General features: G+C 38.4%; 1 protein-coding gene and 1 non-coding gene across 2 annotated transcripts; both read right to left on the bottom strand.

The window, feature by feature from the left end:
- Positions 1 to 19,541: 19,541 nt before the first annotated feature.
- LOC145639033 (serpin-ZX-like) lies at positions 19,542 to 23,340 on the bottom strand. Its single transcript, XM_081690130.1, has 2 exons — positions 22,865 to 23,340; positions 19,542 to 20,551 (listed from the first exon to the last, which is right to left on the bottom strand). The coding sequence occupies exons 1-2, from the start codon at positions 23,252 to 23,254 to the stop codon at positions 19,772 to 19,774; spliced, it is 1,170 nt and encodes a 389-aa protein (XP_081546256.1). The 5' UTR covers positions 23,255 to 23,340; the 3' UTR covers positions 19,542 to 19,771.
- A 6,040-nt stretch (positions 23,341 to 29,380) lies between these two features.
- Positions 29,381 to 29,487, bottom strand: LOC145641092 (small nucleolar RNA R71). The gene has a single exon (XR_014115159.1). It is a non-coding gene; the product is annotated as a small nucleolar RNA R71 (small nucleolar RNA).
- Positions 29,488 to 72,089: the final 42,602 nt, after the last annotated feature.

Below are 72,089 nucleotides of genomic sequence, written 5' to 3'. Positions count from 1 at the left end.
AGCATACACCACTTTTTCGATAAGGGTTTATCATGTCTCGGCTCCTCTTAGAGCATGGTTGACAAAATAGACAGGTACTTGGCCTTCTTCTCTTTCAGCAACTAGAACCGTACTCAGGGCATAGTCTGATATGTCTCCCCGAGGAGGGGGCTAACGAGCTTTGGGGTGCTCATCAAACGCTCTTTTAATTGCTGGAAGGCTTTCTCAGCCTCCTCATCCCACATAAAATTAGGCCTCTTGAGGGCCTTAAAAAATGATAGGCTCTTATCTGCTGACCAGGATAGAAATTGCCCAAGCGCAGCTAAGCAACATGTAAGGCGTTGCACCTCTTTCACATTCTTGGGGGATTCCATGTCAAGAATGGCTAGAATTTTGTCCAGGTTGGAATCAATGCCATGCTAATCAACCATAAAGCCTAGGCATGTTCCCCCTTGTACCCCGAAGACACATTTTCTAGGATTGAGCTTCATCTTTTATTTTCTAAGGGCAGTAAATGTTTCCCTTAGGTTTACTATGTGGTCTAAGATCTCTTTGCTTTGAACGATCATGTCATCAACATAGGCTTCAATATTTCGGCCTAGTTGCCCTTCAAAGATTTTATTCATCAGGCGCTGGTATGTAGCCCCGACATTCTTCAAGCCGAATGGCATCACATTATAATAGTATACCCCTTGGCTGGTAATGAAGGCCGTGTGGGCTTGATCTTTCTCCGACATGGTATCTGATGATACCCTGCATTGGCATCCATGCAGCTTAGGAGGGTATGACCAGCGGTCGAATCCACCAACCTATCAATCTTAGGCAAAGGATGATTATCTTTCGGACATGCCTTGTTCAAGTCTGTAAAGTCCACACACATACGCCAAGAGCCATTTGTCTTTCTAACAAGCACAACATTGGATAGCCACTCTGTACATTGGAATTCTCAAATGAAACCTGCTTTGAGAAGCTTTTTATCTTCAGCGGCTGCTGCTTTGTTTCTCTTCGGCCCGACATGTTGGAGTTTTTGCTTGATGGGCTTATAGCCCTCCTTGATATTCATCTTGTGCGTCATGACTTCGGGGTCTATGCCCGACATTTCATCTTTTGTAAAAGGGAAGATGTCTTTAAATTCTCTAAGTTCTTGAATGTGTCTTTGAGCTGGGGGTTTAAGTTCTTTCCCACTCCCACAGTCCGAGCGGGGTCATCCCCCAAAGGTATGCTTTAATCCTCCTCAATAGGCTTAGGCCTACCGTATTTCTTGGGATTCTCAACCATGTAGATGTTCATTATGAGAAGTTGGGGTTGTTAATTGAGATGAACACTACAAGAGGGGGGGTGAATTGTAGTTGAGTTCCTATTAGTAATTTTGCAAATATAAAACAGAACAAAATAAGAACTTGCGATGCACACAGAGTTTACGAGGAAACCTTCTAGTGCCCAACTAGAAGTAAAACCTCGACCCTACCTTAGGGATTTCAAACACAAATAATTCCACTATAATAGGGCAAACACCAAGTTACAACCTATTATAATTCAGCCACTACTCTCAAGTTCCAGAATGAACTTGCTACAGAACAACACCTTGTTCTACCCAGTTTGAGTCCCACACTCAAACTCACTCGTACTCCCTAAGTACAGATCTTCCCCCTTCTCACCAGAAGCTCTCTCTGTATGCAATGATAAAAATACTCTTACCCTAATAAACCCGAAACCAAATACAAGAATTAACACCTAGTATATGATCGGCAAGCTATGCATGAAACTCGAAACTAATATGACAGTATGATAAGCTTGGCAAACTTACGCAACTATAGCTCTGTAAATTCTTCACGCATAAAACTCACAAAAAACCTAGGCTCATATTATTCTCTACTATTTATACGAGTATTACCTGTATAAACAGTAGGTTTACATAAAGATAAATAAGTAAAACTTAACTTATCTTAAAACACGGTTTTTTTAATTAAATCCTTTGAAGAAAATCTTTTCAGAAAATAAGATAGAAATATTAAACATAATATCTTTTTAACAAACTGATTTTAAAAGATAAATATTTAAAGAAAATCTTTTTCTGATTTCTATCTTTTATCTTTTCCGATTTTAATTTATTTGCCAAGCTAACTGTCACGCTTCTAATAAGTTTCATGCATATCCTACTTAACATATTTAACAATGAATCTAGAAGATAAAATCTTAACTAAAACATTGTTGCGCTGTACTCTTGTTCTGGTAGGTTTACTTGGACTCCACGCTTACTAAGTTCCTCCAAAGATCTTAGCTAGCAATCTTCAAGTTCCTGTGAAGGAACGTTCCTGTGAGGGAACTCAGTTCCTGTTAGGGAACTCTTCTTTTATATTGAATAACTTTCTTGATAAAGAACTCCTTCAAGTCTTCTCAGCTTTAGTTACTTCCTCCATCTCCAAGATCAATTTCACCTAGGCTGCACAAACACTTGAAAAGTCTTTATGAGATGAGTTTGCTGTAACTTAAGTTCCTCATCATCAAAACCTTTAAACATCAACAGGGGTTCGTCAAAATCCATTGCCTTCCGCTTGGCCTCCTTATCTTCCTGATTGACCGTGGCTTCGGGTTGTTTCAAGCTATCTACATAACATTTTTTTCCTTCAAATTGATCTATATATATCTTCCCTACGGAGCCATCATCAGTCTCGAATTGAAGGAGTAAGTGATAGGTTGAGATTGCGTCTTTGACCTTGTTGAGCAAGGGCTGGCCAATGATCATGTTTTATGGCAGAGAGGTGTCCACAACTAAGAATGTGAATACCATGCTCCTCTCCTTCTTCTTCTCCCCAAGGCGGATGGGCAACTTGATCGTTCCTAAGGGGTAAACATGCTGCCTGCCAAAGCCAACTAATGGCTTGTTTAGGGGTGTGAGGTCTCCTCTGCCAAAATAAATTTGTTTAGGGAATTTCCAAGTAATTATGTTAGCTGAACTCCTACTATCTACCAAGATCTTCTTGACCTTAGCATTGGCTACCTTCATGTGGATCACTAAAGGGTCGTCATGGGGCCTTTGAATTTTCTTTGCATCATCATCATCGAACACCATGAGAGGGTCCTTCGGGGTGGATGAGGGAGTGCCAATATCGTAGATAGGTTCTTTAAGAGAACGTAAATGACCTTTGTGTGCCCTGTTAGACAAACCCCCAGAGGCATATCCTCCGGCTATGACATTGATGCTCATGTTGGTGTCAGCTGAGCTATGCACTAGTAGAAAAAATCAAAAAGGCACCCCTTAATTGCCACCGGTTCAGTCCAAACCGGTGGCAAAAATGGGCTAAAAATTTGGCGGCTTAATGTACCAAGAAATATGGAACCGGTTCAATTCAAACCGGTGGCAAAAAATAAAGCCCACCGGTTTGAATCGGTACCAATCCTTAAAAAAAGGGCCTTTTTTTTATTCCATTTATAAAACACTCAAACCCTATTTCATTCACTTTCTCACTTTAATTCTCGCCGCTCTCTCATTCTCTCATCCCTTTCTCTTTCATCTGATCTTTCATTCTCATCTCCTCTTTCTCTCGTTCTCTTTCAATCCCTTTCTCGTTCTCTTTTGTTCTTTCATCTCCACTTTCTCTTGAAATTTTTTTGGGTTTGTTCGAAATTGATTTTTCTGAGTTTGTTCGAAATTTCTTATGGGTTTATTCGAAGTTTTTATGGGTTTCTAATTCGAAGTTTATGGGTTTAATTGATTTTATGGGTGTCTTCGAAATTTTTTATGGGTTTCTTCGAAATTTTTTTGGTTTAATCCACCACGAACACATGCATGAGCAAGGTCAGGGTATAATTTCTTGATTTTAATTCGATTTTTTTATTTGCTGGGGTTTTAACTGATTTTTGAATTTTGTTTTTATTTTAATCAATTTATTTTTTATTTTAATCGATTTAATTTGATTTTTTAATGTAATTTTCGATTTTCTGGTTTGGTTAATCGATTTATAAACTTATTTTAATTCGAATTTTTTTAATTTATGGGGTTTTAACTTATTTTAATCGTTTTAGCCCATTATAATCGATTTTTTTTTTATTTTAATCGATTTAAATTCGATTTTTTTTTTATTTTCTGGGTTTTTTTTTCTGATTTCGATTTTGGTTTTTATTTTAATCGATTTTTTTTTCTGGGTTTTTTTTTATATTTTTATTTTTTGATTTTCTTTTTAATTGATTTTCTGGGTTCAATTCTTTATAACTGATGTTCTGGGTTTTTTTTTTCTTTTTAACTGATTTTCTGGGTTTTTTTTGGGTTTTTAACTGATTCTGGGTTTTTTTTTTCGCAGCTAAATCATTTTAATTGATTTATTTTGGTTTTTTTTAATTAGTGCAGGTATATGGATTTAGATCTTAAATCGAAGAATCAAGATGCAAGTATGTTGATTTAGATGTTGTATGGGGTTTTTTTTATTGTGATGTTGTAATTTTTTTTGATTTATATTGTAATTGTTTTTTATTTATATGTTGTAATTTTTTTTTTATTTATATGTTGTAATTTTTTTATTGATCTATACTATAATTTTTTTTTGATTATATATATATTGAACAGATTCGATTATATTGATTGTGATGCTCGATTTATATTTTGTGTTCTCATTTAATTTAGTTTATTTAATTTTTAAGGAAAAAAAAATGATTAAAAACATTGAATTAATTTTTTTTGGGATTTTTTGGCACCGGTTATTCCGAGTTTTTCCTCCGGTTTGAACATGTGGCTTTTTTAACCACTTATTGGCACCCTCCACAATGGCACCGGTTCAAACCGGTGGCATTAAGTGGTTTTGAACCGGTGCCAATTTTGTTTTTTCACCTAGTGATGGGATTCTTGCACAACCCTGGAAGCCTTGCTTCTTTGTTTGTCTTTCGGAGGGGACTTCAGATATCGATTAAGCTTGCCTTCCTTTGCTAGCTTATCAAGGGCTCTCTTGAGTTCCCTGCAGTTCCAGGTGGTATGACCGCACTCCTGATGGTATTCACACCAAAGTTTCTTGTTCCTTTACTCTATCGGCGTATTCATTAGGTTAGGCTTAGGGAGGATAGCCTTGTTCTTTATGTCAAAATAGATTTCACGCCTATCAGCATTGTACTTGAGTCCTTCATCATCACTTTTAGCCTTCCACGGCCTTTTGTTCTTGTTCTCCTGATAATTGTCTTTGTGCTTTCTTTTCCCCTTGTTGTTAGCCATGGGTGCCTTGCACTCCTCACTTGTGTCAATGATTCTGTAAGCTCTTTCCATGGCTTCAGAGAAGGTAGTGACTTTTTCATGCACAAGCTCAAACTTCAGCTTGTTAGACTTGATCCCAAAGAGAAGGGCTGTGAAAGCAGCATTATCTTGGAGGTCGGGGGTAAGCTAAGACTCAGTGTTGAACCTCTTGATATAGTCTTTAAGACTTTCATTCTCTCCTTGCTTCACCGTCACCAGTTGAACGCTAGTCTTTGTTTGCCTACTCCCAGCGATGAATTGCTTTTTGAATTGACTGGCTAGCATATCAAAAGTTTTGATGCTTCCTGGGGTAAGGTTGTTGAACCATGTCTGGGCTATGCCTTTGAGAGTGGTAGGGAAGAATCTATACCAAGAGGCCTCACATTCAGTTTGGACTCCCATATGTGCCTGATATGTCTATTTTATATAGTATTTTACCCCCGTCCCTTGGTCATAATTAGTATTGTTTTTGGCTCTTTGGAGCCACTTTTATCACTAATTGGTGTTTTCTAGTGTTTTCTTAGATTTGGTTGACTTTTGTAGGGATTTTCACTTTTGGAACATTTTCCTGGGATTTTATGGAATATCTACGAGCATTGGAGATGCACGACCATCCTTCATAGCCCAGGGCCGGTTAGAGCCATCGAACCGGTGATTAAGGGCTCGGTGTATGTGATACCGGGGCGTTTGGACCATGTATTCAAGACCCGAAGAGGAAATCCGGATTGGCTCGAAGAATTGAAGCCCAATCAAAGTCCAAAGAGTGGCCCAAGAGTGCCGTCCGGCCAAAGGAGTTCCCGCCGGAAGGTGAGCTCAGCCGGGCGGGGGAAAAGAAACTGGCGCTCGAACTCGCGCACGGCTAGGAGCAGGAGACGTACCTGATGAGCAAAAAGGCGGGCCAGATTGGGCGGTGCCTCGCCCGATTGGGCGCGTGTTATTATTAGGCGGTTTAATCGTCGTTTAAGTTTGTTTTCGTTTTGGATTCTTGCTTAATATAAATACTTTTCCGTTAAGCGAGTTTAGTATCTTCTTTACTCTTTCTTAATTCTTCTCTTAGATTTTCTCTCTCTAATTAGCTTTTAGATTAGTTTCTCTTTCTAATACTTTGTTCTTAACTCTACTCTTAATTCCAGATTACTTTGGTAACGATTTCTTCTACTTTAATCTCATTTATTTACTTTAGTTCTTTCATTATGTCTTATGTTATTGCTATTATTAGTTTATATTTAATTATGTGTGAGTAGTTTCTTTTATAGGGTTTGTAGGGATCCATAAATAATATGAAGGGGTAATTTATTGTTGTTAATTATCAATGCTAGATTAATTTCCTATTGATTGATTTAATTCTCTGTGACTAGATTAGGCCTGATCTTTTATGCATGAGTTTGACAATATTGATTCGAGAATCGAGAGATGAGAATTGATGTTTAGGTCTAGTTTCAATAGGCAGGTTAATTTATAAATGGTTAAGTCGAGATTCGAGAGATGAGATTTAATACCGGTAGAATAATTATGTGATTGTAATACGTAGCGAAAGCCCTTTATGATCTAATTAATGTATGCATTGATGATTGACTATTATGTTTTACCCTGGAATATTATTTATTGGTGAACCTATGTCCTAGGCCTTTTATTCATTGTTTTCTCTTTACTCTTAATCTCTGTAGTTTAGTTTCCTTTGATTATAATATATTGGTTACCTTATAATTTAGATTGCTTGAATTAATTAGGAATAGAAAGACCAGTTTCCCTGTGGATTCGACCCTACTTCCCTATCTACATTAGTTAGCTAGAGGATTTATGAATTACTTGTGATTAGGTGATACGACTTTAGCCTATCAAAATTTGGCGCCGTTGCCGGGGAAACGGTTTAATTTTTATTTCTGATTATTTTTGTAGTCTAGGTTATTTATTTTTTGTCTCGGAGAACGTTAGTTCTTTGAGGCAAGTCAACGTTCTCTGAGACAAATCTCATATTTTCTTTTAGTTCTTTGTTTATGCTCAGGTGTTCCAGATCAGGTTACATCCCATTCGATCCTGAGATCGAACGATCCTTCCATAGATAAAAGAATTTCTACAGGCAAATCCTGGCGGGTGATAATAATAATCACCGAGACACTCCAACTGATTCTAGCGATTCAGAGGTATCTTCAGATCCAGAATCAGAGATGGCGGTTCCTGATGAGTGTCATTTATGGCACTCATTTGGACTCTTTTAGGATGATTTTCATGCTATTTTATAGCCCTTTTCCTTAGTTTTCCCTTAGTTTTGTTCTTTATTTCGTTAGTTTGTGTTTTCCATAGTTAGTTTCCTTGTTTTGTGCATTTCTTTGTTTATTTGTTCTTTTTCCCTTTTATTTGTTTCTTTTCGTTTGTTTTCAGGTTATGATCGTGTTTCCAAGGATTCCCGAGCCTTCCTCTCATATTTCTCATCAATTTGGATGCCTCATGTTTGCCTTTTGGAGCTTCAAGTTTGAAGGAACGCAAGGAGCAAGTCAAGAGATCAGTGCACGTATGCGGTGGGGGCATCATCTTTGCCATGAACCCACCAAAATGGCCTTTTCAAGACTGCCTACCTTAGTGTTCATCATCATCACAAAGACGAGCGCACGAGGATGAGCTTGGACGAAGAATAGGGGGGCTCCCCTACTTCCAGGTGCAGGCGCGCATGAGGGTGGTGCGGCCGCGCACCTGGGTGGCGCAGGCGCGCCTAGTGCGGGTGCGAGCGCGCCTGCCAGGGCCCCTCTTCCGTACCCTTTTCCCGCGGTCGCGCTTCTCCTTTGATGCGACCGTGCCTTCCGGGGTTTCTTTTGGGACGATCTAACTAACTCTTCTTTTGTATCTTTCCTATATATAGTTTTTCCTTCTATTTTGAAAAAAAATGATGAGAAGAAAATTAGAATCAGTTTTAGATAAAAAATTAGAGAGAGATTTTTAGAGAGAGAAACTCTAGATTTTTAGAGAGAGAATTTCATGATGGATTGTTGATGATTGAAGAATTCTCCATTTCCTTTGATTTTTTATCAAGTTTGTAAGGATTCCTTTTCTTTAATGCAATCTTTAGTTTGATTTGAATTGCTTGTTGAATGTTCAAGTTTGATTGAAGTTTGATTGATTTGTGTTTGATTTTAGCTTGTTTGATTTGATCATGATGAATTTGTTGCTTAGTGTTGCTTTGATTTTCATTTCAATGGTTAGTGGGTAGATTGCTTGCTAGGGTAATGGTGAAGCATGTATGAGTAATGGATTACTGCTAATTGGGAAAATTGATGGAGTTGATGATGTGATTAAATTTGGTTGATGATTGTGTGCATGTGTGTGATTAATTAAAGAGTAGCTAACTTTGTTTGTTGCACTAGATTGCATTGTAAGTTTACATTGATACGGGCCATTGATTTGTGGCTTGCATTTACACGATTGAGGTGTCTTGTGATGTTTCCTAGCTAGAGTCTATCGTAGTTGACGCTAGTTAGACCTCTAGGAGAATAGCTTGATATGCACTCTTGGTTGCATGATTGATTTTCCCTCACATTGCTTGACTTAGTCAATTTGACCTCCCAATTAGTTGAATCTGTTATGATTACATGTGGATCCTAGCCCTAGTGTTTATTGCATTTGATTTCTTCTCGTTTATTAGTCGTCTTTGTCCTAGCATAACATTCACACCCAATCATTACATTTTGGAATAGCTTAATCATAGACAATAGATAATCGCCCACCATTCCTTTGGGTTCGACCCTCAACTTACCATTATACTTGTGTAGGGGTGTGTTGAGTGTTTACAAATTTTGTTTGGCCTTGGGTAGGGGTTAGTTTCAACGACCTAGTCTCGACCCACGTCAAAATGGCGCCGTTGCCGGGGAATGGTGTTGTGATTGTGTATTGTTGTTGAGTCTATTCCATCTTATTCAAAAATACAAAAAGATTTTTCTTCTTTCTTTTAGGCTACACTTGTAGCCGCGTTACTAACAATTTCTTTTGATTTTTTGCATGCATAGTAGATCTCGTGTTAGGACCTTAGTTCCTTTGGATCCGGAAATAGAAAGAACTCTTTCACGAAGAAGGGTAGCCAACAGGTCTTTGAGCCTAAGTTCCTCAAGTGAAGAAGAGTTTGAGGAAGAAGAAGAGCAAGCCATGGGAGGGAATCTAAGAGTATCTTTGAAGGAGTTTGGAGTTCCCGGTGCTTATAGGTTTGAGAGTGGCATTGCTCCACCTACAACACCGGCGAACGATTTTGAAATTAGACCGGCCATGATTACTTTGATAGAAAGGAGGCAATTTAGTGGAGCCAAGAGTGAGAGCCCGTTGAATCACCTAAAGGAATTTGAGAAGTATTGTAATACTATCAAGGTGAATCACCTAAAGGAATTTGAGAAGTATTGTAATACTATCAAGGTGAATCACCTAGATAAACCAGCGCTTTGCGGGAGGCAACCCGTATTTTAATGCTTTTTAAACTAGTTTTTCTTTCTTTTTCTTATGAGAGGAGAGAGGAGAGAATTTAATGAGTTTTATGAGTTTTTGTATAGGTTTGAAGGAAGAAAGTTAGCCAAAAATTGAAGAAAACAAGAAAGACAAAAAAAAATCGTCCATTTAACCTCGGGCCTGATCAGGCGACGCTCGCCCGACTGGGTGCGAGAGCAAGGGTTCAAGAATATTAATTTTTGCCCGACCGGGCGCGAAATTTGAAGTATACGGACATTTTAGATCGCCCGGCCGGGCGAAGGGCACCCGACCGGGCAAGAGAGAAGAGAAATTTTTGGGCATTAGATTGCCCGACCGGGCGCGAGAGCAGCGAAAAAATAATAACTCAGATCGCACGATCGGGCGACAGCCCGCCCAACCGGGCGTGACACCACCGTGCCTCTTTTCTTCTTCTTTCTTCTTTCTTTTCTCATTTTTATCTCTTTCCTCCATAACTTTCTCTCTCTAAAACCATAAAACCTCTACCTTCTCTCTAAGATCTTCTCTTCATTTCTTACCCAAATCCAACAATTTTTACATATTCTTAATCCTCTCTTCATCCTCTACAATCCTATATAAAAAATTTCAAGTTTTAATCAAATAATTTTACACCCATTTTTCTACTATGGCTTCAAAGAGGGCTCAATCTATTTTTGGAAGGAGTTCTAGTTCGAGGGAGGAGCACGATCCAGATTTGCAACTCTCCTATTGGCCAACAATTCGAATTGCTAGCCAGGAGCAAAAGGAACGGCTAGAACACCTTGCCGGGCGGGAGGTAATTCCTTCACGGTGGTTACACCGCCCTACTCTTGAATCTTATGGTTGGTATGATTTTGTTAAACGATTTTTGAATGATATAGGAATGAGAAAATTCGTTGACATGCATTATCCTACATGCCATGAATTAACATGTGAATTTTTGTCTTCTTTGAAAGTTGTAAATAGTAGAAATGGACCGAACTTATTTTTTAGGTTGAACAATAGGAATATTAGTTTGACATATGTTGAATTTTGTAAATTATTTGAATTGAATTCTGAATTACCTTTTCAACGGCATGCTAATTATAAAATGGGTGGTATTTATCATGCTTTAACTGGTTTGTCGACCCTCGACCCCCAACATGCTAGTTCGAAACCTATCCATCACCCTTTCCCAAAAATCTGGCAAAGATTTGCAGGATTGTGTTTTCTTGGTAGGAACGAGCCTCATAACGCCCAAACCAACAAACTAGCTGTTATTGGACACTATGTGTATGGGTTTGGTAAACTGAACATAGGTAGATACATCATCTACCACCTGAGTAGACATGCCACAGCCGGTACCCAGTCTCGTACCCCTATTCGTATAGGAGGCCTTATCACTAGGATAGCAGTTAAAAAGGACAGTTTTGTTGAGAGTGGACCCCGCCAGATGACTAAATATGGACCGGATACCTATATGACTGGTAAGTATTTTGAGGATTTGGGTTGGGTACGACTGGATAGTGAGCAAACCCCCCACTGGTGTATTAGGACTGGGACCGAGCAACCTTTGCCTATCTTTTCCATACCTTGTCCTGACTTAACTGCCTTTCCCCCCGGGCAAGAGTCCTACACGTACGACCTTTTAGTTTCCCATGCTTGGGGGAAAGCACCACCAGTTCCATCACCCCAGCCTGAGCCCGAGGTAGTGCTTTCACCACCTCGCATGTCTCACTCTGTCCCCCATGTTGACTCTGGCCTAGTTTGGGACCTTCAGAGTATAGGTCAGGCTTTAGGCCGTATTGAGCATTCCCACATTGACCTTAGGAGGATGGTAGGCTCCATCGACCATAGATTAGGGTATGTTGAGAGGAACTAGGGTAGAGCTCTCTACCCTATGTATGATGATTATGCTCGTCAGGGCAACATTCCCGACGATGCCATTTACCCTGACTGGTTTCAGCCTCCACCCAGGGATACGATAGGGATCCCACTGCCCATGGTATTTACACTGACTATTCTGCCTTCCATGGGTACGGCCAGGACATTCCTTTCAGGGGATCGGCGGGGGGAGTTTTCACGCTGATTATTTTGGTGGTAGCTCTTCTGGTGCAAGTGGTGCAGGTGGCAGCGGAGGTGGAGGATTCGGCTCCATGGATGAGGATGATGAGGATTAGCCATGCTGGGCTAGTTCCCGAGCCAATGAGGACATTGTCTGATTCTGGCTTGGGGGAGAATTTGGATTTGGTATCTTTCTTTTTCTCTTTTCTTTTGTTTTTGGTGTGTTTTCTTAGATTAGGTTTATTGCTTTCTAGGTTAGTTTTACTACTTTCTTTTATGAAAAATACAAAAAAATTGAAAAAATAAAAAAAAAATCCAAAAATACGTTCCAATGAATTGTAAATCATGCTTCCCTGTACCCCATACTTGGAAAATATTGTTTTGATTCTTGGTATATGATGATAAGCATTGTGGATTTGTTGATCATGATTTGAAGTTTGATTGCTTAGATGTCCTAACATGCGTCAATTTTTCCCAACTGCTTGTACTGTGAATATAATGCTTGACTAGTTGATTTGGTTAGGAATGTGTGATAGTTCCTGGTATGTCAATGAATTTGAGTATTGATTTGCAACTATAAGTAATGTTTATATGACTCATTGTTATGCACATTGTGGAGGACGAAGGCTTTTGTTCTTTTAGGTGGCCTTCAGATGATTTAGATACATTTGTTCCCTTCTTGCTACCCATGTTGTTGCTTGTGCCCTTTTGTTGTTTATTAGCCACATTACAAGCCTATTTTGCCCCATTGGTTACTAGTCCCAAGCTTGGCTTGGGGGAGCTATTAGTGAGTGAGGCGAGGGAGTTTGTGGTGTGCTTATTATTTGCACAATTTGGGTGGGTTTTGAGAAGTTATTTTGTTCTTGATCGTAGTTTATTTTTGATAAGTTTGAAAGTTAAATTTTCTTGAAAAAAATAAAGTATGATGTTATGAAAAAAAAAAAGAGAAGTTCAAAGAAAAAAAGAATTAAAAAATAAGTGAACTTCAAAAGAAAAAAAAAAAAGAGCAAAAGAAAAAAATTGTTTAGTGTTCAAATGTTCTAGTTGGAGGTGGATCAAAAGAAGAAAAAAAAAATAAGATGATGAGTTTCAATGAATAGAATTCAATTTTGAAAAATAAAGTTTGTTTATTCACTCCAGTTCTTCATCATTATATCTTATGAGTGAAATTTGTAAGTGTTGGGATTGTTGTTTATGATTGGAGTATATTTGGTGGATTCTTGTTGGAGTTGGTTATGTAGGAGATGTTGATCATTATTTATTTTGATCATGGGTTTTATTAGGATTTGCTCCCTTTAAGCATAGCTTTTCTCTCACTTATTCCCAAATGTTTCCTACCCTTTACCCTAGCCTTACATTACAAGCTTTAAAGACCTTCCGACCTTTGTGCATAGAGTTGTATGAATGTGAAAGTGTTGTTTATCAATGCAAGTTATGATTTGACATATTTCAAGTCGACTAGTAGGTTGATTGTACATGTTTTTATACACACGAGAGTGTGAATTGGGAGGGCATTGTTCACATTTAAGGGGTTGGTTGGAGAGCGATCGAGTACATCTTTTACTCGCCACATAAATGAGAGTTGAGTGTGTGAGCACTAGTCTTGATGTGGTTTGCTCTATTTGACAATTGTTAGGGAGGAAGAGTAATTGGATGGATTTGATTGGTTGACTTTGAAGCATGTTTATTAGATTTACCTTGAATTGTTTGTGCTTGATTTTTACTTTTTGGGGTGAAGCATATTTATTTATTCATTGATGAGATCTTTGCTTAGGGACAAGCAAAGGTTTGGCTTGGGGGAGTTTGATATGTCTATTTTATATAGTATTTTACCCCCGTCCCTTGGTCATAATTAGTATTGTTTTTGGCTCTTTAGAGCCACTTTTATTACTAATTGGTGTTTTCTAGTGTTTTCGTAGATTTGGTTGACTTTTGTAGGGATTTGCACTTTTGGAGCATTTTCCCGGGATTTTATGGAGTATTTACGAGCATTGGAGATCCACGACCATCCTTCATAGCCCAGGGCCAGTTAGAGCCATTGAACCGGTGATTAAGGGCTCAGTGTATGTGGTACCGGGGTGTTTGGACCGAGTATTCAAGACCCGAAGAGGAAATCCGGATTGGCCCGAAGAATTGGAGCCCAATCGAAGTCCAAAGAGTGGCCCAAGAGTGCCGCCCAGCCAAAGGAGTTCCCGCCCGAAGGCGCGCCCGGCCGGGCGGGGGAAAAGAAGCTGGCGCCCAAACTCGCGCCCGGCTGGGCGTGGGAGACGTACCTGATGAGCAAAAAGGCGGGTCCGATCGAGCGGTGCCTCACCCGATCGGGCGCGTGTTATTATTAGGCGGTTTAATCGTCGTTTAAGTTTGTTTTAGTTTAGGATTCTTGCTTAATATAAATACTTTTCTGTTAAGCGAGTTTAGTATCTTCTTTAATCTTTCTTAATTCTTCTCTTAGATTTTCTCTCTCTACTTAGCTTTTAGATTAGTTTCTCTCTCTAATACTTTGTTCTTAACTCTACTCTTAATTCCAGATTACTTTGGTAACGATTTCTTCTACTTTAATCTCATTTATTTTCTTTAATTCTTTCATCATGTCTTATTTTATTGCTTTGATTAGTTTAGATTTAATTATGTGTGAGTAGTTTCTTTTCTAGGGTTTGTGGGGATCCATAAATAATATGAAGGGGTAGTTTATTGTTGTTAATTATCAATGCTAAATTAATTTCCTATTGATTGATTTAATGCTCTTTGACTAGATTAGGCCTGATCTTTTATGCATGAGTTTGACAATATTGATTCGAGATTCGAGAGATGAGAATTAATGTTTAGGTCTAATTTCAATAGGCAGGTTAATTTATAAATGGTTAAGTCGAGATTCGAGAGATGAGATTTAATACTGGTAGATTAATTATGTGATTGTAATACGTAGCGAAAGCCCTTTATGATCTGATTAATGTATGCATTGATTATTGACTATTATGTTTTATCCGGGAATATTATTTATTGGTGAACCTATGCCCTAGGTCTTTTATTCATTGTTTTCTCTTTACTCTTAATCTCCGTAGTTTAGTTTCCTTTGATTATAATATATTGGTTACCTTATAATTTAGATTGATTGAATTAATTAGGAATAGAAAGACCAGTTTTCCTGTGGATTCGACCATACTTCCCTATCTGCATTAGTTAGAGGATTTAGGAATTACTTTTGACTAGGTGATACGACTTTAGCCTGTCAATGCCTTGTAAGCGTTCAGATGGTCTATTGGGTTTGTCTTTCCATCATATGGATCCAACGTAGGGATTTTGACCTTAGGAGGAATGGGTGTGTTTATTATCTCCTAGCTGAAGGGGGCGATGTTCTTGTCAATCCCAAGCCTCCTCAGCCAGGGGAAGGAAGGACGCTCGGGACTTTTACTTGCTGAGCGAGCGGGCTGAGAGGTCCTTCCCCTTGCTCTTGAAGTAGCTGAGTTAACCAAGCTATCCCAGTATCTTGTTGATCCATGTTGAGAGTGAATTCTAGTTCAACCTCTCAGGGGAGATCATTTTCTTCTTTTGATTTCTCCCACCTAGAGTTGATTATCTGATGGGGATATAGAGTTCCTTCCCTCAACCTTCGATCATTGATTATCTCTCTAGCATCTCTTGGTCGGCTTGGCTGCCTTTACTCCCGTTGGGGGTTGGGAGATTGATGTGGTTGAGAGCGACGGGACTCCAGGCGCTGAGGCCGGGAGGAAGCTTGATGGAGTTGGGACAAGTGAGGCTGAAGATTAAGTTGTGGAGCGTTCTCCAACCTACCTTGCCCTCCGCCTTGATTGATAAGTTCCCTTAGGCTTTCCTCAAGGTTCTTGTTGATTTGGACTGCTAACTGATCCAAATCCCAGCGTGTGACTACCCGAGGGTTATTCACCTCGCCTACGGGGTCGCTTCTAGCCTGGGGGGTTATCTCTTCGACTATATGGGGATGCCTAGCCGAGAGAACAGGAGCTTGCCTAACAGGATCTTGATGTGAGCTGCAGGGACACCTAGTGTTCACCATGGCTTTTTGTTTGTTATCCCCACAGACGGTGCTACATGTTTTTGGAAATAGGATACTCCTCGGGATTAGGGTAATAATATCTAGATGTCCTACAGGCTAAGTCCAATGAATGTCCAAGTGTCATTCGGCTCCGCCTTGCTGTCCGAGAGCTTGGCCTGCAAAAGAGAGAAGGTTAACTACCCCGGGGGTGTGACCAGGGATAGCCCCTCTGATGCTTAAGTCAGCGAGTGTACTTTCTAGAGAGAGAAAGTAGAGAGTGAGTGAGAATGTAGAGAGAGAAGATAAGAGAATCAGGAAAAAGTTACCATTATTAATGATTGGAGAGCTATTTTATAGTTGTACTTTCAGGTGATAGAAGTTGTACTTAGTTTGACAGATTAGAGGTAAATCTATACTTTGCTCTGACTAATGATGGGCTGGATTATGGAGGGGTATTTTCCTAATTCCAGGTCATTGGACTTAGGAAAATGGACTTAGCCCAAACAAAATTATTTTAGTTTTAGGCAATTTAATTTAATTAATTGTATGAAAGGGGAAGATGAATATCTTTCTTTGATATAGTGTATGGGTCAGAGGTAATTTCTTGCATATATATAGTGTGGTCATGAAAATAGTATAGTGCACCCGGGTGCACCATGCGCATGGTGAACCCGGAAAGAACATTAGGCTTATTTTAAAGAACATACGAGTGTTTGAAAAAGAACATGCTAGTATTTGATAAAGAACATGCATAATAGTGTTCAACACAAGAACATGTTTGTGTTTGACAAAGAACATGGCCTCCGAAAAGAACATTAGGCATATTTTAAAGAACATGGAATAAAAAGAACATGTTAGTGTTTGAAAAAAAAACGAGCCAGTGTTTGAAAAAGAACATGCAAGTATTTGAAAAAGAACATGCATAATAGTGTTCAACAAAAGAACATGTTTGTGTTTGACAAAGAACATGACCTTCGAAAAGAACATTAGGCATATTTTAAAGAACATGAAATAAAAAGAACATGTTAGTGTTTAAAAAAGAACAAGCTAGTGTTTGAAAAATTAACCTTGCTTGGTTATCTTCCAGTTGGCTTCAATTCATTACTATTCTTCTTTCTCTTCTAATTGTTCTTTTTTGAACAACTTGTACTTTATAGCTTTAATTATTATTTATTTTTTTAAAAAAAAAAACCCCAAATTCACAAAATTAAACACTTTGACTTTAAAATTATTGACGAAAAACAATTTGCATGTACAAAATTTATACTTACATTTTACTTGAATCCACCATTTGTTTAAGTTTGAAGGTTGAATTGTTGAAATAAGTTCAATTTTTTTCTTGGGTTTCACTTTGAAGATGAACAATTTTGCTATTTTAAATTTTTTTTGAAAAATAGAAAAAGATAGAGAGAAAAGTTATGGAGAGAGAAAATGAGTACTTTGGAAATGATTTTTACCCAAATTCATTGAAATTTTTAAATGAAAACGATGGTGTAAAGGAGAGTAAAATTTGGCATCAAGAAAGAGAGTGATAGGAAGGGAAAGAGGAGTGAGAAATTGCAGGAGAAGAGAGTGATGGATTTGCAATTGCAAGAAAATAAAAACATGTTCATTTTTTACCCATGTTCTTTTAAATATACTAAATGTTCTTTTGGGTGCACCATGCGCATGGTGCACCCGGGTGCACCAACCACAAATTAGTGTGGTCATGTGGGTAGTGAGATAATTTATTTCTTCTACAGACATTTTCATAAGAAAAAAATGTGTCAAGTAAATAGAAAGTAAGCAAAAGAAAGTGTGTACGTATTGCGTGTGCCTTTAAGCTTTAAGTTTAATGTGAATAATCTCTTCACCTTACCAAAATAGACAGGAATTCATATAATGTATCATAATATAATTTTTAAAATAATTTTCATCAATTATTAATTATATAAAAATAAAGTTAACTAGTGCATTGACATGTATACAATGTTGATTATGTCATGTAATCTAGGACACAAGAAGTAATACAGAAACAGTAAAATTAATTTCAGTTCATTAAAACCAATTTAAGTTCAGCAAAAATAATTTTAGTCTAGTAAAAATAATTTTAGTTCTTCAAAAATAAGGTGAAATGAATATGGCCTAAAAATAAAAGAAAAATCAAGAATCACATAACAGGAATTTCATTGCACTCTCTAGGCTTGAATTTCTTTCAAATCAATTTTCCCCTTAAAAATTCAGCTTTTTAATAGGCTCTCACAATTAAAATGTTTCACCTTTTTGTGAGTAAAGCGCAATGTTTCTATCTTGGCACTTAAGTTGGTGTTCACAAAATTATTCAGTTAGTCCTAGATGAAATTAAACTAAACAATTAATAATAACAAATAATAGGGAGATGACATAAACCAATCCCAATTTAATCCATCATAAAATCTATTCAATTTAGGAAAATTAATCAGAAATTACATTTTAAACACATGAATTATGGAAAGGCATATAAGTTATGAGAACATATCTTATTTAAATATTGTTTTTGTGAGACACTAGCTTTGCTTTTCCCCGGTTTAAATTATATATTAACTATTACTAAAACAGAAGTTGTTGACATCATCATTGCCCACGTGTCGCTTTCTCAATAAAAAATTTCCCGCCTAAATGCAATAATGATATCATTTTTTTTAAAAAAAAAAAGCTATCATATTTAACATTTTTGATATTTAAATATTGGAAGTTTCTACATTACAACTAAAATCTATCAATTTATCATAGGAAATTGAAACAATTTTAAATAGCACACTAACAAATGACCTCCTACATTGAACTATGAATTAGACAACGTTGAACATATACTATATCATAATTTTGATTAAAATAAAATATTTTAAATTTACAAAACACACGTAATTCTTATTTATATTCATGTATTAGCGATTTATTTTTAAAATGTACAAACTAAAAGTAGGCTTTATATAAACGGTTCTAACCTAGTTGCTTTTTATTTTGAAGTGTCGACTCATCATGTGATATTCACACCACTACTTAAATTATTTTTTTTTTTTTTTATTTTTTTATTTTTTTTTTTTTTTTGACGGGATTAGACACCTTTTGTTGATTGGATACAGGTATTCTAAAATAAAATTGCGCCTATTGAAGCGATCATGGGCCTTAAAAAAAGATCTTCAAAAATTCCATTCGAGTGACCTCCAAGCCAAATTACAAATGTTTATCTTCACTTTATTGTGAAGGTTTGATCCTCGTTCTTAGACTAGCAATAGAGGAATATTCCCATTATATGCCAGTGTGTTTTGTGGAGATAGTAATAGTAGATGACAATAAGAAATCTTTTTTGTTTTTGCATGCTCTCAAGTAGTCAAGTATAATGTATAATGGAGGAATTGAGAAAACTTGTGACGATCAGAAAAAGAATATTTATAATTGCTGTTCTAAAGCAGGAAATCAGCAACTCAAGCCCAGATCCCAACAGGTTTCCTTAATGTTCACTTGGAGAATCCTTTGACAAACCATACCAGATCGACATTATTCATATTGATGGTGCATGAGAATATACAGATAGAACTGCAGTGACCATTAAGGTTACTTTACGGGACAAGTTAAAACGATACACACAGGGTAAAACAATACATGCCGCCGGCCAATTCAGCCTTGCAAACTGAAGCCATGGCCTATAGATCATCATTTCATTTCAACAATATAAATTTCACTGCAAACTCTTGGATTCTGGTACCTTTTGTTAGGCATCTGGTAAAGCCTCTTATTATGAGATCAGAGAAACTATTCAAAAAACTAAAGAGGAAGCACAAATGCACAATTCATGGCTAGTTGTACTCTATCAGAGTAGCTGTATTATCATCAAACACAGTTATATTATTAGCTGCCAAACACCAAGATCTCATGCACAATACAGACAGTATCTCCTACAGTAAATAGAAAAATTATGCAAAACATCACACAATAAAAATACAAAGATAACTAGGCACTATTTAATCAAACGAAAGCGTGAAAAAGTTAACTGATGTATGGCTGTGGTATTATTCTCTGATATTTTTATCGCATTGCTTCAGAACTCGAACTTTCTAACTCTCAAGAGGATTCTTAATATGCCCACTAAATAGCACAACTCCAGTCATGTCTTCTCTTATAAGGAACATAAATGGATGATCAGCCACAAAGTCCAGCTTAGATTGAATCATTATGCTCCTTAAAGCTACTACAGCAGCAGAAGCAGCTGCCGCTTCAGTACCTTCCTCATTGACTTCGATAAAGGATTTTTGGAAAATGCTCGATACATAGAGATTTTTGGCCACGGGAGAGTCTACCATTTCAGTGAGGCCACCCCCTGTAAAGGGCAATTCGACTCCTAAGCCCTTTAAAACTTTGGACGCTTCAAATCCAAATGAAATCTTGAATCTTGGAAGCCTAAAATCCCCCACTTCAACCTTTTCAAATGGAAGGTGTTCATTTAAGAAACCAGATTGAGAGCTTACTTTCTGTATCAAAGCTGGAAGCCCATCTTTGGCATCTGGAAGGAAGATATACATGGAAAACTGTCGCTTGTCTTCTCCTTGTTTGTAAGGAAGACTAAGGACTTTAAATCCATCAAAAGCTCTGATGAACTGTTTCTTCTTGCTGGTCATAAAAGGCACTTTAACTGAGCTACCACTTAGTAGATGGAAGTCGTCTTCCTTTGTTTTCGAAACATCAAACTTCTCATTCCATGCTCCCTTGAAGTAAACCGCATTTGCAAAGATGAGCCTGGTTGTGTTATCAACAGACCCAGGAGGCAGCAACTCTTTGATAAGTCCACTAGTTTGCTTCTCAGCCCACGAATTCACATCAGAGGCCACTTCAACTGCCTACATAAAAAGAACTAAGTGTGAGTGGCATGACCGTGTGAATAGTGTGTTAATTAGGGCAGTGTCAAAAAAAAAAAAAAAAAAAAAAAAAAAAATGGCCATGCGCAAAACTACAGCATGTCTTTTGTCATGACTTAATCATAGTAGGTGTCTGAGTTTATGGAGCAAAATTAAGAATGCCAACTACATACAAGTAATAAATAAATGGTTAATGGAACAAAACATACTTGTAGATGAGGAAAGCAGATAAGATTTACATTGGCATGTTCTGTTTTCTCAAGTATTTCTAGCCTCTAAATAAGCCACAATACTTGAGAAAACAGAACATCCCAATGTAAAATCTTTTGACATGACAGTCAATGATTGTCACTGAGTACGTTAGACAACCAAACCGAAAAAAATAATTATAAAGATAGGAGTTACGCGCTGCGAGCACACAACCTATAAATTTTATTAACCTGTAAAGTTACAAGAGGCAGAGGACAACTGGTCTTCCAACACTAGAACATATCCCTGCTAGGTGGAAGCTGTTTTATAAGCCCAAAAAAAAAAAAAAGACCTTTGGGTCCAGCAGTTTTGATTCTTAAGGGTTTTTATTTATTTATTTTTCTCATATCATAAATAGCATGTCAATGTGAATTTTACCGTAGTAATAATTGATTCATGTACGCAAAAGAATAATGTTTGCTATAAAATATATACTAAAAGATAAAACACTTTCCAGCTACAATCTTAGTTTAAAAAATTATCATAATTTGTACCATATCCCTCTCCCTCAAAACTCCCTTATTATAATTCCAAATGGTAAAATAATTTTGTTGTACACTTGTATAACTAACTTGCCATATATTGTGGATAATATACTCCGTACTAATTAATATAATAAAGCATCATTGTCTATGTGTTCTCTTCCTATCATAACTGAACTTGATGATAACAAGCAATAACATTTAGTTTTGGACTTGGCTTCAAAGGAAAACAAAAAAAAGTGATGGTCACAAAAAAGGTGTTCTTTGAGAAAAGATAGAAGGGGAAGAGATAACAAAGTTTCCCAAATTCAGTGTAAGAATCGAATTATCACATCTGAAAAGTTTGATTCGCCCATCAATTCTTACCAGAATAGAGGAGCATCTGTCAGAAGAGCATCAAAGAAAGGAATCAATGAATGCTGAATGCCAAATGTACCGTCCATGGGCTTTATTCTTGAGTTGTAATTATTCTCAAATGGATAAACAATGCTTTTAGACTTCTATTGCATGATAACACGATCAAGCATAAGCACATATAATTAACTAATGTCAATAAATCAATTCTATCACATAAAACAGCAAAAACTTTGCATGCTGAACAACAATCCTAACTAAACCTTCTAATTGGAAATGAAAACAACCATAATAGCCGGTGTTCAGCAATTATAAGTCTTATCAAGGTAGACTAATGCAAAGTACAATTGCTTTTTAGTTTTCAGCACTTATAAATCAGATGACATACCAAAACATAAACTAGGCATAACAACTAAATTTCTGAAATTTTCATTCATAATACAGAGATATTGATCAAGTTATATGTTTAACATCAATGGAAGGGTTTATTTAATTCCTATTAACCTGCAAAAATCATATCCTTCACTCACACCTCTCACGCCAACTTGCCAAGATCTATATGCTTAAGGATTGAGGAAAGAATTGATAACAATTTGAAAACCCCAAAGCCTCTTAACAGCTATAAACAATTAAATAAACACAAACACCCTTTCAAAAAATAATAAAAAAACAAATACACACACAAAATCAAAATCAAGCATCTAGAAAAACTGCAAAATGAACTGAAATCAACTACCTAATTTGTTTCTTTCAAAAAAAAAAAAAAAAAAACCTACCTATTTTGTTGAACTCAAATCAAGTTTAATTAGAAAGAACAACCATATATTAGAGTTAGTACATAGTAAAGAATTATACTGTATATAATTTGCACCACAATTTCAATGTAACAAACAAAAATTCAAAACTTAAACACAGATATATCTAAAATCCTTGCAGAATCGATAAATAATATCTGCATATACAGTAATGGGCTTTTAAGTTTATCAAATTCCAAGCAAATAAACAACAGAGTAAAAATATAATTAATTTCTGCAAAATATAACGGAACACACAAATCAAGCAATTTCCTAAAATTCCCGCAAAATCTAATATTCCCTGTCTGTAAAAGTTGTTCCCATTTAAACTTAATTAAATCACAAATAAAACTCAAAACACGAACAACATTTAATAAACAAAACAATCAAACAAACAAAAAGAAGGGAAAACATACTTTGTTCAGAAAATCGACTTGATTAGAAGCAGCCTTATAAACATCATCAACAATCTGCTTAAAAGTGGGTTTAAGAGGAAGAGTTTGATCAACCCAAACCCCATTTGCGAAACTCAATTTGGGGCCACCAGAAGCGCTACCATCAGCGAAAACAAGCGACACAAGTTCAGAAGAAAGCTTGTTGAGATCGTCGGAGGATTTGGACTTAAGGTAGGATAGAACCTGCTCACGGGTTGACCCGGATGACCCGGCTGCGATGAGGCTTAGTACGACATGGAGTGATAATGGTGAGAGAACAAGGTTTGTGTTTGCTGCCTCGATTGATGACACGTGTGATGTGAGGGATAGGGAGACGTCCGTTTGGTCGGTGATTGCTTGTCGAAGGTCCATTTTGAGGTCGGTTATTTGGACAAAGGATGGAAATGAAAGACAGGGGAGGATGTTTTGGTTATTTGTTTTCAAATGCTGAGATTGCGATGAGCTTTATAGGAAACGGCTTTATTGTTCCATGTTAGAGCTTGTTTAGCATCATTTTTTTATTTCCAAAATTTGCCAACAATAATAAATTTAGCATATTTGGAAAAAAATTTAACATTGTTGTTTAGTACCTTTTATGAATCTAACCTAAATTGAACGATCTTTAGATTATTTTTAAATAGAATGACCTTTCACACACATTTGCCAAAAATGGAACGTGATTCTGTTTAATGGGTTATTTGTGACACGTCTCACAATATTATTGGTAATTTTTTTATAATTTTTTTGAAAAAAAAATTAAAATAAAAAATTACAGTACTTTGTTTACAAAAACAAATTAAAAAATGCATAAAACTAAAAAAAAAAAATCCCCTTTGTCGGCAACCACTCGACCGCCAATCAGTCTCCTCCTCCCCACCCTCAACCGACGGCAAGAATCCCTATCTGGCGCCGGTGGAACACCTGCTGACCCAAACCCCAACCACGCAGCCCATACTCTTCCCCTGAACCACCTCCCCCCACCCGAAAACCCTCTCCCTCCCCTCGTAAAACCTCCTCTCATCACCGGCCGACGTCAAATCCCTTTCCCCCGTGCCGACAAACCTATTTCGCCCCTTTTACAGTCGACTCCACTCCATTCCCTCATCAAACCACCACCCAAAAATCCTAAAACCCTAAAGTCGAGTGGTGGTTTTAGGGTTTTTGAATTTTTGGGTGGTGGTTCAAGCCTTCATGGGGAAGGGATAAGTGGTCAGGGTTAGGACGTTGTTGCCGGCGTCGGTAGGGATCTCTGGCCTCCGACGGGTTTGGGGAGGGGGAGATCGGGTGGTGATCTGGTGGCTCCCGGCAAGCCAAGGGGAGGGGTTTTCTTCAGTTTTTTTTTTTTTTTTTAGTTTCTATTTTTTTCAAAGCTTTTTTTATTTAAGTTTTGTTTTTTAAATTATTATTATTTAAGAAAAATGTTAAAATAAAATAAAATGTTTTAACCAATCACCATGTAACACGTGTCAAGTGTAACCTGTAAAACAGGTTACAGGTTTTTTGTTCCATTTTTGGCAGATGTATATCAAAGGTCGTTCCATTTTGAAATAATCCAAATCTTGTTCCATTTTTTGAAGACCACTGAAAGATTGTATTATTCTTCGCAAATTTTCCTTTTTATTTTCAATTTTCTAATATTTTGAAAACAAAAAAATAATTAAAAACGGTAAACCATAAAAAAAAAAAAAAAAAAAAAAAAAAAAAAAACAAAAAAAGTGTTTTTACTATTTTACAATCGTTTTCAAAATTATCATGATTTTAATAGGTTAGATCATCTTTTGATTCATTATATGACATGTATCATACTTGCTCATCATACTTACTCTGTTTAATTTGTAGTTACAACACTTTCTAAAACGAAAATGTCACAATAGTTATCTTATATGTCTATTTTATATACTGTAGTGATTTACCCCCGTCCCTTGGTCATAATTACGAGTTTTTTTTGCTCTTTAGAGCCACTTTTATTGCTAATGTGTGCTTTCTATTGTTTTCGTAGTTTTGGTAGCATTTTGTAGGAAATTGCACCTTTAGAGCATTTTTCACGGGATTATTTGGAGCAACTACGAGCATTGGAGGAGTACGACCACCTTTTCGTAGAGCAAGATCAGTTGGAGTCATCAAACCAGTGATTAGAGGCTCGACATAGGAGAAGTCGAGGCATTGGACCGAGTTATCAAGCCCCAAAAAGGAAACTCGGATTAGGCTAAAGAGTTGAAGCCCAATCATTAGTCCAAGTTTGCCTAAGTAGCCTCGCCCGATCGGATAAGCCCTCCCCCTGAGGCACGCCCGACTGGGCGGGGCATATGACCAAAGAAGCTGCCTCTCGCCTTGTCTCGCGCCCAATCGGGCGCGAGAGATGCATTGAGAATCGAAAAAACGGGCTCGACCGGGCGCGTGTCTTGGAGCGTATTTCCGGCGAATTTTTACTTAGATTTTAATTAGGAACTTTATGTTTTGTATAAATACGTTTTAGCAGCTTTGATACAATTATCTCTCTCTATTATTAGTTTAATCTTCTCTTAAGCTTAAACTTCTCTCTTGTTTCTCTCTCTACAACTCTTAGTTTAATTCAATTCATCATTTCTATTAACTTTGGTAACAATTTCTTCCCTTTTTGTTTCAATAATTTATTTGCTTTTGTTTATCATGTTTTGCTTAATTGCTTTGATTAGTTTAGATTTAATTATGAGTTAGTAGATTATTTTCTAGGGTTGTGGGGATTCATAAATAATATGAAGGGGTAATTTATTATTGTTGATTGTCAATGCTTGATTAATGTAACACCCCAATAATTCTCCCTCTTCCAAACCACTTACTTTAAATAAAAATAGAGGAGAACCATTGGCATGTTACCACCACGTGTTAAAACGTTAAGGCTTTATCAAAGTATTGCAGCGGAAATCCAACTTAAATATTAAAATAATATAATTTAGAAAACCAATAAGTCAAAGCTTACAAATTGGAACCATAAAGGCCCTTATTAAAACCAAACCAATATTCAAAATCCCAAAACATAATTAAAATAGTATAACATAAATAAGTTCAACACAAAGAACGAATACTCTCAATCACACCAATCCCTTTACAACGCGTATGTCAAATCCCCGAACTTCACATCATCAAGCTAACCTGTGCAATACTGCTCCTCAATAATACAAGTGTAATAATTGGATCATCACAGGGTCATTGAAAGGCGAAGGCCATGACCAAAAGAAAACACACAAAAGCACGCAATCAGCAAAGCTGAGTACATACAAGCTACAACGTACCAAACCTAGCATGCTCAACTAATTAAAGTAAATAAACATACAACACGAATTCATTAATCAAGACTCCACACTTAAACAATTCAATTGACTCAACATACTTTCTAACCAATTCTAAACACTCGACTCTTTATATTTAATTTAATTAATTTAGTTTGGAGTAAGCAATAGACGAGGTTGTCCAATCCACCAAATCATTTTGGTCTCAAATGACCATTTAAAATAAAAGTTTAGCGCGATGCAAGAATGGGCGCGACTCCATTCTCACAAAGTTAGTCTAGGATCCCATCTAACTTTCATTATAAAATAAAAATGTAAATACCAAAAGAAAAGATGACATGTTGATCAAACAAGCCTCGGAAAAGCCACGGGCTACCACCGTGTACCCCAACCCATAATTGTCAATACTCTAGAAGTGCACGCTTTCCAGAGTTTTATTGCTCATCCATGTTTCACTTTACGTGATTACAATTTTAATTAATAACCGACTCAATCAAATAGACCATACATAAAAATCATACATCAATTTAATTTTAATCTTATTTAGAACAAGGGTGATCACATCACAAATTGACTTTTAATTTCATTAAACTTCCAAATTATCCAAATTGTTGAACATAGTCAACTCACCTAGCCATTTCGACTTAATCCACCTTTACTCAACATACTAACAATTCATGATTGAGTAATAAAATAAATAACAACCTTGTGGAATAATTAATAAATTCACTCTTCTTAAACCATTCAATTTCAATCCTTTAATAATCCAAATGTGGTTAACAAACCGATCCAATAAAAATATGCTTGTATCAACATTCCATACAAACAATTAATCTAATATAATTCAACATGTTTGCATCCATAATTCCATACAAACATAATCAATTCACCAAAACATGTCTCATAAACATAAGCACATGAATTAATTAAATGTATAACCAAACAATTTTCATCCAAGTGTTCTCTAATCATGAAACTAAGTTCTTTTCTTTGGTACCTAAACATGATACTACTTACAACGAAGTAGACATGTACGTACCTCGTGTAAACAATCCTTTGTGCCACTTTTAATCACTTAAAAGTCTCCTAGAGAATAATCACTTCCTAGAAAGCAACCAACAACAATAAATTAATACTTAACCAAAATTCCAGCAATATAAATTAGATTAAAAGTCCTTAAAACTTCATTAAAAACATGTTTTTATGCTTAATTAATCAATAGAAATCCAATAGGAAAAAAAGCCCCAATTTAATTAGTCATAAGAACCCTAAAATCCCAATTTAAATAAATTGAAACCCTAGGTTTTAAAATTATAAAATCTGAAAATTATAACAACAATTATAATCTGAAATTATTAGCTTAAAACATCAAAAACATGATTTTGATACTAAAAATATAAATTTTATACTATAAAATCAAAACCCAAAACTAATTATATGAACATTAAGCAAAATTAAGAAAACAAAGGAAGAAGAAGGGGGGAAGGAGATGAGATAGCCACGGTGGTGGCTGGCTGGTGGTCCGCCAGCGAGCAGGGGGCGGTAGCGCCGGAATCCGGCCAAGGCAAGTGGCGGCAGCAAGCACTTGGTGGGCGGCAATTAGGAGGAAAAGAAAAGAAAGAAAAGAAAGAAAGAAAAAAAAAGAAAAGGGAAAGAAAAGAAAATAAAATAAAGGAAAAAGGAAATAAATAAAATAAAGGGAAAATAAAACAACTAACCTTTTGTGTGGGAAAAAATTTGGGGATATATGGGGTATTTATAGGAGAGAGAGTGGTGTAGGGTAAATAGTAAGATTGGGCCTCATAAAATTGATGGGCCAATCAAGTATGTAAGTGAGATTGAGTTTGATTGTTTGGACATAAATATAGAATGAAGGCATGGATAAAAATTTGTACCAAAATAATTTTCGACCCAAAATTAAAAATTAAAACTTTTGAAATTAAATTCCGGAAAAATACAAATAAATATTATAAATAAAATATAATTTCATTTATAATATATTTAAAAATACGGGGGATTACAATTAATTTCCTATTGATTGATTTAATGTTATGCAACTAGATTAGACCTTGTTTAATTGTATGAGTTTTGCAATATTGATTCGAGATTCGACAAATGAGAATTGATGTTTAGGCTTAGTTTCAATAGACAGGTTAATTTATAAATTGGTTAAGTCAAGATTCGAAATATGTGATTTAATGCCAGTAGATTAATTATGTGATTGTAATACGTAGCGAAAGCCCTTTATGGTCTGATTAATTAATGCATTGATTATTGTGTTTTACCCTGCAATATTATTTATTGGTTAACCTATACCCTAGGCTTTTATTATTTGATTTTCTCCTAAAACTTTAATCTCCGTAGTTTAGTACTTTTCATATTAATAATTTGGTTACTTAATAATTTAGATTATTTAATTTAGTTAGGAATAAATTGATTCGTTTCCTTGTGGTTCGACCCATCTTCCCTATCTGCATAGTTAGAGGACTTAGGAATTATTTTTGAGTGGGTGATACGACTTTATCCTGTCAAAATGTGGCGTCGTTGTCAAGGAAACGGGTGTATTTTTATTTCAGATTAATTTTGTAGTTGAGATTATTCTCTCCAGTTTTAGAGAACGAAATTTCTTTGAGACAAATTTCTCATATTTGTTTGTTTAGTTATGTGTTTATGCCCAGGAGTTCTAGATCAGGTTACATTCCATTCGATCCTAAAATCGAACGATCTTTTCATAGACAGAAGACCCTTTATAGATAGGTATGAGACAATTCCGAAGGTAATCCACCTTTGGAACCTCCATCTAATTCCAGCAATTCAAAAGTTTCAGAGATGACGGCACCACCACCACCTCCTCCAGCTCGCAAGCTTAGCGATTATTCGCAATCGCCCATGACGAATTTTCCACATCTTACTCCTACTTCGGCTCTTGATGGAGTACAATTCAAGATCAAGCCCCAATTTATAACGATAATTGAAAGAAATCAATTCAGTGGAGCTAAGGGTAAAGATCCTAATCTTCACATTGCAGATTTCTGTCAGTATTGCAATACCATTAGGCAAGCTGGGGTCACACAAGACCAAATCAGGGAGATTCTTTTTCCCTTTTTATTTATGTGGAAAAGCTAAATTGTGGTTTAATGGTTTGAATATAACTCCACTTGGTATTACTGACTAGGAAACTCTTGATTTAAATTTTTATAATAAATATTACCCTGCATAAAAAACAGCTTTACTAAGGAGAGTAATTCATAATTTTTTCCAAGAGCCAGATGAAACTCTATATGAGGCTTGGGAAAGGTTCAAGGATTTGTAGAGAGAATGCCCCCACCATAATTCGGCATAATGGCAGTTGATTCAAGCCTTTTACAATGGGCTTGGAAATACATCTAGAACAATTCTAGATTCTGCAGCTAGTGGGAGGTTTATGAATCTTAATGTTGATAATGCAGGTCAACTTATCGAAGATATGGCAATTCATAATTCCCAATATGCGAATCGTAGAGGGTTTACTAACAAAGGAAAACATAATGTTGATTCTGTATCCTTTGTGCATACTCAATTAACATCTATTTGCCAAAAATTAGATAATCTTAGTACTACTATTCCTAATTCTATAGCTAATGTTTCTGCTGTCAATAATACTAATGAAGCTTTTTGAGAAAATTGCGGAATTGTAGGACATTGGGAGAAAGATTGTAGGAGTTCCATGTAGAAAGTTAATGCCTTCCAAACCTATAGGCAAAATAACCCATAATCCAACACTTATAATCCTGGCCTCCGGAACCACCTATATCTTTCCTACCGGAGTACCAATGTTCAAAATCCTCCACCTCCACAACAACCACAACAACAACCACCACCACAACAAAAATGTTACCATCCTAACTCTCGCCAGATTACCCAATCACAAACCTCCTCATCTTCTGACCCTGCTTTGTCAGAAATTAGAGCGATGTTATCAAGTATGCAAAAGCACATGGAGAGTAGGGATGCACAAATTGATTCGATTCTAGCTCATAAAAAAATTATGGATAATCAAATTACGCAGATTTCATCTACCCTATAAACTTGTCAGCATGGAGCCCTACCATCGCAACCAATCCACTCTACGGATCATGCTAATGCAATTACTATAAGGAGTGGTTCACACGATGATGGGTTTCCTATGCCCAAAGAGGATGAACCTGTTGATAATCCTGATTCCTTTGTACCAAGTGCTAATGTTGTTACCCTGCAGGGCTACAAGATAAAACTAATTCTTCTAATGTTTCTTTGCAGGGTAAATCTCAAGACAAAGGTGGAGATGTGCAGGGCCCAATCATCAAACTTCCATTCCCAAATAGACATTTGAAGAGTAAGTTTGATAAGTAATTTGGTAAGTTCTTGGAGGTTGTGAAAAATTTGCAGGTAACAATTCCTTTCAATGATTTAATCACTTAGGCTCCTGCATATGATAAATTTATGAAATATATTTTGACTAGAAAAAGGGCATTTGATGAGGTAGAAACTGTAGCTTTTACAAAGGAATGTAGTGCTTTATTGCAAAATAAATCCCTCATAAATTAAAGGATCCTGGTAGTTTTTCTATCCCTTGTCATATTGGTAATGTCTTCATAGATAAAGCATTATGTGATTTGGGTGCTAGTGTTAGTGTTATGCCATCGTCTGTGTGTTCTAAACTTAATATGGGTGATTTGAAAGTTACTAACATTACTTTACATATGGAAGACCGTTCTATTGAATACCTAGCTGAGGATACACAAATTCTCATTATATTAGGTAGGCCTTTCCTCCACACTGCAGGAGCCATAATTGATGTGAAAAATGGAAAACTAACCCTTTCTATTAGAGATGATAATATCACTTTTAATTTAGGGAAGGTTTTTAAAGGACCTATGCTAGAGGAAAATTGTTGCTTTATTGATGTGATTGATATAATGGATGATATTTGTGAAGAAAGCTTACCACATGTACTTACAAGAGATCCCTTGGAGGAAATTCTGTGTGGAGAATTAACTACAGGTAATGCGAGTATTTGGAGTACAGAGGTGGACGCCATAGAAAAAGCTCTCGCAATTGAAGAACTTGATCCTATATAGAGCAAGAAGGTAGTAAAATTCAGGGGCGGATCTAGGGGGGTTCATTGTACCCACATATTTTTTGGAAAAAAATTATAAGTTTTAGTTTTTTTTTTTTTTTTTTTTTTTTTAAAGGGTTAAAAGAAATTCTTGTGTGGAAGATAATCAAATGTGTAAGTTTGGTGCACTGGTTAAGAAGTGAATGATAGAGCAGCGCGCCCCCCCTTAGAGTCTTAGGTTCGACTTCTACTTCCTTCTTTTTTTGTAATTTTTTTTTTGTTTTTTTTAACACTTTACATTCAAATTTCAAAAATTAAAAACATCGACATTCTTATTTCACCCAAATTCCCAAACTCTAACCTTTTGGCTTCAACATTCAACCAAAAACCTAACCTTCACACCCTAGCCATGGCCGCCACGGTGCCGCACCTATCGACTGACAGCCACCGAGACATCGACCGGCAACCGACGGACGACAGTTCTGAGTTCTTCGAGAATTGTGAGTCCTCTTATACTCTTATAGTCTTATTCCTCTACTCCTCTTAATTCTTAATCTTTATTTGTTTGTTTTATTTTTTTTAATTGGTTTTGATATATTGTTGAATACAAAATACTTGAATGCTTGAATAGTTGACAAATTGAATTGTAGAAACTTAGAAGTTAGAATTATAAATTTTTACATGGTCTTTTAATTGATAATTAGAAGAAGTTTATATTGTCAAATTTGTGTTTATTGGGGACTTGGGATTTTAATTGATAATTAATTATTTATTTTGTGTATTATTGTATATTGTAGAGCTTTTGTTCCCAACTTACCATGAGTTTAATGTCTTTTTGGAAACGTGCCGAGAAGTCACAAAAGTCCTCTACTTGTTTTTTTTTTTAAAATTATGTCCATCCATTTGTTATAAAAAATTTGAAATTATGTATTGAATATTTAATTTATATATGATCATCGTTTATTTTTAAGATTTCGAACCCGCAGTTCGGAATTCCTGGATACGCCACTGGTAAAATTAGTTAAGGAATCAAAACCTGCAGAGGTCAAGAAACCTGAACTAAAACCTCTCCCTTCTCATTTAAAATATGTTTTTCTTGATGAGTAGGAACTATACCCTGTGATCATTAGTATTGCACTTGATGACCCATAAACTTCCCAACTTCTAGAGGTTCTTCGAATCCACAAAAGGGCAATAGGGGTACAATATTAATGATCTCAAGGGTATTAGCCCTAATTTTTGTATGCACAGGATACATTTAGAGGACAAATATAAGCCATGCATTCAACCCCAAAGGAAATTGGACCCCAACATGCAAGAAGTAGTCAAGAAGGAGGTTATGAAATTACTTGATGCAGGTGTTACCTATTCTATTTCTGACTCAAAGTGGGTAATTCCTGTTCACGTGGTTCCTAAAAAGGGTAGGTTGACTGTTATAAAAATGATAAAAATGAATTAATTCCCACTAGAACTGTTACAGGGTGCCGTATGTGCATAGATTATCGTAGAATAAATATCGCCACTAAAAAGGATCACTTCTCTCTCCCCTTTATTGATCAAATGCTTGAGAGGTTAGTTAATCATAAGTTCTTTTGCTATTTGGATGGGTATTCGAGATTTTTCCAAATTCCAATTCATCCTGAAGATCAAGAAAAGACTACATTTACATGCCCTTATGGTACTTTTGCTTATCGTAGAATGCCCTTTGGTTTGTGTAATGCCCCTGCCACCTTTCAACGTTGCATGCTGAGTATCTTTTATGATTTCATAGAGCCTATCATGAAAGTCTTTATGGATGATTTTAGTGTGTATGGTTCTTCATTTGATGCATGTCTCATTAATCTCACTAAAATTTTCAAAAGATGTGAAGAATGCAATTTGGTTTTAAATTGGGAAAAGTGTCACTTTATGGTGACTGAGAGAGTAGTTCTTGGTCATATTGTATCTGATAAGGTGTAGACACCTAAAAATGTCTCCCCAAAACCAAACCCGATGATGAACAACCTTTCACCGCCATTATTGGTCGGGTTGAGTATTTAATCTTGGAGTGCTTAAATACAAATTTCCATTTCATAAACCAACCCAACTTCTAGCCCATTTCCCCAAACCATAACTTATTTTCCTCTTTTTGTGCCTTTAAACCCAAAATAATTCATTTTGCGTCCTTTAAAATCATTCATTTCGTGTCCTTTTTATAAACGTTTAATCCAGTTTATTTTGGTCCATAATCTGGGTCCAATAATTGAATAATTGGATGGGGATTTAAAATAGTTTTCCAACGATATATTATAGGCCCAAATCCGAGTTATACGAATAAGTTATGACCAAAATATTAAACTGAGCCCAAATCGAACCTAAGCCCACCTTACCTATGACCCAATGATCATGTGGAGGGTCCAAATTATTTAATACCATTCCTAAACCAATTAGGATTAATTAGAAGCTTATATAAGTTTCTAAAAGATCGTAATTATCCTTTTTAAAAAGATAAGATTAAAGAGTTTGAAATTGAATAAAACTCCTTTTTTTTAAAGTCCTAATTTTATTCGAATTGAAAGACATTCAAAGATAGACAGATATTATTTTTGTGCCTCATAGTTTTTTATCCAAATTTTATATGGTTGTATAGCCCTTGAAATCATCTTTCCAATAATATATTATAATATCAATTCCGAGCTATAACGGAAAAGATATGAATAAAATGTCAAACTCTATCCAAAACTGACACCGTCTCACTATTTCGTCTATATCTTTTATTCTATAAAATATTTTAATCTGATTCCAATTGGGTTAGAAAGTAGACTTCAAGAGCTTTTTAACTATATCTTATTCATCTTATTCCAATTTCTGGATCAAAAGATATGATAAAAACAAAAACCGCAAAAACTGCTGTCTATGGCAAGAGTTTTATCCGATTCGAATTCTTATCTTGTTTCTTCGACCCTTCTTTTTTTCTCTATAAATAGAGGTCATATCACCCCTTTTCCAATCATCAACAAGCTTGATCATAATATCATTCTCTTCTCTCTCTCTCTCTCTTACTCCAAGCCTTAAACCTATATCCCTATTCTTTCATTCCTTCCCCTAAGCACTCCAAGGAGTTCATACAATACCCAAAGTTCTATACTTAAACCAAGGTGTGAAAGGTATAATTGATTGAGGGTTTGGACCAAATCAACTCTAATTTTTATTTAATTTAATTTTCATTTGCTTTATATTTTCATTGAAGTTACTAACAGTTTATTCATGATGTAGCAATTTAAATGAACGCATAGAATGTGAGTAATTAATCAATTTAATTACTCTTATATTATTTTAATATTGCTAGTATCATGATTAGGTTATTTTATATTTAAAATGACTAACGCTATTATTGTTAAATTGCTTCCAATATTAATGTTTGTTCTATTATATTTATTGATCACCATATTGCATGTTTAAAGGGAATATGTAATTGAAAATCACGCCTAATAAGATAATTTGGACAACCGGTTTAGGATCCTTTTTAATCTTGTTGTTTAATCAAGTGATCACGATATTTTAGAATTATATGTTGCATTAATATTCAACCAATTTAGCTTAATAATAGTTTGGAGCAAATTGAATATTTTGTTTGTATGCCTTTGAGATCGCAGGAATCATTTTTCACTATAAGAATCGAGTAGAGGCCAATACGGGCAAATGTGACGCCATGACTCACTTCGTACCATCATCCCTGGTCCTCCTTTCGTGGTTCTGAACCATATGGAGTTAGTAATCTCATGGATTATGAATGGGGTGTAACCTTCACGAGTTAATTGTTGTTGCCTATCGTTGTCCCTTTAATCGTGGTTGCCTTTTATGATCCGTGAACGGTTTACAAGTTCCTTAAAAACTTGTTGGCGGCTCCCGTCGAAGTACAAGGTCCAAGTATCATCTTCAGTGACCATCAAGTCTTCGTCTGGAAATTCATTGTCGTGTATTGGCGTCGAGTCTTCTATTGGAAAGTGTAGGGAATAAATTTCAAGCTTTAATCCCACTAGCTTGAACCCCACTGTGATCATACACTAAAGTACAGTGGCGTCCAAAAGGGAAGAAGATAGAGCAAAAGAGTCGCCAACAAGTTTTTTAGGAACTTGTAAACCATTCACGAGGTGAAGGTTACACCCCTTAACGATCCAAGAGATCGTCAACTCTATAAGGTCTAGAACCAAATAAGGGTTCGGGGATGAAGGTACAAATCCAACCTAAAAGAGATTGAACCTGCCCTAATAATAGGCCTCTACTTTATTCTGATCGTATTCATGTGCGCTTTTTAATTAACATGCAATCAATAGGTTTAACCCTAAACCTGTTTAATCTATATTGGTTGAATTTAAATGCACAAACAAACTATTATTGACGATCACTTGAATTATAATCATAATTAACCCTAACAAGATTATTAATATCTTATTAAGCGTGATTACAAGTACCAATTCCCTTTAAACACGCATAAAGGCGTGATCAAGCAATAAAAATAATAAGCATCAAGCAACATAATAAATAATTATGAATAATAATTATAATAATAATATCATCAAAATAAAATAATCATAAAAATAATAATCATCATAAATAAAATCATCATCAAAATAATAATAATAATATTCATAATCATCATAAATTATAACAATTATAATCATAATCATGTTCATGTTAACATTAAAGCATAATAATAGCAAGATCCTAGGCATGATACTAACAAGATTAATAACAAACCCTAGCATGTCACTAAGCAATAAAAATCAAATCTTTAGCCCTAACATGATACTAACATGAATAAATATTAGGAAGAATATAGGAAGCATCGTAACAATCATATTTAATATTAAATTACCCTAAACATGATACTAAGAATATCATAATAACAATGTAAACATGATTTCTACATCATAACATCAATTAAAACCATTAAATTACTTACTTTGATGCCTTGTACCTCTTTCTAATAACAAAATACACACGTTAGTAACTTCAAGGAAAATAATAAACAAACAATCAAATCAAATAATTGAAAGAGAGATTTGGGACCAAACCCTCAGAAATTAAACCTTTTACGTCTAGAGCGAAGGCAACTTCGAATATGGCTAGGTGTTTCTAGATCTTGCGAATGCGGAATTTTGTATTTGAGAAAAGGCTAGTTTAGAAAAAGAGAGAGAGAGAATAATCAAGAAAATCTTGATGAGAGTTCGTGAGAATTGATGAATCTTGATCCTTGAAAACGGAGTTTTTAATACGATATTTATAGAGAAAATCAGCCAAAAAAGATAATTTAACAAAACAGAGTCTGACGCTCAGGAAACAGAGTTGGCGCCAACCCTGGCTAGCTGGCGCCAGGCACCAGCACTAGCGCCAGGCGCCAGGCCTGGTTCCAGGCGCCAAGGCCTGGGGTTGGACGCCAAGCTTGATTCTAACGCGTTTTCGAAAATCCGATAAGTTTACCGTACTGGAGGATAAAATAATATAATTTCTTCAAAAATGCTATTTGATTTTGATTAAAAATCTGAAAAGTCAACAAAGTCAACTTATCAATGCTAATTGAATTAGGAATGAAAAGAACCTTCTAGAAGAATCTAGAAGACTAAAACCATTCCTAATTGCATTAGGAATGATAAATCATATTAGGCCCTCCCCATGATCATTGGGCCGTATATAAAGCTCAAACCGGGCCCAGTTTAGTAAATTGGCCATAACTTCCTCAATATTCATCGGAATTGGGCTTATAATATATCGTTGGAAAGGTCTTAGCAAGCCCCATCCAACTACACCACTATTGGACCCATATCATGGACCAACCAAACTGGATTGACTATTTTCTTAAAATAAAGTTTTCAAAAACAGAGAGAAGAGAAAAGAGATAAAAACTTTCCGCAACACTAGACTTTCCACACTTTCGTTTCATTCGATTATGATTCGACGTGAAAGGTACTCATCATTGGGTTTGGTTTTGGGGAGACACAAATGGGTGTCTACAGAAGCCCCCACTTTGACTGAGTTTGGAGAAACGCAAGTTTCGAAAACAAAAGTCAAAGTATCGATAGGGACGGAGAATGATTCAGAACGTTCTGTGATCCTAAATCACTCTTGTAACGCCGATATCTGCAAAACTAGCATTAGTTAAACAGATAAAAGAGTTAAGAAACGCGTATCTTGCACCGTCGAGCACACGTCTCTGAAAGTAACCAAATTGTGTGATGACTTCCTGCAAGCTAGAGAATGCCATCCCGCTTGAAAACCGCTACGCCTGTAACTGCTTCCAATATAGAAGATTGATTCTCCTGAAACGATCCTCTTCTGCATTTATAATATTCCACGTCCAAGGGAAAACTATCGAAGATTATTTCTCTTGAAATAATCTTCATCCGCATTGTGACCATCTTCCATGCCTAAGGGAACATGATCGAAGACAACTTCACCTGAAATTACCTCCAAGTGTTTGTGACAACTCTCCGCAAGCTAGGGAATGTCGTCGAAGATATCCTCTCTTGAATTCATCCTCATTTGATGCGATAATTTTCCAAAGAAAATTACCGAAGACCCACGCCTGTCGATCTTTAAAAGTTCTCCTGAACTTTGCTTACGCTATGCCTATATGTCGGCGCTTCCGTTGCTTTGAACCAGTATGTCGACAATCCTCTTTTATTTGGGAATAGTTGCCAACACAACTCTTGTGTAATGTATGACAATCCGATTTAGGGAAAGTTGTCAATGCTTCGTAACAATCTTTCATAAGAACTTTGCTACGATCGACAATCCATGTCTTGGAATATAACTCTTGAAAGCAATCCACCTTGGAAATTTGCCAACGCTATGCGACAATCCTTTTAGGAAAATATTGCCACAATCGACAATCCACATCTTGGAACATTTGCAAAAAGAGTTGACCGACAATCCACTTCGGGAAAATTTGCCACTTGCTGAAATGAATGACAATCCACGTTGAGGAACTTTTGCCGATATTTATGATGAATAGAAACCTACAACAATCCTTTGGGAAATTTTGCCATAGGGAACTAGGTGTATGACAATCCAATCTCGGAAAACTTGCCAACGAGCTATGAATGTATGACAATCCGAACTTGGAAAAACTTGCCAAACAAAGAAGGAGCACGACAATCCACGCTTGGAAACTTTGCCAGAGATGACAACTCAATCTTGGAAAAATTGTCGTTGAAGAAGATGCACGACAATCCATTTTTGGAAATATTGTCAGTTGGGGATGACAATCCAATTTTTGGAAAACTTTGTCGTTTAATAAGAATGCGCGACAATCCATATTTGGAAACATTGTCGTTTAAGTGCTTGCTTTTGAACCGATTGTAATGAGCCAGTGTTTTAGGCGCTTAAGCTAAGTGAGATGAATTTTTGTCAGGTCAATCACTTACTACGATTGTAATCGAGCCGACTACTAATCATGTCAAATTGCTTATAGGGGCTAACTGGCGTACCAAGGAACCCGAAATTGCTGCATGAGGTCGAAATCACCTTTCTGGGAGGCTTCGAGCTATGTCGTTGCTGAGATATCTCTAGCGCCAAGAATTGGAGTAGGGTCTTCCCTATTCTGCTGCACCTGTATTTATTTTTGACTATAGAAATTTGCCAATTTCTTTAATTATCTTAGGGTTGACCTAAGGCTTAATGTTGCTTGACTCATCGACTTGACACGACTCAAGGTATAAACTTGACTCGATATGTTTGACTGACTCGAGGTTGACTCGACTCGAAGTGTAATGACACATGTGTTAGACTCAAATCAAAGTGATATGGCACGACATGACTCAATGTGTACATGACTCGTGTGTGCATTGTAATGTGATCGTGCGACTCGAAAAATGCAAAAAAACAAAAATTTTCCGTCAATTTTGTGGAGGGTACCGACTTTCTCCCGAAAAAGAAAGACGCGAAAAAGAATCGAAAGTTTGAAGATGCATGTTAAAAGAGCTTAGTCAAATGTTGTTTGATACTATCTCTCAAGGTTCAAGGATTAATTCATCCTAGGCTATCTTAATTGTTGACTCCATGATGAAAGCATTTAGGTAACTTAGGCACGGAGGCTAAGCACTTCATACTTCGTGATGCAATGATGATTATGATTGATAAGTGATGTTGATATGATAAGGCATGCTTCAGCGTTGTGTTAAGATTTCATGACAAAGGTTTCCTAAGGGAAGGTATATTTGGTCATGTATTTGTGCAGTGTGTGATAGTGACACTAAAGTTAGGCCGCAAGAGCTAAGTGTGTGGAAAATATATTGAAAAGAGTCAAATGGTGGTGACTCTTAGGCTAGGTAAGCTAATGATATAGGGATCAAGCCCCCAAGTCTAGCTCTACATGAATAGGGATGAGCATAGGATATCCCTTGATATGATCATGGTGTGAGTGTGTGAATGTGAATATGAATGCATGTTTATTACGGCCGCACCTCGATGTGAGGTTGCCTACGTATCCGTTAGGAATCAGGCCGAATGTAGCTCTAGCCGAACCTCGCACAAGTGTGTATACCTCAAAAAAAGGTCTTTTTAAGGGTTGTAACGTGGTTAGGCTAAAGGTTAAAGAAGAAGGGGATAAAGGCTCAAGACCCTAGATAAGCCCCCAAGGTGTGCAACCTCGCTTTTGAATCTTTATATTTTTATGCTTGAGTTTCTACTCTTTTTTTTAGCTCTCTTTTATCTTTCGCTTTAGAATCTATTTTATTTTTTTAAGTGTGAGCAATCTCGATCATGCGGTCAATCACTCACTTGGCATTCATGTTTCTCAGGCACGGTACCGAGCACTCGATAAGAGACGCAATCTGAGACGTGTTCATATCGAAGACATTTTCATATCAAAGACATTGGAACACTTGCCCTTTTGTACACTTTTATTTATTTTTGCTTTTGCTTATTTTTGCTATTTTAATTTTTTGAATCACTCAAGCCCTTTTTTAGAATTGCAAAAGTTGCACACCATCCCATCCTAAGGTTAGGTAGATGTAGATTGAAAAAAGAAAGGTCTATCGTTAGACGAGGCTCAAAGTGGCTTATGAAGAAAGGATTGTATATTTGAAAGGTGAGAGGTAATATGATGTGACTACAAGGGGTGCCTTAAATCATTGGTATACCTTGTGCTTAATTTGACATTTTTTTTTAATGCAATGCAATGCGATGATCATATGCAAGGAAATAAATGCTCACTTTATTAAAAGAAAATAAAGAATCTACAAAATTAATCTAAGGAAAGGAAAAGGTGCCTATGCTAGACTTATTGGGGAAAGAAAAAAAATGAAAAAGAAATAGAAAAAGAGGTCACGAAATCTTGTCGTTGAAGCTCGCCTCTTATCCGGTGTCATTCGCTTTATCATCGCCCAGTCTTCTCGCTAGCTAGAGGCAATGGGATCTTGTTTGCTTCTATGAGATTGTAGACACCCAAATGTGTCTCCCCAAAACCAAACCCAGTGATGAGTGCCTTTCACGTCGAATCATAATCGAATGAAACGAAAGTGTGGAAAGGTCTATTGTGTTGCGGAAAGTTTTATTTCTTTTCTCTTCTCTCTGTTTTTGAAAACTTTATTTTGAGAAAACAGCCAATCCAGTTTGGTTGGTCTATGATATGGGTCCAATAGTGGTGTAGTTGGATGGGGTTTGCAAAGACCTTTCTAACGATATATTATAAGCCCAATTCCGATGAATATTGAGGAATTTATGGCCAATTTACTAAACTGGGCCCGGTTTGAGCTTTAAGTACGGCCCAATGATCTAGGGGAGGGCCTAATATGATTTATCATTCCTAATGTAATTAGGAATGGTTTTGGTCTTCTAGAACATTCTAGAAGGTCTTATCATTCTTAATTCAATTAGGATTCTTCAGAGTTTTAATTAGATCAAATAGCATTTTCGACTGAAATTATATTATTTTATCTTCCAGTACGGTAAGTTTATCAGTTTTTCGAAAACGCGTTGAAAGTCGGTTTGGCGTTCAACCCCAGGCCTTGGCGCCTGAAATCAGGATTGGCGCCAGACGCCAACATTGGCGCCTGGCGCTAGCCACTAGTCCTGGCGCCAAGTTAGTTTTGTGGTCTTCAGACTTTGTTTTGATAAATTATCTTTTTTGGATGATTTTCTCTATAAATATCGTATCAAAAAATCCGTTTTCATTCATCAACAAGCATCAACAATCACCAATTACCAACTATCTTCATTATTCATCATCAAGAGTCACCAATTCTCTTTATTCTTAAGTTTTCATCAACTATCTTCATCATCGATCATCAACTCTCTTCAATTCTTTTCAATAACATTCAATCATTCATGCATTCTTTCTTCTTTGCTTTTTAATACAAAATTCCGCATTCACAAGATCTAGAAACACCTAGCCATATTCGAAGTTGCCTTCGCCCTAGACGTGAAAGGTTTTAATTTCTGAGGGTTTGGTCCCAAATCTCTATTTCAATTATTTAATTTAATTGTTTTGATTATTATTTTTCCTTGAAGTTACTAACGTGTGTATTTTGTTATTAGAAAGAGGTACGAGGCATCCAAGTAAGTACTTTATTGGTTTTTATTGATATTATGATGTAGATATCATGCTTATATTGTTATTTTGATTCCTAGTATCATGTCTAGGGTATTTTTAATATTAAATATGATTGCTATGATGCCTATTATTCTCTTCCTAATATTTATGATTGTTAGTATCATGTTAGGGCTAAATATTTGATTTTTATTGCTTAGTGACATGCTAGGGTTTGTTATTAATCTTGTTAGTATCATGCCTAGGATCTTGCTATGCTTTAACATGATCATGATTATGATTATTATTATTATTATTCATGATATTGATTATTTATTATGTTGCTTGATGATTTATTTATTTATTGCTTGATCACACCTTTTATTGCATGTTTAAAGGGAATTGGTATTTGCAATCACGCTTAATAAGATATTAATAATCTTGTTAGGTTAATTGTGATTATAATTTCAAGTGATCGCCAATAATAGATTTATTTGTGCATTAAATTCAACCAACATAGATTAAACAGGTTTAGGGTTAATCCTATTGATTGTATGTTAATCAGAAAGCGCACATGAATACGAGCAGAATAAAGTAGAGGCCTATTATTAGGGCAGGTTCAATCTCTTTTAGGTTGGATTTGTACCATCATCCCCGAACCCTTATTTGGTTTATGACCTTATGGAGTTGACGATCTCTTGGATCGTTAAGGGGTGTAACCTTCACCTCGTGAACGGTTCACAAGTTCCTTAAAAACTTGTTGGCGACTCTTTTGCTCTATCTTCTTCCCTTTTGGACGCCACCGTACTTTAGTGTATGATCACAGTGGGGTTCAAGCTAGTGGGATTTTTAAAGGCTTGAAACTATTCCCTACAGAGATCTTGAATGAGATTTTGAAACCTGTAGCATTCATCAGTGGTATGACCGTTTCCTCGATGGTACTTGCAATAGGAATTTGGATTCCATCTCGAAGATCGATTTTCTGGTGTTGGGTCCTCGGTAGGGCCAATAGGTTTGATTAATCCTCGATCATAGAGACGATCGAAAGCAGCATCGTAGGTCATTCCAATGGATGTGAACTCTCGCCTGGGTTTCCTTTTAGATCCTTGATTGTCCATGGCTAAGACATCATTATGGTCAAAGGTACTAACATTATTACTAGAGTGGGCGTTTTCGGAAGAAGAAGGATTGTCGCTCTTCTTTCCTTTCCAGCCACCGTGGTTACTATTGTTAGTAGCTTTTTGCTTTGCGAGGTCATCTTCGATTTCAATTCCAATGTCATAAACGGCCTTGAAAGTATTCAAGTTGTGTTGATATTTTAAATGCTTTGAATACTTTTCTTGAAGATTCTTGATAAACATCCTCACAGACTCCTTTTCGGTGGGGACCTCAATCATCTTAGCGGAAGTTTCCCTCCACTTATTAAAGAAAGAAGTAAAGCCTTCATTCTCTTTTTGTCTTAGCATCTCAAGTTGTCTATGGTCGATTTCAACTTGGATATTGCACTTGTACCTATCAACGAAAGCGTTTACTATCGACTCCCAGGTAGAGGCTTTCTCCTTGTTAAGGGAGAAGTGCCATTGTTGGCAAACGGTTTCAAGAGATAGTGGGAACAGAGAGGGGAAAACCTTCTTATCGATACCCTTAATACTCATTATGGTTTCAAAAGCTCTTAGATGAAAGTAAGGATTATCCGTTGCCTTGAATTTTGGGATGTCGTTGGCATTGAACTTATGTGGAAGAAGATCTTTGTCCACCGAGACCCCTTGTGAACTCATGCCCTGAAATTTATAGTCACTAGATAGCTTACTTAGACTCTCTTGCATGAGGTTCATTTGTTGTTGCTTCACGGGATCATCGATCCTAAGTGCGAGAAGCTTTAGTGTCTCAGTCACGGTAGCCAATTGGTTCTTAAGATCATTGACTTCTTCTTGAGTTGCCATTATTTTCTTAGCCTTCCTCTTTTGACGAATCGGTTTATCAAAAAGTGAGACTTGAATAAAGAGGTTGTCCTTGATTAATCTCCCTTCTCTCCTCGACCAAGTACTGTGGAAAAGGAATTTGGGGATACTTATTGTTAATTATTTGACTCAAACTTTATTCAACATGCAATGGATGGAGGAAGTGAAGAAATATTGGAATAGAATGTGAAGAAGATTTAGATGGAGGGATATGAAGAATTAGGAGTAGAATGTACCCCCCAACTCAAATGACGGAAAAGACCGACTTATGCATGAACCTAAGACATGGTCATGGTGACATATACTCAAAGTGTGTGCTAAGACTAGTGAGTGTAGATGGTGCGTTAAGACTCGTGTCATGACCATGTGGCTAGACTATGTGACTAAGACTCGATTAATGACTCAACAAGGTGTTATTGACAGCGAAAATTAACCGAATTAATTAGCAAACTGGTTAATTAGACCCTAGGTGATGACTCGACCAATAATCCGAACTGTCGGCCAAGCGACAGGACTGGCGTCACAATGTGGAGCTTGGCGCCAGACAACATAGCTGTCGTCAGGCGCTACACTCCATAGTGTGGCGCTACAGCTCAGACCTTGGCACCAATATTGGAGCTTCGGTCTGGGACTGTTTTCGGTGTTATTAATCAACTGGGGTATGCCTAAAGTCGTACTAGGTCAATTCTGATTAAAATATTAGACTTTATTAACTCAAATTAATTAATTAATTAATTAATTAGGCAAAGTTCTTTAAGTCATTAATTTATTTAATCTCAACACAAATCAAAAAACGGTTAAGAGAAACATAGAATATATATGCACAACAAATAATGCACATTTAGTCAAGTAGGCACAATATGATGCAATGCGTTCGCAACCTAACCATGGCTCTAGTTCTCTAAAGTTCGGGATATGGTTTAGTCAAAGAGGGTCCATGGTTAATTGTTCGGATGCACCGCGCGGAAGCCTAACCGTGAAGGGTTGGCGCGAGTGGATGGGACACCGCGAGTTTTGGAAAAAACTCGCTTCCATGGTTTGGTGAATTCAACATCTCGGATGTACCCTTTGTTGCACGGAGCGTTCAATCGGGTAGATGAAGCATGAATTCTCAGAGGGTTATGTCCATATATAGAACACATATGGGTTTCAGAAAAGTGAGAAAAAATTCAATCAGGAAGTAGGATCGAGCAAACAATACGAAAAACCGGTCGAAATTAGAACGCATATTTCTGGCTCGATATTGGGGGAAATTGGAGCCAGCAATCAGAGACTGGCGCCAGATTTTAACTGTAGCGCCTGGCGCCAATACTGGCGTCTGGCGCTACGGTTAAAATACTGGCGCCAATGCTCTGGCCCGTGACGCTACTTCCCACATGCCTCAGCAGCTTTCTGTGCTCGATAAAATTTTCTAGTTTTGCGCGGTGTTATTTCGGTCCTAGTTGTGAAAGATATTTCTCAAATTTCCTACGTGTAAGATCCTATGTTTTTAACTCATTACGGATGGTCTTTCCAATGAGATCTTTTTTATGCATATGACAATAATGTTAATCAAAATTACGCACATGAAATACTTAGAACTTTTCGAGTCTCATCCACTCATTCTAAATCATTGCCGAAACAAATTCAGGAATTAAAATAGAAATCCTCCCCAGTGGAGTCGCCAAAAACTGTAGGGAATAAATTTCAAGCTTTAATCCCACTAGCTTGAACCCCACTGTGATCATACACTAAAGTACAGTGGCGTCCAAAAGGGAAGAAGATAGAGCAAAAGAGTCGCCAACAAGTTTTTTAGGAACTTGTAAACCATTCACGAGGTGAAGGTTACACCCCTTAACGATCCAAGAGATCGTCAACTCTATAAGGTCTAGAACCAAATAAGGGTTCGGGGATGAAGGTACAAATCCAACCTAAAAGAGATTGAACCTGCCCTAATAATAGGCCTCTACTTTATTCTGATCGTATTCATGTGCGCTTTTTAATTAACATGCAATCAATAGGTTTAACCCTAAACCTGTTTAATCTATGTTGGTTGAATTTAAATGCACAAACAAACTATTATTAGCGATCACTTGAATTATAATCATAATTAATCCTAACAAGATTATTAATATCTTATTAAGCGTGATTACAAGTACCAATTCCCTTTAAACTCACATAAAGGCGTGATCAAGCAATAAAAATAATAAGCTTCAAGCAACATAATAAATAATTTTGAATAATAATTATAATAATAATATCATCAAAATAAAATAATCATAAAAATAATAATCATAATAATAATCATCATAAATAAAATCATCATCAAAATAATAATAATAATAATATTCATAATCATCATAAATTATAACAATTATAATCATAATCATGTTCATGTTAACATTAAAGCATAATAATAGCAAGATCCTAGGCATGATACTAACAAGATTAATAACAAACCCTAGCATGTCACTAAGCAATAAAAATCAAATCTTTAGCCCTAACATGATACTAACATGAATAAATATTAGGAAGAATATAGGAAGCATCGTAACAATCATATTTAATATTAAATTACCCTAGACATGATACTAAGAATATCATAATAACAATGTAAACATGATTTCTACATCATAACATCAATTAAAACCATTAAATTACTTACTTTGATGCCTCGTACCTTTTTCTAATAACAAAATACACACGTTAGTAACTTCAAGGAAAATAATAAACAAACAATCAAATCAAATAATTGAAAGAGAGATTTAGGACCAAACCCTCAGAAATTAAACCTTTCACGTCTAGAGCGAAGGCAACTTCGGATATGGCTAGGTGTTTCTAGATCTTGCGAATGCGGAATTTTGTATTTGAGAAAAGGCTAGTTTAGAAAAAGAGAGAGAGAATAATCAAGAAAATCTTGATGAGAGTTCGTGAGAATTGATGAATCTTGATCCTTGAAAACGGAGTTTTTAATACGATATTTATAGAGAAAATCAGCCAAAAAAGATATTTTAACAAAACAGAGTCTGACGCTCAGGAAACAGAGCTGGCGCCAACCCTGGCTAGCTGGCGCCAGACACCAGCACTAGCGCCAGGCGCCAATGGTTAGCGCCAGGCGCCAGGCCTGGTTCCAGGCGCCAAGGCCTGGGGTTGGACGCCAAGCTTGATTCTAACGTGTTTTCGAAAATCTGATAAGTTTACCGTACTGGAGGATAAAATAATATAATTTCTTCAAAAATGCTATTAGATTTTGATTAAAACTCTGAAAAGTCAACAAAGTCAACTTATCAATGCTAATTGAATTAGGAATGAAAAGAACCTTCTAGAAGAATCTAGAAGACTAAAACCATCCCTAATTGCATTAATGATAAATCATATTAGGCCCTCCCCAAGATCATTGGGCCGTATATAAAGCTCAAACCGGGCCCAGTTTAGTAAATTGGCCATAACTTCCTCAATATTCATCGGAATTGGGCTTATAATATATCGTTGGAAAGGTCTTTGCAAGCCCCATCCAACTACACCACTATTGGACCCATATCATGGACCAACCAAACTGGATTGGCTATTTTCTTAAAATAAAGTTTTCAAAAACAGAGAGAAGAGAAAAGAGATAAAAAACTTCCGCAACACTAGACTTTCCACACTTTCGTTTCATTCGATTATGATTCGACGTGAAAGGTACTCATCACTGGGTTTGGTTTTGGGGAGACAAAAATGGGTGTCTACAGAAAGTCTTCTAGAAAATCCGACACCATTGATCCTTTAATAGCTTTTTGTGGCATGAACCTTACATCGAATTGGGCTAAGTTGACTATCCATCTCGATATGCGCCCATTGAGTGTAGATTTCTCGAATAAAATTTGAGTGGATCTAATCGTGAAACTACAAAGACTGTATGCACGAGCATTTAATGTCTTAACTTGGTTGTGGCCCACACCAAAGCGAGGCACAATTTATGAAGTGGTGTATAGCGTGCTTCATACTCGAGCATCTTTTTGCTTAGATAGTAGATTGCATTTTCTTTTCCTTCTACTTCTTGCGCTAGCATGGCTCCCATTGTCTCTTTGGTAACTGTTAAGTATAATCTAAGAGGTATACCCGGGAGTGCTAGTGCTAATATGGGAGGATTTGCGAGATAGGCTTTGATATTTTCAAAGGCTTTTTGACACTCGTCATCCTATATTACTGGTACATTCTTTTTAAGCTTTTTAAAGATTGGTTCACATATTGTCGTCAATTTTGATATGAACCTGCTTATGTATTGCAACCGGCCAATAAATCCTCGAATCTGCTTCTCAGTTTTGGACGGTGGCCTTGACATGATTGCTTTGATCTTGGTTGGGTCTATCTCTATTCCTCTAGAGCTTATGACATAATCCAAAAGCTTGACTAAGGTGACTCCAAAAGCACACTTAGATGGATTCAACCTCATGCTGTATTTTCTTAGCCTTTCGAAGAATTTTCTTAAGGCTACTTGATGGCCTGGGCGATCTTTTGACTTTACAATCATATCGTCCACGTATACTTCAACTTCTTTATGCATCATGTCATGGAGCAAGGCAGTCGCTGCTCGTTGGTAAGTAGCACCCGCGTTTTTCAACCCGAATGGCATTACCGTGTAGCAGTAAGTACCCCATGGTGTTATGAAGGTTGTTTTCTCCATGTATTCTTCTGCCATGAGAATCTGATTATAGCCCGCGTATCCATCCATGAACGAGAGAAGTGCATGATTTGCTGTGTTATCCACCAGAATATCGATGTGTGGTAAAGGGAAGTCGTCTTTTGGACTTGCCTTATTTAAGTCTTGATAGTCGACACACATTCTTACCCTTCCATCCTTTTTTGGAACTGGGAAGACGTTGGCGACCCTTTCGGGGTACTTGGATACCTTGATGAAACTTGCAGTTATTTGTTTTTGAACTTCTTCTTTTATTTTAAGAGATATGTCGGGTTTCATTCGACGTAACTTTTGTTTTACAGGTTTCATTCCTAGAATTAGTGGTATGGTGTGTTGAGCTATTTCTCTATTAATGCCTGGAATATCTTCGTATGACCAAGCGAATACATCGATGAATTCTTTAAGCAAGTTAATTAAATTGGTTCTTCCTTGTTCATTAAGTGTTAGTCCGATTTTAACTTCTCTTTTATTGGTTGAATTGTTTGAGATATCAACTGTCTCAGTTTCTTCAATTATAGGTGTTTTCTTTTCAAGTGTTTCCATTGCTTTAATAAGTTATTTGTCTTTTTCATTGTTAGTTAAGAAATGCTCGTCATCTTGAGTTAAAGAAGAACACAAAGAGTAAGGAGAAAAAGCCATATTATTAAATTCTGAGATCATTAAATCAAAGAGGGATATGTGCTCAGGGACTTGATCACTAACTATCCTAGGTGAAGAGATAGAAGGAGGAGGTGCTATAACTAAGGACTTAGATGACTCTATAGGGAGAGACTATGACTCTGACTCTGAATCAGACGACTCTTCGAACATCGGTCCTTGTCCCGTTGTGATGGAGATGGACTAGCCTCTTATCATCAATCATTTTTTGAATTAAATCCTTATATTTAAAACAGTTTTCAATAGTGTGACCCCCTGATTGATGATATTGACAATAATATCTATCTGTCCTTTTTAATGATTCAAATGGTCTCGGTTCGAGAGGTTTGATCTCGCCACTCTCGGAGAGCATTTTGAACATTTGAGCATATGGAATCCCAATTGGAGTGTAGAGCCTATTACTCTTCTTGGGTTCATCGATTATTTGCAAGGAAAAGTGTTTCGCGTCATAGGTCGTTCTCATGGGTGTGAACTCTTTCCTAGGTTTATTTTTCAAGGGTGGAACCTCGTCATACTTCTTCTGAAGTTCTTTTACAACTTTGAGAGCTTCACGTAGCAAGTTTGATCCTTCTAACATGGACAACTTTAGCAATTGTATGTCCTCTTTACTTGCTAATTCTGGGAGGTTATCCATGGCATCGAAAAAGATCTCCTCCTCTTTTTCGACGGCATGGATTTCTTCGACTGGTTTGATGAAGGATGAAGGATCAACCTCGTTTTCCTCATCAAAGATGGCCAAGGAGTGAGCGAGAGGCGCATTATCAATACTTGGCTTCTTACTGGCAGAGGGCAATGGTAGCTTGTTATTGTTGATTAAGTCTTGGATAGCTTCTTTAAGCTTCCAGCAGTTCTCAGTAAGATGGCCCCTACCTAAGTGATATTTTCAATGTGCGTTGGGATTCCAATTAGCCGTCCTCTTCTCGACTGGTGGGTCCCCAAACGGTCCAATAGGAGTTATAAGACCTTTTGCATTTAATCGGTCAAATGCGGTGTCATAAATCATGCCAATAGGAGTAAAGTTCCTCCTTAATGGTTTCTTTTGTCCTTGATTATTCATAGCAAGGACTTCACTTAAGTTAAAAGTGCTAACATTGTTAGAGTGGGTGGTTTTGGAAGAAGAAGGATTGTCGTTCTTCTTGCCTTTCCAGCCACTGTTGGAGTTATTGTTAGCAGCTTTCAACTTAGCCAGGTCGTCTTCAATATTAATTCCAATGTTGTAGACGGCCTTGAAGGTATGGAGATTATTCTGATATTATTATTATTATTAGACAGCTTTCCGTGCTCGATAAAATTTTCCAGTTTCGCGCAACATTATTTCGATCCTAGTTGTGAAAGATATTTCTTAAATTTTCTACGTGTAAAATCCTATGTTTTAACTCATTACGGATGATCTTTCCAATGAGATCTTTTTTATGCATATGACAATAATGTTAATCAAAATTACGCACATGAAATACTTAGAACTTTTCGAGTCTCATCCACTCATTCTAAATCATTGTCGAAATAAATTTCAGGAATTAAAATAGAAATCCTCCCCAGTGGAGTCGCCAAAAAACTGTAGGGAATATTTCAAGCATTACCCCTAGCTTGAACCCCACTGTGATCATACACTTAAGCATGGTGGCGTCCAAAGGGAAAGAAGATAGAGAAAAAGAGTCGCCAACAAGTTTTAGGAACTTGTAAACCGTTCACAGGGTGAAGGTTACACCCCTTAACGATCCAAGAGATCGTTAACTCCAATAGGTCTTGAACCATGACTGGTAGTTCGGGGATGAAGGTACAAATCCAACCTAAAAAAGATTGAACCTGCCCTAATAATAGGCCTCTACTTTATTCTGATCATATTCATGTGCGCTTTCTAACTAACATACAATCATTAGGTTTACCCTAAACCTATTTATCTATGTTGGTTGAATATTAATGCACAAATAAATCTATTATTGGCGATCACTTGAATTATAATCAAATTAACCTTAAACAAGATTATTAATTATCTTATTAAGCGTGAATACAAGTACCAATTCCCTTTAAACATGCATAAAAGGTGTGATCAAGCAATAACAATAAATATCATCTAATAATAATAATAATAATAATAATAATAATAATAATAATAATAATAATAATAATAATAATAATAATAATAATAATAATAATAATAATAATAATAATAATAATAATAATAATAATAATAATAATAATAATAATAATAACAATTATAATTATAAATCATAAAAATAATCATAATAATGTTAAAGCATAATAATAGCAAGATCCTAGGCATGATACTAAAAAGATTAATAACAAACCCTAGCATTGTCACTAAACATCAAAGATCAAATATATAGCCCTAACATGATACTAACATGATATTAGGAAGAACATAAAAGGCATCATACTTTTAATCATACTTGATGTTAAAGTTACCCTAGACATGATACTAGGAAGATAAAAACGCCCTAACATAACACTAAGAATCATAATAACAATCTAAGCATGATTTCTACATCATAATAACAATAAAAACCATTAAAGCACTTACTTGGATGCCTCGTACCTCTTTCTAATAACAAAATACACATGTTAGTAACTTCAAGGAAAATAATAAATCAAAACAATTAAATTAAATAATTGAAAGAGAGATTTGGGACCAAACCCTCAGAAATTAAAACCTTTCACGTCTAGGGCGAAGGCAACTTCGAACAATGCTAGGTATGTCTAGTGCTAATGTATGAGGAATTGTGTTTGTAAACAGGGTTGGCTTAGATAAAGAGAGAGAATCAAGAAATTCTTGATGGGAGTTGATGAGAATTAGAAAGAATGAGAATTTATGAGAATTGATGATTGAAAACAGAATTTTAAGAGGCTATTTATAGAGAAAATCAGCCAAAAAGATAGAAAATCGAACCAGAGTTCTGACGCGAAAAAACGGAGTTAGCGCCAGACGCTGACATTAGCGCCAGACGCTAATGCTAGCGCCAGGCGTCAAGCTTAGCGCCAGGCGCTAATGCTGGCGTTAGGCGCTAATCAAGTTTTTGACGCGTTTTCTAAAATCAGATGAAATTTAACCGCACAGGAGGATAAAATCGTATTTTCCTCAAAAACATTCTTTTATTCTGATTAAAACTCTATAAAGTAAAAAAAAAAAAAAAAAAAAAGTCAATTTATCAATGCTAATTGAATTAGGAATGATAAATCCATATTAGGCCCTCCTCTAGATCATTGGGTCGCACATAAAGTTCAAATTAGGCCCAGTTCAGTATTTTGGCCATAACTTCCTCTCGAAATTGGGCTTATAATATATCGTTGGAAAGGTCTTTTCAAACCCCATCCAACTACACTACTATTGGACCCATATCATGGACCAACCAAACTGGATTGGATGTTTTCTTAAAATAGGTTTTCAAAAACAGAGAGATGAGAAAAGAAATTAAAACTATCCGCAACACTAGACTTTCCACACTTTCACTTCATTCGATTATGATTCGACGTGAAAGGTACTCATCACCGAGTTTGGTTTTGGGGAGACACAAATGGGTGTCTACAGGAACCCCCTAGCACCGTCAGCACTCTAAATGACTCATTCTTGGAGGAGTGCGACGAGGAATATGAGAACCTCGGGCCGAGTGGATCGGTGCTAGATGATGAGCAAGGGGAGGACACTGCTGGTTCAAGCCAGCGGGCCCCAGCTCTGAAGAGAGCTCTGATGATGACTCTGCGTCTTCATCTTCTAACTGCATCCCCCTTGACTCGGAGGAGGCGCAGTCAAATATTTAAGCTGCCAGAGAGTCTCTCTCCGTCGAGAAAGGAGAGGGCTGGGAGGAGCCGTCTGCTTCTAGGCGGCACGAACGTGCGCCTTACTACCTGCACGTCCTAGAAGGCAGGCGGAAGATCATGAAGGACGATCTTCCCAAATTTCTTTCTACCCATGTCATGGGACATGGGTTTCTTCTGTCCGTGTCGGATGCTATAGACATGGTCAACTGGCCTGAGATGGCCTGCTATGGTGACCAGTGCTTCGGCTGCTATGAGGCAGCCATTCAGGCAGGACTTCGCTTCCCCCTCCATCCGGCTGTGGAGAGGATTTTGGACGGATACCAGCTGGGTATCTGGCAACTAGCCCCCAACTCTTGGGTCAACATTTTGGGCTACGTTGCCGCCTGTGAGATGCTGGAGGTGGATCCCAGCTTCGAGGCCTTTGCTCACATGCACTATTTGAGCAGAACTGCCAATCCAAACGGGATCGGCCAGTGCCACACCCGTTACATGATGACGCTGGGGAAAGAGAACAAATGGAAGGACTGGAGAACTAAATTTTACATAGTTTCTTCCCCAGACTTCCAAAGAAACAGGCGGTACAACCGCTGGACCCAGCATCCGCGCCTCTTAGTTGGGAAGAAGGCCCTTTCGCTTGTTCCCATGCGGGCACAAGAGGATATTTTTGACCGGGGCCTCTTTACTATGGCCGTCCGTGACAAACAACGAGACGGGGGTCAAGGAAGTCAACCCCCAAAGCTATATTCCCCGATTCGAGTGGCTCTCGGACGGGACGTACTTGGCCGCCTGTGGCCTTAGTACTGAGATGCCGAGAGGTAGCTGGCCGCATGATTTTATTAGCTTTGCTTTCTCTGTTTATTTATTTCCTTGCTAACTCTGTTGTTTGTTGTAGACAAGGCAATGGCCAAGCTCCCTGCTCACAAAAAGCCAGCCATCTCAGTCGCCTTCTACCGCTCTAACCTCAAGCAGGCGGATGAGCAGCCGCCAGGCGGCACTCCTAATGTACGAACTGTTCATTTCTTGCAAAGTTTCATTAATGAAATACTTGGCATATTTTGTTTCTAAGACTCATACTTAGAATTATTTTCAAAGTGGGTCATCAAAGCCCGCCTCCTCTTCTCAACTAGACCCCAAACTGTGCAAGCAGTCGGCTGGCAATGTTTCTCAAAGTCGCAGGAAACACGTCGCCACCAAGCCTCCAAAGAAGGGAACGGGCACCTCTTCCCCTACTCAGACTCTAACAAAGTCGGACGCTCAACAACGAGTGTCGAAGAGTGGCAAACAGCCATTCACCACTGCTGGCGGCACAGCAAGCGGCAGCGCAGCCGCAGGTGGAGAGGAAGGTAAGTCATCCGACCATCTGACCATGCGCTTTATAAAGTGCATCCCTGCTTAAAATCTTAACTTAACTGTATTTGTATCGATAGATGCCTCAGCGAGGCCAACCGTCCTCCAGATGGCCAAGCGGATGCTCAGGACGTTTGATCCTGAGGACAAGGCAGCCGTTAGAGGGGTCGGCACCCTGGAACTTGATGGCATTCTGGCGCTTCATTGCGAAGTAAAACTTCCTTATTACAACTTGGTTAATATTTTTGGTCGAATGGTTTCTGATGAGTTTCTTTGGTTTGGACGCCTGTAGGATATGCTGCGCATGAGCGTTCTCAAAGGGCCACTCAATGAGAAGACAATGGAGGTAAAGGCAGCGAATGCTCGGGCCGCCTCTACTCTGGACAAAGCTCAGTTTGAGATTGCTCAAAATGAGATTCTGACACTTGATATGTTGTATTCCCAGGCATCTATAAATCTGCAAGTCCGGCAGAACCTGGATGCGGCAAAGCAGCGAGTGAGGGAGCTCCAGGACCAAGTCAAGGGTCTTGAAGAGAAGCTGGAGACTCTCATGGAGGCGGAATCCAAGGCGTCCAACCTAGGGGAGACGGTCAAGAGACTCCGAGGGCGGCTGAGCAACCAAAAGACCCAACTCCGGACCAAGTATAGGTCCTTGATGGAGGAGGAGAAATAGGCCCTGGTCAAACAAATGATGGATGATAATGAAGTCATCATGCGTGCGGCCTGGGCAGCTGTTCACCCGTCTGCCGATTATCAAACTTGGAAGGTCCAGTTTGATAAGGCAAATGACGTGTTCAATGCCCGGCTCCTCAAGGAAGCTCAGGAGGCGGCCGAGAAAGAGGCGGCTGCCCAGAATGCCTCTGAAGAGTCCAGCTCGTCTAGCGGCTCGTCTTCTGGGGACGAGGAGGATGATCAGGAGGGAGATGAGGAACCAAAGGAGCATGCGCCGGAGGACAAGGCAGATGCCAATGCTGAGAAGCTCCCCTGATCTTTAAGCTTTAAGTTATTTATTTTTGTGGCCGAATGGCCAATTACTCTGCTTTTCCGGCCTGTGTGCCGAGTAATTATGTATCTTTACCGACTAGGGGGTCGGGTGATTTGACAATTCCTAGCTTGGCCAGTTAACATTCACAGTCGTCAATTTTGACGGCTATTACTTTTTATGAAGCATCCGACCGTTTCACCGGTTTTATTTATATTGGTGTTTATGCTTTAAAAAATTTCAAAGCTTCCAAATTTTATGCATAGAATTTTGGCTAAGTATATTAACCTGTATAGTATGTGAATGTTCTTGCCCCTAGCCGAATGTCGCTTGGTTTCGGTTGCCTGGATTGATTGACTTAGAAATTTTTATACTTTGAAGAGTATAAATGGTTTCTGAGTCAATCAGTCACTATGGTGATTGCCCCAAACCAAGCGGCATACGGCTATGTAGAGTAAAAGGTTCTATAAATGCATCCGGCCAAAGGCCTCGCGTAATATGGTAAAATTGCTAAGTCTTTTAACTTACCATTTTAATTAAGAACACATTGGTCCGCTTGCCTTGCCCCATAGCAAAAACAGGCGGTCTGATAGCCTCTAATCCTGAAATAGTAGCCGTCATCCGTCTGTACTAGAACAGGCGGACAACTTGGTGCTTTTTAGATTTCATGTTAGATTAAATCAAACGACTGCGAGCGCTGCTGTAGGCGTCGTTCGAAGTGTGCCTACGCTAAAAGCATGTTGTGAATATGCTTGGAACTCATAGGAAGTGGGAATTGACATTACGATTAGGGACAACGATTAGGGACAAATAAAGTAGGGAGCCGCCAACAAGTTTTTAAGGAACTTGTAAACCGTCCACGGATCATAAAAAGGTAACCACGATAAGGGACAACGATAGGCAACAACGATTGACCCATGAAGGTTACACCCCATTCATAATCCATGAGATTACTAACTCCATATGGTTCGGAACCACGAAAGGAGGATCGGGGATGATGGTACGAAGTGAGTCATGGAGTCACATTCGCCCGTATTGGCCTCTACTCGATTCTTATATTGAAAAGCATTCCTGTGATCTCAAAGGCATACAATAAAATATTCAATTTGCTCCAAACTATTATTAAGCTAAATTGGTTTAAAATTAATGCACACATAATTCTAAATATTTGGTGATCACTTCAATTAATAATAAGATTAAAAAGGAACCTAAACCGGTTGTCCAAATTATCTTATTAGGCGTGATTTTCAATTACATATTCCCTTTAAACATGCAATATAGTGATCATAAATATAATAGAATCAATATTAATATAAAACCAATTTAATCATAATTCCAACAACATAAAAATTGTTAGAAAAACAACAATAATAAAAAGAGCATGATCCTTACTTTGAATCTGTTTGTTTGCAACTACAAAATAATAAACGAGTTAGTAACTTCAAGAAAATAATAAAGCAATGACTAAATTAAATTAAATAAAATAAAGTTGATTTTGGGGCCAAACCCTCAAACGATTCTACCTTTCACGCCTTGGTTTAAGGACAGAACCTCGAGTAAAATATGGACTCCTTTGAGTGCTTGAAGAAGGAATTTTGAAGTGAAAAGGGTAGGCTAGTGTTTACGTTAAGAGCATAGAAGAGAGAAAAAATAAGAATAATCGAATTCTCCTCCCCCGTTCATCAGAAATGAGGGGGTATTTATAGGGAAATGTGCTGAGGGAGCACACGGAACCCTAAAATGATAAAAACCCTAAAAATGCATCCCGTGACACGGTCAGACTGTACCGTGACACGGTTAGATTGTACCGTCAGACGGTATAAGTTCCCGTGACACGGTCAGTTTTGGAGTGTCGCGGGAAATTTTTAGAAAACGGAACGGAAAACGCGTTAAGGGTTTACGCGAAAAGGACACGGAAGTTCTCGTGTCACGGCAGACCTCCCGTGTCACGGGAAGTCCCACCGTCAGACGGGAAGAGTTCCCGTGACACGGTCAGTTCCAGTCCACTTTTCCGTCTAAATTCATTTTTTACCTAATTTCTTTCGGCTTTTTAAGTGCCGATTGATAATTTCGGGCTTTTTTCTGACTTTAATTATTCGGGCTAAAATAATAAAAATAAAAAATAAATAAAATAAATAATAATAAAATAAAAAAGGTTTGGGCTTAAAATTAATTAACAAATTAAAACTATGCTTTTACCAAACACCAAGACTGATCCATAGACCTTTCAAAAACAAGAATTTAATAAGATACGATTTTTTAAGCACTCTCGGGATTAAATACTAAACCCGACCAATAGTGGCGGTGAAAGGTTATTTATCATCGGGTTTGGTTTTGGGGAGACATTTTTAGGTGTCTACAGAAGCCCCCACTTTGACTGAGTTTGTAGAAACGTCAGTTTCGAAAACGATAGTCAAAGTAGTCGATAGGGACGGAGAATGATTTGAGACGTTCTGCAATCCTAAATCATTCTGTATACGCCGATACCTGCAAAAAATGTTAATTCCACAGATAAAAGAGTATAGGGATAGAACACTTATCTGACACCAGTGTGTCGGTGACAAACAAGTTTGGTATTTTCCTATGCTTGAAGGAATTTACCGAGTGACATTGGTTGAAACGCTTTCCATGCTTGAGGAAAGCCGACTGATGAGTTTGGTACCTTTCTAAGCCTGAAGAAAGCTACCGGATAATACTTTCCATGCCTGAGGAAAGTCGACGAACGAATTTGGTGTCATTCTATGCTTGAAGAATTCCACCGATAATGCCTTCCATACTTGAGGAAAGCCGACAAAGGAATTTTGTGGTTTTCTATACTTGAAGAAAAATCCACTGATGACGCTTTCCATGCCTGAGGAAAGCCGACTTGGCGGTTTTCTATACTTGAAGAAAAATCCACCGATAACGCTTTCCAAGCCTGAGGAAAGCCGACGATTGCTAAAAATTGATAAGTATATGGTGGTTCGATTATCCCCGAACGTGGGTCGCAGATGATTCACAATTTTAAGCCAATTATCCGACCATATTAAATGCTTAAAATGCCGAAAAATAGGCTGACGCTTGCCAGGGGTAAAATGATAATTTTAGTCCCCCTTAAACATCAGTTGGAATTTTCCGCGTAACTGTAGCGAAAAATAATCGCCCAAAAAACTCGGAAAGTCAGTCAAACTGGTCAAGAAGCTAAGAATATTCCCTGACCAGGCTCAGATTTGCAGCGCCACGTAAGCAGGTCGCCGTGACACGGTCAAGGCTTCCCGTCAGACGGGACAAGGATCCCGTGTCACGGGACACCCTTTTTTTCTTTTTTTTTTGTTGTTTGAATCAGTCAACAACGGCTCTTTTTTTTTTTATCCTTTTCTGCCTTTAAATTCGTGTGCACCATTCCACTATTTCACATTTTTCTTGCTTTCACACTTGCTTTCACCATTTTAACTTCTCTCTTCCCAAAAGCTGCCGCGCCACGCCTGGGGTTAACCGCCGGCCGGTCAAAGTTCGCCGTGACACGGTAACGGAGACCGTGACACGGTTAGTCTCTCTTTTTTTTTTCTTCTCCTTTTCTTTTTGCTCTGCTGCGGTTGTTTGGTTACCGCGCTGCTGCTGTTTCGTTGCTGCTTCTGTTTCTGTTCCTGTACTGCCGCCCAGTTCACCGGAGCTCCGTCAGCCTTGAAGGTTTGCCGCGACACGGTTGCTGTTGACCGTGACACGGTTAGTCTTGTCCGTGTTGCGGCAGCTGTGCTGGTGGCCGGAACACATTTTCGAGTTTTGGAGTTCGAATATCATCAATTTCGTTGTAATTTCTCGATCTTATTTTTGACCTTTTACAAACATTCATGTAAGTCCCTTTGATTTTTGCTTTGAATTTGCTTCACATTAGCAATTTCATGACAAACCCTAAAAAATCAATTTGGGGGTTTTTGATTTTGAAGCTTTATGTTGAAATTCTTGCCATGATTTTATTTGTACATGTGTACATGTGTGTTTGTGAGAAATTTGAGACAAAAATTGCATGATTTGATGGAGAATTGAACAAATCACCATTTTTGGGTGCTACTTTGTGAAATAATGTTCATGCTTTGAAATGGTGAATTTTTGTGAAATGATGTGTTGATTCATATTTTGCATATGCACTATATTGTCATGGAGAACATAGTATCATGCGGCTAGGAGAACTGTAGTATTAGTTTGTCGTGGAGAAACTAAATACCATAATTTTGCCAAATTTTAGCCTTGAGGTAAAAATTTAGCATATAATTCAATAACCAACTAAATAACTCAGGAAATGATGCTAAGTTTTTAGATTGCAATTTTAAAATATTTAGGAAATGATGCTAAACATTTATAATTCAATAAACAACTAAATAACTTAGGAAATGATGCTAAGTATTTAGATTTTTATTATAAATATGCAACTTGAATTGAATGTTTAGGAAATGATGCTAAACATTTAGATTTTGACAATAGCATGCCTAGACGACGAGACTGCGACCTTTCCACCCGCGGCCGGCGTCGGGCTTTTCGGGAGGACACTCCCACGGTCCCTGAGGATATGGACGACGACGTCTTGGAGTCCGAGCCTCGGACATCTACGAGTAGGAATAGGTGGGTTCCACCTTCATGGACCCTGGACCAGCTTGTTTTCTATCGTGAAAACCACGTCTCTCACCGCGCACTCTCTGGCATAGTCGATGGTACACTTCGCCAGCACGGTTCCGGAGCCGGTGATTTGATCCCTCGGCTTCACCAGGTTATTACGAGGGATCCTGCTACGCGCGCTTTATGGGAGTCGTCCGGCTTGGTTGATTTTTACTCGGCAGTTGTAGGGTTTCGCAGCCCCCGGGGTTGCGGTGCGACGGTCGTTCGCGCATTGTTGGAGTATTTCTGGGATACTACCAACACGTTTCACCTTGCTTGGGGGGAGATGACGGTGACCCCCTTAGACTTCAGCATGATCAGCGGGCTGCGCTTTACTGATCGGGCAGTAGGCCAGATGTCCGATCTATCTTGGGCATCGGCTGAGGTAGCTGATTTGTTGGGTCCGATTGTTCAGCACATCAGGACTCGACCAGTATCTCGAGGTGGTCCTAGGAGTGGACGATCGGAGTCGGCTTCAGTTCTTGCCCGTGGCTTTGATATTGAGGATACGACGGCCGAGCAGCGGGTGCGGATCTTCATCTTGATCCTGATCTCTATGACTCTTTCTCCTGATAGGAGTTCACGCGTGCTCCTCTGCTACCTCCCCTCTTTGGCCAGGATTCCCGAGATAGGATCCTACAGCTGGGCCAGTCTTGGGTACGCGGATATTCTTCTATCCCTACGTCATGGCTGCCGTCAGCTGAATGATGAGTCTCCTATCACCGTTTACGGCCTGTGGAGAGTCGTAGAGGTGATGATCTTTTCCCTTCTTGTTTCATTTCGGCTTATTCGGTTCGTGTACTAAGTATCACTTTGTTGCAGATATGGTTCTACGAGTACTTCCCAGGCTTGGCTCCTCGCCGGCGTCGAGGAGCGGTCCACGACTTTCCTGTCGGGGCCAGCTGGCGCGACCGAGGAGAGTCGCGGGTGGAGTCTGTTCCAGCACTTCGCGGGCTACTACGCCGTGGCACCTCTTCTGTTGGCGTAAGGATTAGTTTTGTCACATTCTTTCCTTCTGATATTGTTTCCGTTGTTCACGCCTAACTCTTCATGATTTTCAGGTCCCCATCGATGTCCAGTACCGTCCTTGGGCCGGGATGACTGACCTGCCCGAGGCCCTACGTCTTTCAGCGTACCGTACCATCTTGGTTGGTACTGGGCGCTTCGTCTGGTATTTGGGGGAGCGAGTCGTCCGTCAGCATAGCGGCGATCGCTTTGTGGTGCCTTCTTCTCCGCCAGAGTCGATGATGGACTCCCGCTTGATCAGAGGGTTGATCAACAGGGGAGAGCACTACACTATTCCGTGGCAGGAGCTCGTTCGCATGGAGAGCAACTACGCGCGGGATTTGCTTCCCTCTCTGGCTCCTCCACCCCGTCTTCCGGAGGTATGATTTTTTTCGAGAATCTTCTTTGCTAGTCTCTGTTTCAAATAGTCAAATAACTTGATTATTTGACCATATTTTCAGACGACCATTCACCCTGTGGGGAGGATTCAGATTCCTCCTCAGTCTGTCCGCTACCCTGGGCCGATCGGTATCACGGAGGATCATATTGCCGACGCGCCGGAGGGTTATAGACAGGCGCAGGAGTCAGTGCCCGAGGTTTTTGAGCCAGTGAGTTTTCTTTGACGCATTATCCACTCCTTTAATGTTGCTTATTACTGATTTTTCTTTGTTTTTATCCTCAGCCTAACCGCCCAGAGGTGATGGGAATCATGAAGCTGGTGGACGCGCTGAAGTATTGCATTATCAAGCTTCGGCGTGGTGCGAGTTGTCGGAGCTCTAGCGACGTCCTTGAGGTATCACTTATTATTATTTCTACCGTTTGTTTTATTTTGTATCATTGACATCTTTTGATTTTGTGTTTTTTCAGGAGCGACGGAGGTCCCGCTCGCGCTCGAGGCCCAGAGGCTCGGACGAGGAGGAGCTTGGTCGTGGTAGACGATCTCCCGAGGCTCGCCGGCGTTCTCAGCGAGAGCCACAGACTACTCAGCCGTTCCAGGAGGCTCAGTGGCAGCAGGGTCAGTCTTCTCAGCGTCCGTCATTTTCACAGCCTCCAGTTCCTGAGTTTGGGTCTCCTTTGGATCCTGGTTCATTCTCGGCCCCATTATCCGGGATTCCTCCACTAGTGTCGGGTTTGTTCTCGGTTTCGCTGTATGGGACGATGCCTTCGCCGACGATTCCAGTATCTTTGGGCCAGTCTACTCCGTTCTTCGGCTGGACAGGTCCTGCTTTGAGCTTGGCTACTACTGGGCCTACGGGGACTAGTAGGGACGCTACTCCCCGTACTCGGATGGTCGAGGGACTCTTTGGTTCGCCGTTCCCATATACCCAGGGCGAACCACCTACCTAGGGTGGAGACGCGACTGATTCTGATTCTAGAGATTTTTGACCGAGGGTTTTTGTATTATGACTCTTTGTACATGCTATGATGACACTTGACATTTTGTATTATGACTCTTTGTACATTATTTACAATTTATATATCTATTATTACGTGTGTTAGTGTGTGGTAGAGACTCTTTGTGTGTGATTGTGTACTTATTAATGACGCGACAAAGAATATAAGTGGAGTAATGGAGGGTACCGACCTTCCCCAAAAGAAAAGAAATAAATAAAGAAAATACCTAAAATAAAATTTCCCCAAAAGGAAAGAAAAGAAATAAAATAAAATGAGAGCAAATAAATATATATTAAAAAATCTTCGTGAAAACAAAACAAATAAAACAAAAATAAAAAGGTGAGAATATTATTAGAAATAAAACTCTCAGAGAAGACTATATATATATAAAAAAAAAGGTGAGAATATTATTAGAAATAAAAAGGTGAGAATATTATTAGAAATAAATAGGTCACCGGACTGATTTTAGGACTGCCGTGACACGGTAAAAATTCCTGTGTCACGGTACAATGTGCCGTCAGACGGTACACTGTACCGTGACACGGCAGACTTTGCCGTGACACGGCAGTCAGAAAATCTGACTGGTGCCCTGTTTGCTTTTGCGCGCAACCAAGTTATCCAATTTTTCCTACGGTACAGACCTGAATGCGACGTTAAAACGTCTATGTAGATGCAAAAATGCCAAATTAATCACAGGAATATTTTTTCAAGAATCTTTCAAGTCTCATCCACTCATCTTAATTAAATACCGATCACTCAAATCGATAAATAATTAAGAATCCTCCCCAGTGGAGTCGCCAAAAAAAAGAAAAAAAAAAAGGTGAGAATTTTATTAGAAATAAAACTCTCAGAAAAGACTAAAAAATAAATGTTAAAGATAAGAAAATAAAAAAAAAATCCGGATAGATATGGAAAAGATGAAAAAATCAGGCGCGTAAAGTGCCGTGACACGGCACTGTTCACCGTGTCACGGCAAAATCTGCCGTGTCACGGCAAAGGTTCCCGTGACACGGTGGAATTTCCCGTGTCACGGGAAGCGTATCATTAGCGGTTTGTTTCGCGCGTGCGAAAAGATAAATTCTGGGCAGTTCCGAGCGGTTTTTCTATAAAATAAGACCAGATTATTCATGATGTGCATAATTACGAAACACAAAATAATTTAGAATTTCATATTTCAATAATCATGTCTCAGAATTTTGATAATACATTGCGCGACTGGTCTTATTCTTTGACCAATGCTGAAAAAAGAGAGTTAGAATTATTTCATGTCAGGGGTTTGCTAGCCCTGCGACATGTAGCTATTGAACATGATTTTCTTAGAGCAGCATTAGACTATTGGAGTCCAGAAACGCATTGTTTCAAATTTGATTATGATGAAATATGTCCTCTACCGGAGGAATTTGGTGCAATCTTTGGATTTCCTGCTAGGAATCTTATAGCCATGCCTACCTTACGTGAATATTATTACCAAGACTTTGAACGCCATCTGAATCTAACAGATCCAGATTTAAATAAAATCGTTTGTGGTAATGAAGTAGACTTAGAAAAACTTGCTAACTTATATTTTAATCGCCCTATCTCTGAATCTTATCATGTATATCGTAGAAGGGCATATATTTTTTGCATGTTTAGCAAGCTACTATTTGCAAACGGTAGGGTAGGACATGGTTGTCTAGCGTCTGTACTTGAGCATGTAGAATCCGGAAGATCTCCTATGCCAACGTGCCTTGGAGAAACATTTCGTGGCCTTGACGAGGCAAAATCTGACCGGAAAGCCATCAGGAAGGGTTCTCTGGTACTATTACAGGTAAAAATACGCTCTGAATAGCTCCCGTGACACAAAACGGTCACCGTGTCACGGTTAGGTTCTGCCGTGACACGGTCAAAACTGCCGTGTCACGGGAATCTGCAGTTTTTTTTTTTTTTTTTTTTTTTTTTTTTTTTTAAATATTCTTGTTGTTTGTAGATTTGGTTGATGGAGTGTTTGGGATTATTTGAAGCCCCCGACGACATTGAAAAATATGGCCCTAACGACTTAGTCCGTAGGAAGAAGAATTATTCTGCGAACATGTCGTATGAAGATTGGAAAAATTTCTTTGCAAAGAGAGAATTTTCCATTCGTTGGGTGGTACCTTGGTGGAGGCTTACTAGGATGGTTGGCACGAATGAAACTCCGTATTGTCGTGTTCCTAGTATCTCCAAACTGACTTTTTACTGTCCTTCTCGACTAATGCGGCAGTATGGACTGGAACAAGTAATTCCACGCTATAACGATAGTCCTCGTGAAGCATCGTTGCATGAAAGTAACGTTCACAAGTACGAGGCTTATTGGATTGGAAGGCCTTTGTGGACCGTTTCTGCAAGTGACCAAGCTCCTCCTCCATTATCTAGTGCATACAAGGCGTGGTTGAATCCTAGAAGTAGGAGGGAACGATTTGGATCGCGCAAGCCTGATGTAAAGAGTCGTCTTGGAGAGAAGAAAGCTCCTCTTAAAGATCGCCTAGGTCCGAGAACACAAGGAATTGAGTTTAAGACTCCTAAGATGCCAAGAAAGAAGACCTATGTGAAAGGAAAGGGTAAAGAAAAGATGGTGTATAGGGAGAAGCAACCGAAAAAGTTCAAGAAAGGTGAAAGCGGCGAAAGTTCGACTAGGGGTGTGACGGTTCGGGCTACAAAAGACACACTAATGGTGAAGGCCGACCTAATTGAACAAGAGAAGGATGTTCCTAAAGAGAAGAGAGATTAGATCAATAGTGCTTTGCATTTTATTATTTATTTTTATTTAAAATAAGGCGTATGATGCCAATATTATAGTCACATATATTTTAATAATAATAATAGCGCATTTATTTCTTAAATAAAAAATACAATGACTTTTATTTATTATCCGAGTCAAGGAGTCGGACGCAATGGAAGAACGAAAACAAAACTCGAACAGGAAATTTGCAACGAATGCGCCAATAAATAAAATGGTAAACTGAAAATCTGTCGTGTCACGGTCAAAGAGTCCCGTGACACGGTTAAAGTTCCCGCGTCACGGCGAAACTTTTTTTTTTTTTTTTTTTTTTTTGGCAGGCAGGGTGACGTGGCACGGAATAGTTCTCCGTCAGACGGGAACAAATCCCGTGTCACGGGAGGCACTCTGTTCTTTTTTGCCGTTCAGAGTTTGCCGTGACACGGGATTTTCTCCCGTCAGACGGGAATTCTTCCCGTGTCGCGGCATATTTACCCTTTTTTTTTTTTTTTTTTTTTTTGGAGTGACGCAATGTTGAACCGGGAACATATTAAATCAATAGAGGGAGGATTTTTTTTATTTTAAAGTGGCCGGGCCCCCCTGAGGGGTTGCCTACGTATCCTAAAAGGAATCAGGCCAGACGTAGCTCTATTGGGTTATGAACCCATGCGACTAGGTGTAGAATTTTTTGAGTTGATCCAAGTTGGTTAAATTATGGAAGCCGTTGCCGTCCATGTCTACCAATTGTGCCGCTCCGCCAGACAGGATGACTTTAACAATGTACGGGCCTGACCAGTTCGGTCTGAATTTTCCTCTTGGATCTAACACATTTTTGCGAAGTGCTTTAAGCACTAGGTCACCCTCTTTGATATTCCTGGTCTTGACTTTTTTATTAAAATGTCGCGCCATACGCTGTTGGTAGGTTTGGACATGATGCAAAGCTGCCAAGCGTTTTTCATCAAGCAAGACCAGTTCGTCGTATCTTGCTCTAATCCAGTCGACTTCATCTAGTTGGCTTTCCAATGCGATTCGGAGAGAAGGTATCTCGAGCTCGATTGGTTGTACAGCTTCGACGCCATAGACCAAGGAGAAGGGGGTAGCCCCTGTCGATGTACGAACAGAGGTGCGATAACCCCAAAGGGCAAAATGTAGCTTACTTGGCCAATCTTTATAATTTTTCGTCATCTTTTCGATGATGGTCTTCACGTTTTTGTTGGCCGATTCGACTGCTCCGTTTGTTTGTGGTCTGTAAGGTGATGATCGATGATGTTTTATATGATATTTCTGTAACAATTCCGCACATTCGGCTTGGAAATGTGTTCCATTGTCACTGATCATCTCATGTGGTACCCCATAGCGGCATATAATATTTTTCTCAATGAATTGAGCTACGTGTTTTGCCGTCAGCTTGGCATATGAGGCTGCCTCGACCCATTTGGTGAAGTAGTCGATTGCTACGAGAATGAATTCATGCCCTCCTTGTCCTGGTGGTGAGATTTTTCCAATGATGTCAATGCCCCAAGTGGAGAAAGGCCATGGAGAAGTATATGTGTAGAGAAGTGAAGGTGGAACATGCTGTAAGTTTGCATAGATTTGACACTTCATACATTTTTTGACGTACTCGTGACAATCTCGCTCCATAGTAGTCCAATAGTAACCTTGTCGTTGAATTTTTTGGACTAACATCTTTGCATTCATGTGAGTTCCACATATACCAGCATGAAGGTTTTCCATGGTTTTATGTGCTTCTTTCTTGGTTATACATAAGAGATTCCTTCCTGTTGCGGTTCTCTTATGGAGTTCTCCCCCGATGAGCACATACTGTGAGGCCAGGAGCCTCAAAGCACGGCGTGCCCTTTTATCAGTATTAGGAGGATACTCTGCTCTTGTCACATAATTAAGGATGTCTGTATACCATGGCTCTTCGTCTTCCTCCTGTGATTCTTGTTCATCATCAAGTGCATGAACATAAGCTGGTTCATACCTTCTCTCTATGGTCAATGGCATTCTGATCGTGTCAGCTGGAATTCGCACCATTGATGCTAACTTAGCTAGTGCGTCAGCGAACTGGTTTTCTTCTCTTGGCAGATATGTATATTCCACTTCATCTAGTTGCTCCGTGAGAGTTTCCAGATGAGCTTGATATGTAGCGAGACTTTCACTCCTCACTTTCCATCTCTTAGAGATTTGGTTAATGATTAGTGAAGAGTCACCGTAGATTCTGAGTTTCTTGATTCCCATGGCGACAACTGTTTCTAATCCCAAAATGCATGCTTCATATTCTGCGGCATTGTTGGTGACATCAAAGTCGAGCTTCATGGAAATTGGGATGTGTTCTTCATTGGGTGATACGAGCAAGACTCCCACACCACATCCCTTTTGGTTTGAAGCTCCATCGAAATAGAGCGTCCAACTATCGTCTTCGGTCATGAGTAAATCTTCGTCAGGGAAATCATACTCATCTTCTTCTAGCGGAAAGTCTGCTAAGAAGTCAGAAACTGCAGAACCTTTGATGGCCTTTTGTGGCACAAATCTCAAATCAAATTGAGCTATATTGACTATCCATCTTGATAATCTGCCGTTGAGTGTTGCTTTCTCGAACAGATATTTGAGAGGATCCATCTTAGACACGACATGCACTGTATGAGTGAGCATGTAATGTCTCAGTTTTTGTGCGGCCCATACAAGTGCGAGACAAGACTTCTCGAGTGGCGTGTATCGCGTCTCATATCCTTGGAGTTTCTTGCTCAAGTAATAGATTGCATTCTCCTTGCTTTCGATCTCTTGTGCTAGCATTGCCCCCATCGTTTCTCTTGTGACTGTAAGGTAGAGTCGAAGAGGAAAGTCAGGTATTGTTGGCGCTAGCACGGGTGGGTTTGCCAAATACTCTTTGATTTTGTCGAAAGCCTTTTGGCAGTCATCATCCCATGTGATTGGGACATTCTTCTTAAGCTTCTTGAATATAGGTTCGCATATTGCTGTGAGCTTTGATATGAACCTACTTATGTACTGCAACCTTCCAATGAAGCCTCGAATCTCCTTCTCATTTTTGGGTGGTGGCATGGCCATGATCGCTTTTACTTTTGAAGGATCTATTTCAATCCCTCGAGAACTGATCACATATCCAAGTAATTTGCCTGACGTGACTCCGAATGCACATTTTGCTGGATTTAATCTCATGTTATACTTACGGAGTCTTGCAAAAAATTTGCGAAGTGCGACAATATGGCCTGGGCGATCTTTAGACTTGACAATCATATCATCAACATAGACCTCCACCTCTTTGTGCATCATGTCATGTAAAAGTGTTGTAGCTGCTCTTTGGTAGGTGGCACCCGCGTTTTTCAACCCGAATGGCATTACCGTATAGCAATATGTACCCCACTGTGTGATGAATGTGGTTTTCTCCATGTCTTCTTCGGCCATCAATACTTGATTATATCCGGCGTAACCATCCATGAATGACAGGAGTGCATGGTTTGCTGTATTATCGACCAGAATGTCAATGTGAGGTAGAGGGAACCCATCTTTTGGGCTTGCTTTATTGAGATCCCTGTAATCAACACACATTCTGACCCTTCCATCCTTCTTTGGAACTGGGACCACATTTGCTATCCATTCCGGATACTTGGATACTCTGATGAAACCTGCGGCCAATTGTTTCCTGATTTCTTCTTTGATTTTGAGAGCCACATCTGGTTTCATCCGGCGCAGCTTTTGTTTGACAGGCTTCATACCTGGAATGAGTGGTATCGTATGCTGAGCTATATCCCTGTCAATTCCTGGCATATCTTGGTATGACCAAGCAAATACATCAACAAATTCACTAAGCAAGTTAATTAGCTCTTTGCGTTCATCTTGACTTAGTGTTAATCCAATTTTTACTTCTTTAACAGTCGTATCATTGGAAATATTAATTGTTTCTGTATCTTCAATAACTGCTGTTTTATTTTCGTGTTCTTCCATTGCTTTTATTATTTCTTTGTCATTTTTATCATTAGCAAAGCAATATTGATCAGGGCTAGGGGAATGGCACACATCGTAAGCAAAGGTATTCATTTCATTGAATTCACTGGCTAATACATCAAGAGAGGCAAGGTCAGCTGCGACCTCACCAGAATTATTAGGACTAGAAGGATAAGGCTCAACAAAAGATTCAGGGCTGAACTCTATAACAGAAAGAGGGTCGGCCTCAAACTCTAAGGACTCATCTACAGACTTAGACTCAGACTCGGACTCGGACCCAGACAATTCAGACTCATCAAACATAGGACCCTCGCCAGCTGTTATTTCCAACTTCTCTCCACTTGGCGTAGTGATCCTCAATGTCTTGCGCCATCCCCTTGAAATGTTGTCAGCTAGGACGATTAACTCGGAGGGATCAAACTCCTTGTTTGCTATGACCGCTTGAACGAGCTCAGAGTTATCATTGCAGACCGGCTTGGATTCATTTTTCTCCATTCCAAAAAGAAGGTTAATTCCCAGATCATCAGAGTTCAGGCTGGCTGACTTCTCGACTGTGGAGAGTTCTTCATCGATGAAGTCACAATCGAGGAATACCTCAAATCCTGGTTCACGGATCCCATCATGTACAAATGGTTCGGGGAATTCATAGCATGGGAAGTCTTCCCCTTCTTTGATGTACTGGCCGTTGAGAGTGAACGGGTATGGATCCATGGCCATTTCTGTCTTCGTGATTCGAGCATTGTTGCGAGCCTTCAATTTCAACGCAGCCCGTTTCAGGTCTTCCTTTGTCGGCTCGAATCCTAAGCCGAAAGTGTCCTTCTTGACTGCACTAGGATGGCCCCAAGATTTAGCCATTTTCTTCTTGAGCCCAAGGGTCATTCCAGGGAAGTGACCTTGCTTTTTCATAATGGCGTTGATACTAGTGTTTGAATAAGGATCGAAGTCGAGATGACACTTTTCCTCTTCTTCGATCGCAAGAACATCATCTAAAGAAAATCCCCACAGATCTTCATCTTCCTCATCGTGTTCAACATGGACGATAGGGGTATCAATAACTTGAATGCGCATAGGAGAAGCATCGATAGTAATCGGAATCCCTCCCACTATGGCTTTCACTTTCTGGTGAAGCGACGACGGAATCGCCTTTAGCTCATGAAGCCAAGGGCGTCCTAATAACAGATTGAAAGAGTCTTTAATGTCCACCACCTGAAACTTGGTGCGACGTTCAATAGCCCCAGTAGTTATATTCAGTACGATGGTACCCACGGCTTTACGGCGAGTATTATCGTAAGCTCGAATCCCTTGAGTGGAGGGAGTCAATTCTTCGTTCTTTATACCCAACTTCCTTGCAGTACGGAGTGGGCACACATTGATTGCAGAGCCATTATCAACCAGGCTCATAGGAACATTCATCTTCCTACACACTACAGTGAGGTGTAAGGCCTTATTATATTGGTCCCCTTCCGGGGGTAGATCCTTATCAGAAAAGGAGATCAGATTGCTGGTACTCGGCAACTCAGTAGTGAGAAAGTTGACCAATCCTTGAGGAGTCATGTCGTCATCAACTCCTATCTTCACCAGAGCATTCATTACAGCCTTTCGATGCTCGTGGGAAGTGGCCAAAAGCTTCCATATATTCATCTCCACCTTGGTCTTTTGCAGCTGTTTGACCACATCGCTATTCACAGGGTCGATGGGATCAAGTATCGGATTTGATTGTGGTGGAGGTGGAGGTGGGTTAGGTTGTTGCAACCGTCCACTTCTGGTGAGAACCTTGACCTCAAGGTCCCCCCAAACATCTTCACTGGTGCCGAGAGATGAACAGGCTATGTCTTTGAGATAGACGTCTTCATCATCACTATCCCAAATCCCATTCACTTCTTCAGTGTTTGAGATAAATACAACTTCCGGCAGAGGTTTATTCATAGGTTGAATGAGTATTGACGGATCAAAGGAGACTTCATCTCCCATGATAGCCAAAGCATCAGAAAGAGGACCTGTTTGAATGTTAGGCTTCTTGCCCCCTGGAGGGACAGGAAGTTGGTTAGCATCTATCAGGTCTTGGATTGCGTCTTTCAGCCTCCAACACTTCTCAGTGTTATGACCCTTGCCTTGATGATACTTGCAATGAGCATTGGGGTCATAGTTGGCGGTTCTATTCTCAGGTCGAGGTTCTGGAAATGGTCCAATTGGCATAATCAGTCCCTGACCATGTAGACGGTCATAAGCCGCATCATACGTCATTCCCAAAGGCGTATAAATCCTCCTTTGCCTTTGGAATCTTTGAGTAGAGGCATTAAGGGCCAGCACATCATTGATGTTGATATTGTTAGCAGCATTATTGGGCTTAGAAGACGAAGAAGAAGGAGTGTCGTTCTTCTTGTTTTTCCAAGTGCTGTTGTTATTGTTGCTACCAACAAACTTCATCAGTTCGTCTTCGATATTGATTCCAATATCGTATACAGCATCAAAGGTACTTAGAGGCAGAAACCTCAGGTGTTGCTTGTATTTATGCGTCAGATTGGCAACGAACAAGCGAACCATCTCCTTCTCCTTGGGAGGATCCACCAAGAGCGCAGCTGTTTCTCTCCACCTGCTTAGGTAAGTGGTGAAGCCTTCATTCTCTTTCTGTTTGAGAATGGGGAGTTCACGTTCAGAAGTCTTGGCCTGGATGTTACACTTGTACCGATTCATAAAGCTTTCAGTAACATCCTCCCAGGTCGTGACATGCTTGGACTCCAGAGAATAGAACCACTGTTGACAGGCATGTTCTAAGGAAAGAGGAAACACCGTAGGGAAGAGTGTCACATCTACTCCCTTAAGAGCCATAGTTGCAGAAAAAGCCTTCAAATGGAAAAGTGGATTATCAGTAGGCTTGAACTTGGGAATATCAGCAGTGGAAAACTTCTCAGGGAGCTTCTCTCTTATAGACGAGGAGGTGATAGGCTGTTCCACATAAGTGAACTCTTCGGAAATCTTGCTCATTTGTTCCTTGATCTTGTCCATCGCAGCAGTAGTGACACTGTTTTGCTTGTCTTGCTCTACAGTGCTGACTCTAGTAGTGAGTATCTGCATCATGTCAGACAATCTTTCGATTGTCCTGTTGAGGTTCTCGATGTCTTCCTTAGTGGCCATTGGTTGAAAGTAGACTGGAGACGGATCTTGTGGAGATGACTGAGGTGGTTTCCTTGTACGCCTCTTTGGTACAAGAGGTTGTTGAGGTATGGACTCGAAC

The sequence above is a fragment of the Chenopodium album genome, chromosome 7 (genome assembly GCF_948465745.1).
Source record: "Chenopodium album chromosome 7, dcCheAlbu1.1, whole genome shotgun sequence".
In the NCBI taxonomy this organism is placed as follows: Eukaryota; Viridiplantae; Streptophyta; class Magnoliopsida; order Caryophyllales; family Amaranthaceae; genus Chenopodium; species Chenopodium album.
This window is presented reverse-complemented; position numbering and strand designations above follow the sequence as displayed.

What these genes read in the sequence shown, in the direction of transcription:
- LOC145639033 (XM_081690130.1), bottom strand. Translation starts at nt 23,254, where the DNA reads ATGGACCTTCGACAAGCAATCACCGACCAAACGGACGTCTCCCTATCC. An exon ending in AAGTCGATTTTCTGAACAAA is followed by an intron (nt 20,552 to 22,864) that starts GTATGTTTTCCC and finishes CTTTTTATGTAG; the next exon opens with GCAGTTGAAGTGGCCTCTGA.